The following is a 72,089-nucleotide window of genomic DNA, read 5'->3' as shown; positions in this document are numbered from 1 at the left end:
AGACTGCATGTCACCCATGTTTGTCCTTGACATATCCGCATAGGGCCTTTGATATAGTCCTTGGACTATGGGGTCATTCTGATGCACACAAGTATTGCATTGCATCATAGTTTAATAAGATACTCAGAATTTACAGCAAGTACAATAACTTTGCAATTTTCTCTTTGCTAACCTAGTTCCACTACAGCAATAAAAATTGAGGTGCTATAAATGAATATTATAAATAAAAATTAAGAAAGCATAAATAAATAAATGTCATATACTGAATAGCTCATAAGTTCATTTTAGCAGTTTTACTTTGAGCTATGTTTGGTTTGTATTTTATAAAAGACTGCTTTTTTTCTTCCTAATGTTTAATTACAATACCTATGACTTCCAGCTATTTACAACTCAGTGATACTAGTTACTGTGCAAATTCATAACAGCATCTAATTTCATTCTCATGAAAACCCCTTGAGGCAGAAAATATTATTTATTATCTCCAAATCATGATAAATTAAACAACTTGTCCAACATTCCAAGGCAGATATAACTAGGTGTGCATGACCCCAACTTTTCTTATGATCTCAAACAACATCTTCCTACCTCCAAGTCTTTTCTTTTGGTAATTAAATTTTCAGGAGAAAAATACTGTAAACTGTGCCTTCCACCAACGCAGTTTATAATACACCATATTTCATCTACCTTTTTATTTAAAAGGTCAGGAATTTGGCTTTTTCAGAAATTTCCAAATATAGACACAGCTAACAGGTTTGGTCACTGACAGCATTCCAGTCTGTCTAGGAGTTAGCCACAGAATCACCAGTTACTAACTTGCCAGCATCATTGATGCCAGAGCCTCCAAAATCAACTTAAATGTACATTCCACACTAATTCAAGGTGATTGCTGAGTCTCAACACTGTCTACTGGCTTCAAAATTCATCTTAAATATGCTGCATGCTTTAAGGATTGCAAGCTATATGATTTAATGTGCTCTTTAGCAGGGGTGGTGTCTGATCCTAAAAGCAGTACTGACAACAGAAATAAAGGTTAACAAACATTCATCAGAGAATTTGCAGAGCTGTAACTAAGGCCAACTGGTGTCATCCAAAGTGACATTTTTCCCAGGATATTTGCCATGAAGAGTTGAAGTTATTCCATCAACAGGCATGCTTATCTTTTCTCTGTCTCTGGACTGGACATGTGTCTCCTTTGACCAGTAAAAAGTGGTAGAAGTAACTAGGCATCTGCTCCAAGACCAGGCCTTCAACTACTTGACAACTTCACCAGCTGCTGAGAAAGACAGGGCAGAAGAACTACAGCTTTCAGGGAGATGACAGACCCCATTTTTGGCCTTTTCACCAATGCCTAGGACACAAGGATGAAGGCCCTCCAACTCTCTCCCAGGCAACACTCAAATTAATAGGAAGTATGAGTGGCCTCGGAGTAGATAGAGCAGCAGAGGCATTGTATCGAGACAGAAGTCATTGCTCTGAGCCGCTAAACTGTGAGAGGGTTTATTATCCACTGACATCATCAATACGATGCTCAAATACCACTAACTAAAAGTGTTTTGCAAGGCCTAACCTATGCATGCCAAAAATAACACTAATACATAGCATATTTACAGGTCACTTATGATTTTTGTTTCATGTTAGACACAGACCAGAGGTTAGAAGTTTCTCTAAAGTAACAGAAAATGTAGCATCATTACATCCATTGCATAATGTTTAGTGTGCCTAAAAATGTCATTTGTCAATCACTATGTTTCGGCTCCGATAAAACTTGTGAGGTTTAGGTTTTGTTGCTGTTGTTTGTTTACTTGCTGGTTTTTTGTTTGGTCTGAAGCATCGAGATCAGGTAACCGACATGGCTCCAAAGGATGAAAGGTAGTTTTTAATTCTTCATGCTTTTTAATTATATGCTAAGTCTAAAATCTTTGACTTAAACTCAGGGAGTTTGAAAATCCAACACTTTTAAAAGAAAGCCATGTGTCACAAGAAAGACAACAAATGCTTGAACACACGTGTGCCAAATCTAATTTGCGATCACTTCACCCAGTATTATTTTTTCCCAGTATTAAAAAAAAAATAAAGCAAAAGCATTATCCATTTAAATAATGTTTGGTTAAGACCCGTCTTACTTATTTCAAGTATTTTTAACTTAGGGAGAGAGGATCGCTTTATTTTTCTGTGTAACAGCTACTAGTAAAGGTTTAACATGCAGTTCTGTGGTAAAAGAAATATGTGTGTGCTTCAACTTGTTAAAAATTTAACAACACAAAATATTTGTAGCATACAACTTACAAAACATAAAGTAGCACAAGACTATTCTAAGGTCCATGAACCAATTTATTGGCACAGAATATTTTCATTAAGTTGTTTAGTGATTTAATATGTTGCATTCCTTTATCTATAGCTAATCTATTCTACAGTTCAATCATGATTTGGCAATTAGAATTGTATCCAAATATAGTAATTATTTTATCAATAAATATATTCCCATTTAATATGTTATGTGATCTATCATTTAACTAGTTCCCTTTTTTCTACAAATTATATTTATTAAATATGAATTACAGCTCCAGCACTAAACATGACATACGATTAAATTTCATCTTCATTATTACCATTTTCATCATTGTCTACGTCTAGACAATCAACAAAATAATAAATCAAACTCTTATCAAAGCATTTGCAGATCCCAACAGCACCGTGCCCTCACCCTGGGTAATGTCAATATGCCAAAGGGACATCAGTCATTCTGAGCTAGAAACACATATGCAAAAACCTACCACTACACATTGTCTGCAGAACTGGGAAGGTGGCTTAGACAGTAACAGCACTTGATGTAGAAACATGAGGACCTGAGTTCAGGTCCCTGAAGCCCTTGTAAATCTGGATATGGTAGCACACATCTGTAATCCCAACATTCCTGTAGCAAGAAGGGAGGCAGAAGATCTATGGTAGCTCATAGGCCACCTGGTATGACTTATGCTGCAGTGAAGAAGACACCCCATTTGAAGTGAGAAAAAGGTGAGTACTGACAACCTGTATTGTCCTCTGACTCCATTCAGGAGGCAAGGCACAAACACTCAGACACAGACACACAAACACACACACACACCACATCACGTCACACACATGCATGGATTAAAAGCAAAAGGAAAATATATTTGCACATTCGAAGGCATAAATAACCTCAAATAATAAGTCAACTAATTAGAAAGCCATGGATTTTAAGGATTAATATCCTTTGCTTTTAGGATGACTCTCTTTCTTCTAACTCCATATGATTTAACTTACACTAATGATTGTGATTAACAACTGGCATATACACGACCTAAAAGATATGCTGTGTGCCTGTAATAGCTGGAGTCTGCACATCTTGTTCACGTAGAGTTTAATAGAGACAAGTTATCCTCTTTTTAGCTTCTAAGCAAACTATTTATAAAAGGTAGTCCTGTATTGAAAGCAAAAACGAATACAAGAAAAGTAAATTTAAAGAAAGAAAATTTGTAGCATTTTATATGGTAATGAATGAAATCCTTTTTTTGCCTTTATCTTTCATATTATTGTTTTATCTTTTATATCATTTATCTTTTGTATTCTTATTCTGTTATTTGTAGATATTAAAAACATTAACAGTTTTTTAAACATACTTTGATTCCCCACCACCAAAAAAATAGTTTTACGTAAAATTCTGATCTATTACAAGCTTTGTAAAGATTGTGCTAAAATGATACAGTTCTTAAAATCTGATTTCGTTTTTTCATTATCTAATGATACAATTGAAGCATAAGGAGATATAGCCAAGCAGCTTGAATGGAGGAAGGAAAATGACAGTGAACAAGAAACCATATGAAATGTCACCTATTTAAACATCAACCATTAGAGTCACCCATTTCAAGCATTGACCACCCTCTCTTCTGTGTTATTGTAATGTGGTACCGAAGGCACTCAGCCCTCCAACAGGCAGCCTCTAGACTCCACTCCTCTGACTCTAGAAAATCCCTATCACTCTCTTTGCTACTAGAAGTAATCTCTCCCAATTGCTAACCCAAGCTCCAGGGCAACAGTGATAGAGATGAATGCCTCTAAACTCTAGTACCGTGTGATGCTTGGGAGAACTTCTATAGGAGTCATTAACACATCAGGTAATGTCCCACTTGGCTGCTGGAGCATGCTGAAAACGCTTTCTTATGCTTATTGCATTGACCCTTCCCTCTAAGAAAGCCCTTAGACAAGACTGAATTTTTATACTTGATTCTGGCCAAGTTTTTAGGTGATACATTGAGCAATGATTTCTCTTCCTCTTCTGGTTTTATTTGACAGCAGGCCAATGGTTTCTCTGAGACTGTCTGGAATGCAAAATGTTCTCTGCAACTAAATGTCATCTGAGGCCTTTGTTAATTTTCTGCTTTTTAGCTTGGCTCTTTTTTTGTCCTTCTTTTCTAGATAGAAACTTCTTTGAAAGCAGAGATGGTACCTAATTTTTCCCAGTGTCCTCTGAAGACCACAGCACACATCCTAGTTTGCCTTCTGTAAAGCATCTTAAAGGACTATGCATGGCAAAGGTCTCTACCTCTCACTTTTGGAATACATGAGGCAAGAATCTGGACTCATTAGCTCTTCCTACTTCTAGGTAAAAATCAAGTAAATCGATGAAGCAAATAAAGCCTGTATTTATTTAAAGGACTTTTTCCATTAATGAATAGATTTCTTTTTTAATTTGACAAGAAAGTGAAGTTCAGCATGAGGAAGCAGAAATGTTCAGCAGGCTGACTCCAAGTGTCAAAAACAAGGTTAACAGATTGCACAGTCCACACTGGGTGGTCAATTAAGGAGCACCAAGGATGGATAAATCCGAGTGAGTGAGTTGAAGAGTTGAGGAGCATTTGTCAGTTTACCCTCCGTGTTTATTCTATAAGTGCTTTTTGTGCATGCCTATCTTCTGCCAAGTGCTAAGGGTACAGCTAGGTGCTGGCTCTATCCTCAGGAAGCCACAGTCAAGCAGGAAAACAGGCCTTTAACCCAGCTCAGGGAAGAATCACCTGTATTTCTGTGTCAAGCCAGGGAGAAAGCAAGCAAATTGTACTGGACGTTTGCTGTGCACCTGACAGTGGCCAGGTATTTTCTCTCATCTGTATTTTCTCTCATCTGCTGGGCTGACTGAGGTATTAAGCACTGTAAGCTTGTATGGTGTGGGTCTTATCTTCCCAGTGAGCTTATAAACGCCTGTCTTTCTAGTCTTCATGCAGTCAAAGTAGCTGAGCAGAGTAAATAAAATCTGGGTAAAACAGTTTCCAAACAGAATTTTAAGTTTAGCATTTGAGAAGCTTTCAAACTTTTTCTTTAATGATCCTCTTCTGTAATTTCATTATCCAATGCCTTTTTTTTATTACAATTTATTCAATTTGTATCCCGGCGATGGCCCCCTCCTCCGGCTTCTCCCAATCCCACCCTCCCTCCTTCTTCTCCCCCTGTTCCCCTCCCCTAGTCCACTAATAGGAGCCAAAGCCTCTTTAAAGGTCCTGCATTCCCTACTTGTCTGTTCTAATCTCTAAATACCCTCATATTCATATGTATCCCCAGCATGCCCACCATCCATCGCTCTTCTCATAGCTTATACACATTACCCAATTTTATTCCGATTCAACCTCTCTGTACAATTTATACTTACAATTTAAACGATCACAAGTGATGAAATACATAAGTGGAGAGCTCATGCTTTTTCATACTTACAATATTATAAGTGCAACCTAATAAATCAATTAGCTTTTGTTACCAAGACAATCTTTTTCTCCCCGACTGGTATGTGTGTTGCCTGAGCAATCTCTGCTTCATCCTGAAGTCTAGATTTTTTATTTTCACCTCTACCTCATATACATATCTATACATTTATATGTATATATAACATATATGCTATATCGTGTATATAATATAAAAAATAATATATCATATCTCATATATAATAATTTTATAGTATATAATATAATACACTTATATAATATAATAATATATTATTACATAATATAATAGCAAATAATATATATACTATATAGTGTATATATAGTATATAATTATATATATATAGATATGCCATATATATTACAATAATACAATATGTATATATAACAGCTACATAGAATGATCTGGAATGATATACTAATGTATTATTGTACATAATATATTAATATAGTAATTATAGGCAGACATATATTAATATATTTTTCTAGATTACTTATATTAGTAAGACACTGAGTTCCTGGCACAGTGGATTTTTTTCATGACATGTCACAGAAGTATAAAAGTCAGCTCAAAGTACTCTCCAGGTGAAATGTGTGTGGTGGACATACCTATGATCTCAGCACTTGGGAGATGTGTATATGAGATAGAAAAGTAAGAACTCCAGGGTTATTCTTAGCTCCATAAGAAATTCATTGCAGCCTACAGTACATGAGACTTGGGAGAAGTTTTAGAAGAAAGAAGGAAGGAAGAATAGAAGGAACAAACAAAAGAATGAACGAAGGCAGAAACAACAAACAAACTGACCAGAGAACTACCAACAATGCCTTCCACCTTTCATCCCTTCACCAAAATGATTACTTCAGTGAAGCCTAAACTCATGGATGACAGTGAATCCCATTTACCAATGAGGACCTTCACAAGACTAAATGGCAAAAGTGAAAAGAATAGAAAATAACCCTGTGTGTCACATGAAAAGTTTTTGTCATGCATTAACTGTGGCTAAGGAATTAAACAAAAATCCCAAATTCACACAGATAATGGTAGCAAAACAAAGCATTTGAAATGGTGTCATTTCTAATAGCAGTGAAGAGTGCTTCCATGACTGCAATAACCTTTTTCACAGCACCAGGATTCGTAGAGCAAGAAGGCAGCTTAAGACAATACAGCTGGTTGAGCTCTTGGGTAAAAGTATTCACAATGTTTAGCACCAATAATTCTTTTGTTCTTGGCTCTTTAAAAAGCCACTGATTGGCCACAATGACTCTTCCTTCTGTTGCTCCATACATAGTCTACTGTGCCTGCCATCACTCCATACAGCATACCCTGCTTGGTGAGCCATGTGCTATGGCCCAAAATAAAATGCTTCGTGAGACCTGTCAAGTCAATTTAACTTCCTAACTAAAGAAGGAGACAAGCACAACAGCTATTTGAATTTTAGTTCTTCACAGATGAAGATGAATACCAACAAGATGTGCATTTAAATACAGGTTTGTCTTTTCACTAATCTACAACTTTGGACCAGAATCTTTTAGGACTAATGGCTTATTTTGGATGACCACTAAGAGAGAGGAGGCTATCCAGGGCTAAACCCACTGATCCAAACTAGCTGGTCTGAACACAGGAGGCATATTCCCAAGCTTTGGTGCTCTAAAAAATCTTATCATTGTTTTCTTAGCATGCCAGATCTTCAAAATTGCGTTGGAGTGCTTTCTAATGTTGCAGGCTGTCAAGGTTAGTTCTCTAAAGATCAGATTAACATCTATACACTAGCACTCATGAGATTAGCTATGAAAGCCTCATGATTAAACAAGCAAAAGGTAGGTGCATTGAAAACCAAGCAGATATGATCTGTGTAGTGTGGCTATAGGTATCAACATATAGAATTCATGGAAGGGTGAGTTCTTTAAAAATTTGACTCACATCCTTCATAATCTTCTTGTATTTTCTAACTTCTATGTTTGCACAAACAGGATAGACATCAGAAGTGGGAGAAGACAAGGAACAGGACAGGAGCCTTCCACAGGGGGATTCTGAAAGATTCGACCCATCAGGGGATTGAAGGAGATACTGAGACTCGTAGCCAAACTTTGGGCAGACTGCAGGGAATCTTTTAAAAAGGGAGGGGGGAGATAGAAAGACCTGGAGGGGCCAGGAGCTCCACAAGGAGACCATCAGAGCCAAAAACCCTGGGCACAGGTTGGGTGGGGGGCTGCAGAGACATATACTCTGACTAAGGACTCTGAATGGAGAGGGCCTAGAAGTCCTGCTCAGAGGAAGACCATAAGATACTCAGTTTCCAAATGGTTTCCCTAGTGAGGGGAGCAGGGGCTGTATTTCACATGAAATTAATGGGCTGCTATTTGATCACCTCCCTCTGGAGGGTTTAACCTTACCAGGCCACAGAGGAAGATGATACAGCCAGCCCTGATGAGACCTGATAGGCTAGGGTCAGACAGAAAGGGAGGATGTTCTCCTCTATCGGTGGACTAGGGAAGAGGCATTGGGGAGAAGAGGGAGCGTGAGTGGGACTGGGGGAGCAAGGGAGGGGACTACAGCTGGGATACATAGTGAATAAATTATAATAAACAAATAAATTATAAAAAAAGAAAAACAAATCCATTTTCACTTATAAGTGAGTATATACCATGTATGTCTTTCTCCTTCTGGGATACCTCACTCAGGGTGATCGTTTCTACTTGTAAGTGGATATTAGACATACAATATAGGATAATCATACTAAAACCTGTACACCTAAAGAAATTAAGCAAGAAGGAGGACCCTGGGTAAGATTATCAATCCTCATTCAGAAAGGCAAATGGGATGGACATCAGAAGAGGGAGAAAACAGGGAACAGGACAGGAACCTACCACAGAGGGCCTCTGAAAAACTCTACCCAGCAGGGTATCAAAGCAGATAGATGCTGAGGCTCATAGCCAAACTTGGGGCAGCGTGCAGGGAATCTTATGAAAGAAGGGGAAGATAGAAAGACCTGGAGGGGACAAGAGTTCCACAAGGAGAGCAAAGAACCAAAAATTCTAGGCACAGGGGTCTTTTCTGAGACTGATACTCCAACCAAGGACCATGCATGGAGAAACCCTGCACAGAAATAACGCATGGCAGCTCAGTCTTTAAGTGGGTGTCCTACTAAGAGGAACAGGGGCTGTCTCTGACATGAACTCAGTGGCTGGCTCTTTGATCACCTCCCCCTGCGGGGGAGCCTTACCAGGCCACAGAGGAAGACAATGCAGCCAGTCCTGATGGGACCTGATAGGCTAGGGCCAGATGGAAGGGGAAGAGGACCTCCCCTATCAGAGAGATCCTATTGGTGGAGGGGCACGGGAGGAGAAGAGGGAGGGAGGACAGGATTGAGAGGGGATGAGGGAGGGGGCTATAGCTGGGATACAAAGTGAATAAATTATAATTAATTAAAAATTTTTTTGTAAAAAAAAGCCATTTTGAATTATAATTAAACTCTCATATTTTGTTTTGTTTTTTATTTTTTTAGTTCAGAAGCATATTATTTTTTTAAACTAGGACCCCCCTTTTTTAACGTTACATCTTGGTCCACATTCTCTTACATCGAGTTTCTGACACTTCTGCAAACCCCGTGAATATAACTAACCACAACTGGGGATATCTGCCTTCTTGCTGTATCCCCCATCCTTTGGGAAATAGTAAATGTCTTTCTCTCTCAATAAATTGGGACCAGGAGCTTTTGATAGCAGTTATTAACTCTAAACTAATGGGAAACAGGATAGCCCAAAGGGATGACAAATAGTTTTTTATCTCTAAAAGGAGTATCAGAAAATACAATAATTATGTCAGGATTATATTGTGATTACATCTAAGGCAGGGCTCAGGTTGGATTTATTCTTAAGCCAAATCCTCTGGCTGTATGTAGCCCCTCCGTGTAGCCCAATGAACAGCAGCTTGGAACAAGATTGCATGGCTTCTGTTAGCTGCAATTGTGTAGAGTGCTTGAATTTGGCTTGTTTTGAGAATTGCTTATCAAAATGATCCTTTTCGTTATGTACCCAACTACAACTTGATCACAGCTTCACGTGTGTCATCATGAGCATATTGAGGTGAACAACAAATTACACCAAATGATAGGAAGTTAAGATTGATTTCCTGTCAATTGGTTGCCACTGTGGCCAAATCCTTCCGCTTTTTCTGCCTCAATTTTTAGCCCACAAGCTAAAAGAGCTGATTTGAGGCACGTTCCCTAAGAAGCAGCTGTCTTCCAAAGCCTAGAGCATAATCATTTGTGATTGTTCTACGGGCATTTTTAAAAGCGACTGAAAAAGTCAGTTTTATCATTCCGTTTTTAGCAGAAGCAACACACATTGGCAGTTTTGTCCAGGATGGAATCTTGATAGCATGTCTTGTCTTTGTATCCTTTCTTTTACTATACAAATTATCTTTATCCTTTCCCAATATCGCACAAACTTACATGAAACAAGGTCTCTTTTATAGCCTTTTGTCAGCATGGAAGAGACTGTTAAATTTGTAAGCACCCCCAAATGGCAGAACCCCTGGTCTGTGTGTCACAGTGGTCCTATACGCTGAGTGACAACATACCGCATGCATCACAGTGCAGGAACTCTCATCTTACCTCACTGTTTCTAATTTGTGGAAATCAGCCATGTTTTAGTTTCATTGATTTTTTTTTTTTTTTTTTTTTAGTCTATTTAATGCTGTCTCATTACTTGGAGAAAATGCATATAGTCAAATAGAATAGAATGAGGGTTAAATTAAGCAAGTGAAGACATTAGAGAAAATGGAAAAGAAAAGAAAACTGGGAACTAAATTATTGCGTAGAAGACCTCTTTGATTTTATAGATTTGTTTAAAATTGGATATTGCATTGCTTCTGAGAGCTTTAGTACCTGTTCATTGGTCTGGCTTTTGTTTCCTGAAGCTACACATAATAAGTCAAATCCCTCCTCCACAAAGAGGTCCCTCAGGTAGGAAAAAAAAAGTACTGAGCTAAATCACAATAATAGTCTTACCAGATTCCCCAGAAAAGATGAATTTACTATCTTTATAAGGAAAATTTTAGTCTGTTTTGTTGTCTCTATGCTTGAGACCCCAGGGAATTTGTTTTTCCAAGCTAGGTTCATTTAACTTTTCTTTAAATAGACTAGGTTTTGACATTAAATGGAGACATTTGTGAGACAAAGACGAGACTGGCCATAGCAAGACCTCAAGGACAGCAAAGTTCTTTGAAACTTTATCTTCAGACTTAAGTGAAGTTGGGTGCTATTGTTAAAATATGTAATTGCAAAAGCTCACCGTAGATCATCCATAGATCCATGGATCCATAGATGCATATATCCAGAGCCATTTGGAGACCTGGAGATCTTAGCATTTGCTATCCTTCCTTGCACGTTTGATGAGTTGCATTGAGTTTATTCAGAGAAGAAAGTATATTCTTTTTAATTTTTTTTCCTTGTAAAAAGGGCTGCATGCAAGAACTCATTGGGCAATACACTGAACAGGCTCTGATAACTATGACTTATTTCTACAGTGTCAGCATTGTTGTTCAGCTCATTGGGCTGTTAGGTGGACTATTACATTCCCCACCACCACCACCACCACCATTCTGTAGTTGCTCTTGCCAAAGCTTTGTACTCAGTGACGTTCAAAGAAGACTTTGTCTAGCAAGGACCATGCTTCAGAAAGAGAAAGAAATGTCAGCACCCCTGTGCTCAAACTCCTGGTGAAAATCACAGGCCATGTTGAGGTAGAGAAACTGTAAATGTTTTTAAGTAAAGATCATCAGGTTTATATCTTGCTGAAGCCTCTGCGTTTTGCAATATTTTAGAATTGCCTTCAAGCCCATGCCCACTCCCATCACTTAGGAGCAAAGAGCCAATGTTTTCATCCCCATTGATCCCACAGCATAGCAGTCTGAACCAAGTACCATCTGGCAGCTTGAAATATATTTGAATATCCCTCAAATCAAGTGGCAATTATGCATCAGCCAGCTGTGATTTTTTTCCCATTCATCACCACCTTCTCAGAGATCATTCAATTAGGCATTCTGGAAAGATTCAGGGTGAAACAAACATCTCAGATCAGAGGTAAATTTGCTTCCCAAGGTTGAGTCCAAAGTAATCAGAGTTCACAAGTCTCAGGAGTCAAAAATATTGACAAAACACATTGTAAGGGAAAAATACCTTCTAAGCACCTGTACCCTGACATCAGAAATTTCACAAGTGTCTCAGAGAATTTCTTTTCATCCCCAGCTTCTCAAGGTTGAGTGGCTCTGTGTTATAAAAACTTTGATAGGCAGAGTGGCAATGGTGTCCACAGCAGTAAAGGCAATGTTTGTTGTCTTGACAACAAGATGTGAAAGGAAGCTGAGGATGCAGGCACTGCTCTTACTTATTCCCTGTGTAAAGCCCTGGCCTCTGGCCTTCTTCAGAACCCAGAGCAGGAAGACTTTGGTGTTTCTTGCTCCTGTATAAATGTGATACCTTGAAAGATAACCACAGGACCTCTAGCCAAGGGCAGATTAGCCTTCTGATGTACACCTGAGACACCTTGGTGTGTCCTCTGAGTACAAAGCCCCCCCCCAAAAAATCAAGTGACGCAATCAGAACTACTAGAAGGAAAAGAAATGCAACAATATAGGAAGTATGACATCCAAATAAACAGCGGGCTATAGCTCAGAAGTTCGGGTGAGAGGAAAATTATATAAAATGATAGGCTTGCTGCTAGAGTAAGTTGGTATGTGTTATGCAACACAGAGGGCTTGTTTATACTGTAGAAAGAGGATTGCAGTAGTAACAAACTCTATCTAGCACAGAGTGTGCCTTCTGATGATGAAAATACATTTACTTTGTATCATCTTTTAAGCTAAAACACAATTACATCACTTCCTTCCTTTCCTCCCTGTAATCTCATCAATGTCTCCCCTACCACTTTCTTTCAAACTGATGCCCTCTTTTTCTTTGATTGTTGTTACATATATATTTTATATGTATGTGTATATATATAAATATATAATTTTTAAAATCAGTCTATAAACAAAGATCATTAACATTAACTTTGTAGAGATTATTCTAAGTTCTCAGAGAAATATAAAAGAACGCATAAGTGGAAATGGCCTTCATTTTTGGACTAGAAATACCAAAGTGTATAAATGATGAAATAAGAAATGAACATGTAAATTATTTAGGTAGAAGTATATATGCAAGCAAGTGATAATAACTGAGAAAACTGAACTTATCATATAACACCAAATTAATGGTGATTTCTAATGTTTGTATGCCTAATAGTCATTATAGTAGCATGACTTATAAACTATGAAAGAAACCTTTAGATAAAATAAAGAGAAACACCAAAAGTAGCTGATTCTGGGAAACAAAGCTGAGATAAGAGGAGAGAACGAAGGACCATACTTTTCTGTTAAAACCTTTTTAGCATTATTTGATTTTACAAAGTGCCCACAGGACTAGATGTTTCCAGTGCTGTCCTTACCTATTTGCTCTGTATCTTCAAGAGCAATTCAGACAGATAGCTACAACTAAAGCAGAAACCAAGAGAGTTCTCCAAAGCCACTTCCTGAGAGCCAAAGTCAGGAAGATTTTTTTATTTAGTTCAAGGTTGGATTGTACCTTTAAGATTTGTAGATTTCTTGTTTTTATTAATGGCGGCTGATATTAGACTGGAGTTAGAGGCTCAACTAGTTAGTACATGACTCTCAAAATCTATAGATCAATTCACATGTCTAGCCATCTCCACTCAGCCTTTACAATGAGACTGTGATTCTACAAAGGCAGAGAACCAACAAAGAAATGTGTTTAAGAGTGTAAGAACAGTGACCTCATCACTTTCTTGTTCAACAATCACACACAAGCTTACATGTCTTGTTTGTATGTAAGAAGGTGGCTTTGTTGATGTTGCTGAGCTATTTGTTACTGTTTTGTGGTTTTTGTTTAGTTTTTTTTGTTTGTTTGTTTTTTGTTTTTTGTTTAGATTAGGTCTTGTTATGTAACCCAAGCTAGTTTGGAATTTACTATGCAAGCCAGACTGGCTTTGAACTCAAGGCTATCAGTTTGTCTCAGCCTTAATTGGATTAAGATGATAGGAATGAGCCAACGAATGCAGATTAAATTTGCATTGTTTCTGCTCTCTCCCTGCACCTCCCCCAGAAAAGGGGAAGCCTTGGAATGAAGCTCTTGTTTAGCATGTATGAAGTCCTGAAAAGACAAAAACAAAATAAACCAAATTGCCGATAATGGAGGTTAGGAAAATTGCATTTTTGTTTGAAACAGAAATTATGTTTTATGCAATACGGTGCTGAAGGGCCATTTGCTTACCTCAGTGGAGTCATAGCTTATGGAGAGCTGCAGATTGCTGCACCTGCTCAGCAATGTGAGAGAACTGAGAAGCACACATCACTGGACTAGGGGAGGATGAAAATTCACAATGGAAAACATAGTTTCCACTGAATGTGTATTATTTCTCACCATAGTAGAGGCTATCCATTGTACGCCAAACCAATGTAAGAGACCCATTATCAGTATTCAAATTGCTAGCCTTGGACTCACAAAAAACAATAGCTAATCTTCACTGGCCACCCATTATATGTTTGACAAGAACTAGCTCACTTATTCCTCAGACTCTGCTATTACCTAACCCGTTTTACTAGCAATAAAAATGAGGATCAGCAAAATTAATTTCTCCAAATAAACATGATTAGTATGTCTATGTTTCCAACCCAGAGTTTGTTTGTTAGATCAGAACAGGAACCTGTGGAATCACTTAGCCCAATTCATAATTTTATAATAGACAACAATTCTGCATCATAGGAGAAAACTAACTTTCAAATGCGCACAGCTGGTTAATGCCAGAGCCAAGACTAGAACCCACAGATTCTGGCTTCTGGTCCAATTCTTCTTCAACCACAGAAGGTCACAAAATGTTAAACTCATTAAGATGGTACAGCCCATCTGGGTTTTTTTTTGTTTTGTTTTGTTTTTTGTTTCTTTGTGTTTTGTTTTTTTTTTTTTAAGTGCCAGAATAGTAAGTCCCAACACTAAGTTAACTCAGAATCTGGAGAATTCTAATAGCATTACCCTTTCACACTTGGCAGAACTGAGAGATTTCAGGGAACATCAGTGCACCAAATGGTACCACACTTTCTCTACTTAGTTTCACTAAAGGGGTGGGGCCAGCTTTTTCCCCAGCTTGGTAGGGTCACCTCCAAGCCGATTTTTGTTGTTGTTCAGATGTCTTTAAGGCTGAAGAAGTATTTCTTATAATTTATTAATGCTTAAAACCAAAACAAAATTACTACACAGGGAAATTTGTGTATAATAAAATTAAAGCACAAAGTTGAAATTCCACCAAAGCCATTCTCCTGTGACAATCAGTACATAATCTTAAATTGATGGTTCATTCAAACAGAGCTCACACCTGTGGCTTTATTCAGTAAACTACAATGTCACAGTAATTTTAAAACAATGGGGTCAAAATTTACATATTAATACATAAATGCTTGGAAATGCAAAGACTACAAACACCAAGGAATTGCTGTCACAATTAACTTTTTTTAAATGATATTAAATATTAAGGGTGCTTCTTATTTATATTAACCACTGTAATTTCAATGAAAACTTTCATTATAAGAAAAGCTTTATTAGAAAACATCTATAATTATCTTAGCAATAGCATTCAAGCAGCATCTTGGGAAAAGAAAAACCAACGATCCTTGATTTAAGAAAAGGAAAAAAAAAAGGAAAAAAGTAATGATGTAATCAAAGAATTTAAAAAAGGGTTGAGGAGATGTAATGAATTTGAAGAGCATCGGGTGGGGCCATATGTGAAGGTTTGGAGGGAGGAAAGGGAAGGAGAAATGTTATAATTAAATTATAAACTAAAAAAAAAGAAAAGAGAAAGAAAGAAAGAAAGAAAGAAAGAAAGAAAGAAAGAAAGAAAGAAAGAAAGAAAGAAGGAAGGAAGGAAGGAAGGAAGGAAGGAAGGAAGGAAGGAAGGAAGGAAAGAAGAAAGGAAGGAAGGAAGGAAGGAAGGAAGGAAAGAAGAAAGGAAGGAAGGAAGGAAAGAAGAAAGGAAGGAAGGAAGGAAGGAAAGAAAGAAAGAAAGAAAGAAAGAAAGAAAGAAAGAAGGAAAATGTATTTCAAATCTTATCCCTGTTCTGTGGACTCAAAATAAATTTTAGGTTGGAAAAATAATTTGGGACATGAATAAAAAATACATGAGCAGGACAGGCACAGTGTCACAGGCCTGTAATCCCAGCACTTGGGGAGGCAGAGGGAGGCAGATCTCCGTGAGTTTGAGGCCACCCTGGTTTACAAAGCCAGTTCAGGACAGCCAAGGCTACACAGAGAAATCTTATCTTGAAAAAAACAAACAAACAACAACAAAAACAACACATGAACAAAGTCATTACATTAGAACTGTTTTTTCCATTGGGAGTATAGGCTAGGTTATTAATTATGCTACTAACATTAATTACTCAGATATTCATGAGTCTCCTGAATACTGCTTGAAAGGAGTGGACTTTGACTTTAAAAAGTTGATGGCATTTCCAAATAGCTCTCTTTGTCTGCCTCATATTTGTGGATCAGATTTCAGTTGCTGTTCCAGTACCATGGGCCCTGCCAGCCTGCTTGCCTGTTGCCATGCTCTTCATCATGATGCTCATGGACTCTAACCCTCTCGAACTATGAGCCCCAAATGAAATGGTTTCTTTTATAAAGTCACAGCAATTTGAAAGAAATTAAAACAGGTATTTTGTATTCATATTAGTCATTCTGATAGGTATGTGATAATATACCCTTGTGATTTTAATTTGTATTTTTCTGATCTCTACTCATGTCAAGCATCTTTTGGTGTGCTTATTGCCCATCTTATATCCTCTCAGCAACACGTCTTTTCCTATTTTTGCCATTTTCAAGATAATATTTTTTGCCTATGTTCTATCTAATACTGAACTTCTTTAATTCCAATGCACACTATCATTTAAAAATTGTAGCGTCAGTGACAAGATGAGAAAGCATAGGCCTAAGAGAACAGGCAATGCCATCTCTTATTTTACAAAAAAAAAAAAAAAATTAATAAATAAGAACAAAAACAAAACAACAACAACAAAAAACAGCATGAAGGGATAAGGATGCAGAGGTAAAGATGAATGGAAATGTTTTCAGGATGAAAGCAGAAAAGTCACAAAGATAAATGTAATTTTCTTTGGAAGTTGTCCATTGCCCTGTGATGCTGTTAGAAGTCACAGGGAGGAGTGGCAGCTCCTGCCGGGTGCTTGTGGGAGATAAGGCAAAGTCAGGCTGGGACTTTCCTGAAGCTATGAACTTGGTCCAGCTAAACTTACAAAGCCGTTTACATTTCTTCAATTATGAAGGCTGTGGAAAAGTGGGGTTAGGTGTGTACTGAAGTCAAAGGTGGTACCAAGAACTGATAGTTGGCAGAATTGGCATATTAACCTGAAATTCAGATCACCTGTTATTGAATGTCACTTTGCTCTTCAGTAAGTGAGCCTTATACCTTCAGCTCAAAAGTAGACAGCTGAGAAAGGAGCAAACCCCAGAGGTTTCATTCAAGAGTCACAAAAAAAAAAAAAAAAGAAAGAAAGAAAGAAAAGGGAAAAAGAAAAAAGAACTTTCGGCTGTAGGATGCTGAGTGATTAAATGGCTACTCTAGTCTCAAATAATTATTCATCAAGAGAGCCAGTGGGGCTGGTAGGCAGCCTCATTCCAAAGGAGCAGTGATGAACTGGACAAATTCCTAGGCCACTCCAGCTAGGTTCCAGGACTCAATCTAGAGATTCTCCCAGTGGTGCTTAATAGGTGATGAGGACTCTAACTCAGGCCACAAACCTTTGAAGGTTAGGGATGCTGCGTCATGCATCTCCGTTGCTGATCAACTAGGCTAAGATTTTGTGGTTCCAGCTGCCAAGACTATTTGGCCAGGCTTCAGAGGTTTGCATCAGTTCAAAACCCATTAAATGATTTGTTCTGTTTTGTTTCTCACACAATTTATTCAAGCATGGAAGAAAAAAGACCCTATAGGAGACCAGCTCACAAAAAAAAAAAAAAAAAAAAAAAAAAATCGAAAGCAAACAAACAAAAAACAACCAACCAATCAACCAACAAACAAAAACAAGTGAATCTCCCATGTCCCTTTACTCAGCAACCCTCAGCTGCAGCAAGCACACTTTAGGAGCATTTCAGCAAAGATTTAGAATAGAAAAATCCTTAAGCTCAAAAGAATAACATCAAAGTTTAATGAGAAGTTAAGGCATTGTTTTTTTATTATTATTAAATGTCTGGCTTCAAATATTTTAATGAATCACTGTTTTTTTTTTAAATTTTTTATTTTTGTTGCTTTTGTGGCTCCTGGCTTCAACCAGCAGCCACACTAACCAAGTAAAATGAGAGAAGAAATGCCCCTACGCATCAACAGCATTAATTAGTTCTTACTACACATCCTCAAGTAAAAGTTGCCATCATTTTGTAGGGAAGCACATTCTATGGTTTCTCTCTAGGGGAAATATCGGGCAGCAGTTAATGGAAATAACAAAAATAAAGACATTGCGAAAGGCTTAATTTCACAAAGAATTTAAATATATCCCACTGGCATGGGTCTTAGCAAGTAATACAAGAAGAAAAGAAGGAGAAAGGCTGGAGAAAGGAGGACAGAGAAAAGGAAAGGCAGACCAGACAACTAAACAATCTAATGCAAGAGATTCGTGCTGTATAGATCATTAGCATCCAGGAGCCTTTCCAAGTCCCATGCGGTTAATAGATTTATGTTTCATATGCAAAACAAAGTGCTTCCTTGTGGTGACAGGTATCTGATAGAATATTATTTGTATCCTCCATAATTATGAAGAGAAAATTAAAGCACTATGGACATGCTAAGTAGAGAGATAGACTAGGTGAGGGAGAGGCAGTGGTATTTGATTGAGTGCACATGCTAACCTTTAAGTAGAATTGAGTGAGCACCTTTCTCTGTGTCAGCTAGCTTCTGTTGCTGTGACGAAAACACTACGACCATAGACCATAAGCAACCTGGTGAGGAATGGCTTATGTCATCTTACACTATTAATTTACAGCCTACCAACGAGGAGAGTATGAGCAGGAACTCAAGCAATGGCTTTTGCATCAATTTCAATTCCAGTCCATTGAGAACAGCTACTTAATGGAATTCTCTCCAGGGCTTGCTCAGCCTTTCTTATAGCACCTAGAAGGCCCAGCCTCAGAGGTTGTACCACCCACAGTGACCTGGGCCTTTCCCCATCAACATCAATCAACAAAATATCCTACAGGCCAATCTGGTGGGGGCATTTTTTTCAATTAAGGTTCCTGTTTCCCAGGTGATTCTACCTTGTGTCAAGTTGACATAAAACTACCAATATGGAGGAGCAGTCCTGTTAGGCCACAGAGGAGGACTTTGCAGCCAGCTCTGAAGATACCTGATAAAACAGGATCAAATGAAAGGGGAGGAGGTCCTCCCCTATCAGTGGACTTGGAAAGGGGCAGGGGGGAGACCAGGGAGGGAGTGTGGGGTTGGGGAGGGAATGATGGAGCGGGATACAGCTGGGACACAGAGTTAACAAAATGTAACTAAAAAGAAAAATAAAATTAAAAAAAAACCTACCAATATACCCTCCAAGGCAAAAGGAAATGTGTGTGTGTGTGTGTGTGTGTGTGTGTGTGTGTGTGTGTGATGGATAAGACACAAGGAAAGTAAAAGATGGTCATTTTTAAAGTTTTTAATCTTGCGACACTGAACATAAGTGTTGCTGCACAAAAATACGCACTCAGTAGTGTGGCTTCCAGAAGATAGAAGATCAAAAGATCTAGTTCAAGAAGCCTGGAATTATACTATAAATGTCAAGCCTGGCAGGAGCAGTAGCCATCTGCCTGCATTATTGAATTTTTGGACACGTAGCCTAGCCTAGGCTTACCTGTGCACACTCAAGGAAAAAGACTAAATCTGTGTTGTCTTAGACATAACTCAGAAAAGGTCCAATGTGTCCTCTGAAATCCTAGGAATAAAGAGATGAGAGTACATAAGGAAAAGAGCTGTACACTTGAGCTCCATACAACACAGCAAAAGAAATGAATTGCTGACTATAATGTGATTGTTTGAATGGATTTTACAGATTTAAGAAGGATCCTTAGGTTGTGTGTGTGTGTGTGCGTGTGTGTGTGTGTGTCTGCATCTTTGTGTATGAGTCTTTGTGTGTATGTCTGTACATATGTGTGTCTGTGTATATCTGTGTGCCTATGCTTCTTTCTGTGAATTTGAGTGTGTGTGTGTATGTGTGTGTGCACTCACATGTGGGTACATGAATGTGGAAATTAGAGATCAACAGAAAGTGTCATTCTTCAGTCACTTCTCTACCTTGTCATTCACTGCATTTTGACACTCAACATTCACTTAGACTGGCATGCCAGGCAGCCCCAGTGATCCTCCTGCCTCGCATCACCACCACTAGAATTATAACCACAGGCTGTTGTATGCAGTTTTTTTCATGGGTTCTCAGGATTAAGCCAGTGTCTTCATGCTTGCCCAACAAGCATTTCACTGACTAAATCATCTCTACAGTTCCAGATATTATGAATATCCCCAAATAGTTGGTATATGTGCATGTATATGTGTGTATGTGTGCTCTTTTAAACTTCTTAATATTATTTTTATTTCTCTGTTTCAACTGTTACCCAGAGATTTAGAAAGTTGAGTCTGTTTCCTTAAAATAAATTACAAAACAAATTGCTTTGGAAAATCGATACAAAAATTACATGAATTATAAGCCTGGAAGAGAAGATTTAAAAGGTTAAAGAAGGATGTGTCAAACACCAATAAATGTGAAATAAACAAACATCTACCCAGGCCATGGCCAACATACACGTATATATCCATTCCAGCGTACCATGCTTCCTTCCCTCTGGCATAGAAGAAATCCATCACAGTGCTCTGTAAGTCTGCAGAGCCACCCAGCTTCCTAGTGGGTGTTCCACTGGGAATATCCATAATTGATTAGGATTGCGATTAAAATGAAACCTTCTCATAACTCCATACTTTGGTCATAGAATGTAAGAAGCAGCTAAAAAAGCAATGCAGTTGTTGGCCTTAAGGTTCCCACTAGCCCAATCAAAAACTGGATTAAGTTATTATGCAACTTTCATCTGTATAAAAATAATAATCAAAACTGTGCCCAAAGGAAGAAATGCATTTTCAATTATTTTTATAAAAGAAATTGCCAATAAAGACTTTTATTTTGTTCCTGTTTTTTTGTTTATTTTTTATTTGTTTGTTTTAAGTAAGGAGACGTGGTCTCAAAAAAATTCATTAGAGTAAATACATCAGATTTCGTGTTTGTTTATTTCAGCTGTTGAAACTCAAGAAAGAAAATGGAAGCACCATTGGGGAAGGAGGGCAGGCCAAGATGTTATAGACTGAGAAGATGGGCACACTGACCTGTGATTGAAGGAGATAGCTGTGGGGATGGGATGGGGTGGGGGTGGGGTGGATGGCCTTGTCTGTCAGCACTGTCTCCACACTGTTCACAACTATCTGAAGCTGCAACATATGGAAACCACTGATCCCAGTGATTCTAATTCTCCTTAGAGATCAAGTTGCTGACTTCCACAGAAAATAAACATCACAATCGTGATTTCTTAGGGAATTCTTCTCTAGAAGAAGTGAACAATCATATTGATTTTAGGGGGGCCTATGCACTGCTGAACTGTAGAACCAATGCCAAAATCGCAGAGCAAGCAAATAGATTTGTTCTGCATTTCAGAAGTTAATGAGGGGGTGGCGATGAGAAAACAGAGGCCATGAAACACAGACAACACTTCCAAGACACCTGCATAGCACAGGAGCAATTCAGATGAAGACAAATGCAAACAGACTCATTTAAATCCTATCCTGGAAATACACAAAATCTCAAAGTTCCAACCTGCCCATCTATAAGGCTATTACCTATGATTTTCAGTACCCATGATGATGTCCAACACCTGTGAAATCCAATACCTGTGATATCCAATACCTGTGATGTCCAATACCTGTGATGTCAAAGCTCTCAGCATAGTGCTGCCACTTAGAACCACATTTTAAAACTGTCAAGTTTTAAAAGAATAAAAACATTATTTAAATAATCTTTTGAAAGAAGCTAGCCATGTCTATGTTTACATAGTAATGCCCTAAAATTTAGTGAGAGACGGGCACTACAGAGGAGCAGAAGAAATCTGCAAAGCATAGCATCCTAAGAAGACTATATCTGAAGCATCCATTAAAACATGGCCCTAAACATGTACTTATAATCTCGGCACTTGGGAAATAGAGGCAGGACAGAAATCAAGGCAAGCTTTGGCTGCATGATGAATTTGAAGCCAGCCTGGGATACAGAAAAACATGTCTCAAACAAACAAAAATACTATACCTGGGAAAGGCATGGTGATTATGTGATACAATCTCTTCAAGATCTTCATTCTACTCAGTTGTTCTCTGCTTGCTGGCATAACCATAGATTTATCAAATACCAAAGTTTGAAGGAATCATGAGGCTTAAAGTCTTAAGGGAACAGACAGAGGAACAAGAAGAACCTAGTTCTTAACATTGGAACTAAAAAGCAACATGAGAAGAATTCTATGAAATCCTCCAGGACTCCACAAAATAGGCAGGCACTGAAAAGATACCAAAATCATCTCTGTTGGTTTTCTGTTGTTGCTAAATCAGATGGCTTCAAACAACATAAACTTTATTCTTTTACAGTCCCAGAGGCCGGAAGTGTGAAAGGTAACCTCAGTCAAAGTGTCTAGCAGGCAGTGCACCTCTGGCTGGAGGGATGAAGTGTCCCTTTTTTTCTTTTCTGTCTTCTAAAGTTATATTCCTTGATTGACAGCCCCCTCCTCCATTTTCAAAGCCAGCAACCCAGTACTTTGGAATGTCTCTCTCTTGCCATTGCATCCCTTTCTCTGCATTAATCCTCCCCTCAGCGTCTCTTTTATTACAGCTGTGGTTACACTGGGGGCCCAGCAAGGAAATAGAAGACATCCCATCTCAAGAGCCTTAATATAAGCCTATCTGCGATGTCCTTTTCTGGTGAATAGGGCAAAACAGGCTCAAGAATAGAGAGAGTTATCTTAGGGGACAAAGAGGAAGCTTAGCCAGGGGGAAACGTTTCCAAATTGCCACTGACGCTGTTCCAGTGGTGTTTAGGCAGACACACTTATGCTGTTACTGAGGGGATAAAGTGGTAATATCAAGAATTAAAGATGGCTCCGTTTGCTATGTGGGAAGATTTGTGAATTCTTTTCTAGCATTTAATTAAGTCACCTTGAATATGAATACACAGAGATCATAAGGAGAATCTTCTCTGGCAGCTAACAATGAGGTCCGTTGTGTAGTAGTTTTACTACATAGCTTAAGTTCACATGACTACAATAGAGTGTAAGGGAAGAATTTTAGTGCTGCGCAAGTAACAACACTCCCCAGAGAGCTGTAAGTATTAGCAAAACTTTTTGTTTCCTGTAATTTGATCCGATCAACAAAGTGATTTATCTAAGAACAATTAAGAAAGAAGAAAAATTGCAGTCAGAATTACACATCATAACAAGATAAGCAGCATTTCTCATTATGTTTCTTGAAACAGTCGTGCAAACATACACACTTGGAATCCAAAGAGATGTGCAGGCTCACAATTAACTCTGCTTCACATCTCACAATAAAGACTGTCTCTTATCTTCAATAGCATAATGTTAATACTTAAATTAATACGATGCAGTATAGATGTACCAAAAATCAAGTTAGTAAGTTCTCTACTGCTGGAAATGGCGCTTTCTGTTCATATACATCACACCCATCTATAAATAAAGCCAGTTACCTTCTTAGGATATTTGTGCTAATTATGCTAAAAATAAAACAATGAGGTCAGTGGATACACATAATTAAGTCACTCAATGAATATTTCTACCTATTCTCAAACTATACTTCACGTTATGACGGCTGTCATTTTCCCTGGTTCACACTCTCTGTAACTCAGAAGTGGAAACAGGATCATTTTGCATTCCAGTTCTACCCTGTGCCCTATAGCTACCTGCATGAACCTCAAATGCGCCATTACTTGTTAATATGTCTATCTCCTCTCCCATGGTGAGCTCCTCAAGGAAGCAAGCAACGTTCTTCATCACTAGCATGACAGTTGACATTGAAATTGGTTTTAATAACTATTTTAGAAAGAGAAAATTAAATGAATTAACAAATAACATAGTAAAGTAAGAATCAATAAAAACAGTGCTTGGATTTTTCAGTCAATCAATTTAGGTGTTCTTTTATCTCCAGATGGAAAGTTACTTATTCATCATTTTGTGAAGAGAAAAGCTGACTTTCCTCTTTTTCACATTGTCCCAACACTTCCTATCCTAGCCTGCAGGTGACGAAGACTTTTCATATCATACCTTCTTTCACAGGGTAAGAATTGTCTCAGCCAAAAAAAAAAAAAAAAAAAAAATGAGGAGGCAGGTACATCTTGGCGGACACAGAAGGTCCCTCCTGTAGTCCTATAGATTTGTATATTTCAATTGTGGCCACATTTGAGAGAAAACGAGGAGCTTGCCTTGCATAAATTGGTTTTTATTTACCAACTTATGTTAATTGTTGATGTTAAAGGTATCCCTCTAAAACATTTCTCAGAAATTGATTATTCACTAAGTAAAATGCATCCCAATTCAACAAACATACATCAGTAAGTGTCTACTGCCTATGCCTTACATACATTATCATCAATGATAATTTAATCAAAACCTAAAAAATAAAGGATCACTCTTCCTATTGGAAGGCAGGAATTAAAAGGACTTCGGTGATTCCAGGACTAACTCTATCCCTCAGCCCCAGCAGGTAACTTATCTCTCTACCTTCTGCAAGCTGTAGAAATAAACCAGAGCATTATTCTTTGTTCTCTGAGATCAAAAGACAAACATGGGCCTTCTGTGATCTGGCCTGTCAGACAGAGGCACCCTTGACTCACCTTGAGATAAGGAAAGAGCAATGTGGTTGGCCTCTTAATCTCTCCTGTTTTTTTTTCTGCACCACAAGCAGATTTCCTCTCCGGTTCCTGTCTCCTTCTATGTGTGGGGGGCATGCATTAGCATTAGAATCCTATAAGGAAACATGCTACGGTCAGCAGGAGCCAATACCATCCCTATACCAGCTACGTGGCTGTCATGGATTTCTAGTTTTGCAGCCATCAAATCTCTTGCTAGTTTGCAAATTTGGCTTAGTTTCCTGAGGCTAGGGGTGAAAGAAGGGCAAAAGCCTGGCATGGAATTGATGAAAAGGAAAGTAATTTGGGGAAGTGGTAGCCCGTGCACTTATTAGTGTCTCCGTATGTATCCCAAACATATGAGAAAGCAAGAGATTGTTTAAAAAGATGTTTAGAACAGATATACCTTAAAACATGTCTATCCTTTCCAAAGTCCATCATTCTTCCACGTAAAGCTCATACTAGTAATGATTGCATTTGTATCGTCTTCATGTTTGGTGAAATGTGTTATGGGCTATTGTAACATTCTGTAACACAGGCATTACTAGCGTGCTTTTGATAGGATAAGAAAAGGGAGACTGAGGCATAGGGTTAAATTAGGTTTGAAATTTTTAAGTCAGTGAAAGAAACACTTGGCAAAGTGTATTACTCCACAGTGAAATTGTTGGTGTTCAGTCATCTTTAGGTGTTTACTAAGGCTTATGTGCAGTCCGGTTATATTTATTTCTTACTAGAATTATCTATAAAGAGTACTCGTTTTTAAATCCACTTCAGGTAAAAATTAGACTCCTCCAGTTCATAGGTAACATATTCATGTGATGCCAAAGTTAGCTCAGTGTCAACAGGCTCCATTTCTTTTCTCAAAGTTCCTCTTGCTCATCCTTCCAATCCTAAAATAATGCTATATAATCTGTGGTAATAAAATAACAATTAAAAAGTGCAACTGGCTTGCTCTGAACCCCTACTTCGAATTATTTAAAATTGTCCTAAAAAAATAAGGCAAAAAAAATGCACACTTTCTTGAATGCAGATACTGGAATACTGGAGGAGTCACTGATTCCTTTTCATAAAGTAAGGTCAGATGTTTAAGATGTTCAAGTTCCATCTTCCAAACATAACAGGTTATGTGTGAGGTTCTTCAGTTTCCATAATCCAGGCTGGTTAAAGGTTTTTCCAGACCTTTTCTACCAAGCATGCAATCCACAAAACAGCAGCACTTGGGCAGTGGGGGGGGGGGGATTTCTCAATGCAGAAGCTCAGTCTCCTCACCCAGGGTGTATTGAATCTGACTCTGCAGTTTAAGGAGGGCTCAGTGTGACTCATACAAATTTGAAAACATGTTCTAGAAAAAAAAAAAAGAGGCAAGTCAATTCCACTGTCTTTTGGTCTGACTTCAGTGAGACAAAAGCGAATGTGTTAGCTTAGAAAGCGAGTGAGACCTAACTACTTAGAAAGGCAGAGAGAGCAGCCTAAGTGGTGAGGTACTCTGTACAAGAAATTAGTCAACAGTCAATAGGGCGAGACAACTTTAAATCAGGAGATTTCACACTTGCTTGCCATCCACACATCTGCTCTGCCATTCCAGTGGAAAACAGCCTAAATGTGCTATTCAAATCCTATTACACCCTCTTTACAGAGATCTACCAAAAGGTTCTTAACATCCCTAATTTTATAATACAAGTTTTTCTATGTTGTTCCCTTTAATCTTAGTCAATTAATAGTTCTCTTTCATATTTTCCTTTCCTTTCTCAGGACAATTGAAATATATATATAGTATATTGTATATATATTGTATATTGTATGTATATATATGTATGTATGTATGTGGCTCTGGAACCCAGGGTTATAGAAAATAGAAATGCCAATGAAATATGGACGACAGCCACCAATTACATGTACACAAATCATTAGTGTATTTACTGCATTTGACTCAACACATTAAAAAGTAGTAGTGAGTAAGCAGCTTAATCCAAATGAATACGACTCACCAGGATTATTTATGTAAATTGAATAAACAAAATGAATAGGAAGAAAGGAAAAATAAAAATTGAAGGACACCAACTACTACTCTGATAGACAGACAACAAGCACACACAATGTGAAACAACAAGCCAGTATGGTATTTCTAGAAGCTCACAACTCCTGAATGCCAGAAACCAGAGATGATGACATAACTGAAAGCTCCCCATCCCCACCCCCACAAAAAAAACAGAAGAAAGGAAGCAAAAGAGGGAAAAAGAATCGGCTTCCAAATCCTGCTTTTTAAAAAAGGATCAATAACTACATAAAGGATTGAAATAAACAGATGGATGAAGTAAGGAAATCAGTCAAGAACTTAACCAATAAAGTTAGTAAAGTGCATGAAATGCAAAAGGATTTGCAGGATTTTTTTTAATAGAAAGGGGAAAAACTCCAACAAGGAAATTGAAATTCTGAAATTTCAAGGCTGGAAGACAAGCTGGAGACAATATCTCTTTCAAATATTGACTATTTCAATATAGTATAATATTGTATATGCAATATTACATATACTGTATTACATATAACATATATATATATATATATATATATATATATATATATATATATATATATAAATCATCTAGCAGTTACTGCTAGTGGTCTTGATTAGGTTTATTCTCTCTGCCAGTTAAAAAATTAAAAGGCAGAAAAAATCTTTAAAACAATGGGTAACATGAGAGAAATCAGCAGATCCCAGCAGACAAAATCAGTAGCTGAAAGGCTCTTTTCAGGGATAAGGAAACACATGCTCAAAACAAATGCTCAGAGAAAACAAAGAGAAGGCTCTGGAAACTGAAGCTCTTCTCCTTGGGGACTGGGTGTTGGTTTCTGTTTTTGTTTAAATCTTTGAATTTCCTCCCCTAATTTATGGCTGACTAGTTTGAAGTAAGGTAGGATGGCTGACTGGCCTGCAATTGTCATATAAACATAGTCCAATTTGCCCTTGAATGTGTTGAGCAAATTCATGAGCAGGGGGTCCTACTGGAAGCAGAAAAAGTACACAAGCCCCTCCCCTCCGCCTCCTTTTAAGTTGTCTGGCTTTTCTCTCAGGTCAGGAGGGGAAGGAAGAAACCAGCCACTTTGTAAGTTCATCATTTTGATTATCTAGTCATGGCCCTTTTCCCTGTCTGTCTGCCTATGGGGACTCTGTTTAACTTCCAGTCCCTCAAAACTTCCAATAACTCAGGAATATGTTCAAATGACTAGAGCTAAGAATATGAGGGAATGAGGGAGGGGGCTATAGCTAGAATACAAAGTTAAAAAAAGACAAAAACAAAAAAACCTGTGATTAATATTAAAATAATAAAAATTAATTTAAAAATAATAAAAAAAATTTTTAAAAAAGAATATATTGGACATAAGAAGGGACCAGCATTGACTAAAAGCAAAGATGATTTCCTCAATGAAATTACGACAAAAAAAAAAAAAAATCCAAACCTAGAGAAAGAAATAAACATTCAAAGAAAAGAGGCATGTCCAATCCTGATGAGACCTGATAGGCTAGGGTCAGATGGAAGGGGAAGAGAACCTTCCCTATCAGTGAACTTGGGAAGGGGCATGGAGGGATGAGGGAGAGAGTGGGATTGGGAGAGAATGACAGAGGGGGCTATCACTGGGATACAAAGTGAATAAACTGTAAGAAAAACCTGCTGAAAGGATCAAAACCTATGAGGTAATCCTCTCCAATGTGAGAGCCAATCAATCCCAATTAGAGTCATATAGCCTCCATGGGCACCAGCCATTCCCAACTGAAGTCACATAGCCAACAGTAGAAATTCCCCTAACGCCTTTTAAAGAGACTGTAGGCTCACTTCGGGGTCGCCATTTTGTATGAATGATTGGCCCCTGCATGCTGGTTGTTTCTGCAGAATAAACACTCTTGGCTTTTACAAAATATTTGAGTGTGAGGTCTTCCTTCAGCGATTCTATGACACTTACATTATGGGGGCTTGTCTGGGATCACTAGGGGCTCCCAATTGAATAGCAGAATATTTTAGGGGACATGTTTGGTTCCCACCAATGGTGATTGGCATCTTTGTCTTATTTCTGTGTCTTTCTCTGGTGTCAGGCCACAATCTGGAGGCCTTCAGAGATGGGGCAAAGAAGCCAGATTTCTCCTGGCCCTGGGGTCCTGAAGACTCTCCAGACCCCTGTCTGGCTGAGCAGGGAGGCTTTACTCTGGTTCTACTGATTCCTGTGGCTGAGGACAATTTGTGCCCATCAGGTAGAGCCGGAACTCCACCATCAGCATCCTTTTGGTTTCTTTTCCAGTACCCCGGAAAGAAGTCTGATTTTGTTTCCATGTGTCTGTGTTATTTTTTTTTTTCAGATTGTCTTTGAACTTTCTTTTTGAGAATCATCATGGGTCAGATGGCATGCTCCAAGCTTCACGAGATCCTGCTGCTCTGTGCTCCTACAGCCCGTCCCCCACCAGAGATGCACATGCCAAGTCTCCTGCAAGATCAGGGCAGGTTGTCCTAGGGCATCTGAGGCGCTGCCTGTTCCCTTGTACTCTGCTCTGGGAGGCAAAGCCTCTAACCCATGACCTTAACACCCAGTGGTGGGAGCAGCCAACACCGAGATTTCCTGGTAGGGCAGTTGGGCTGTTGTCTGCAACCTGCCTGGCCCTTCCTTTCACACATGCCTCTTAGAAAACATGGTATGTTTTCATACCTGAAAGTAAACAGAGGCCAACCAAGATTGCTATGCATCCCTTGAGGGAGTCCAGCTGTACCAGTCCACAGAGGAAGACAATGCAGCCAGTCCAGATGAAACCTGATAGGCTAGGGTCAGATGGAACAGGAGGAGGATCTGGGGGAGGATCCTCCTCCCCCAGATCAGTGGACTGGGGGAGGAGCATGGGAAGAGAAGAGGGAGGTCGTAAGGTGTGATTGGGAGGGGATGAGGAAGGAGACTATAGCTGGGATACAAAGTGAAAAAATTGTAATAATAAAAAAATTAATTAATTAATTAATTAAGAAAAAATTGATAGAGTAACAATAATATTTCAAAATGAGTATTGGCCAAGGAAATTCAGAACAAACAAGCCAACAATACAGAAAATACTTAGAGAAATCCTACATTCAAAAGAATAAGAAATCTCATCCATAAGTGCATAGGAAACAATATATATCACAAGAGTAATACAAGCAGCAACAACCCAGTGAAGAACACAACATGCCCAACACAAAAATCAGCAAAACCCTGAAACTGGTAGGGGAGATAGAAAAGAAACATCAGTAATCTGCCCAACCAAAACAACAACCAACGAAAACATGGATACAAGCACATTCCTTTCAGTAATAACATTAAGTGCAAATGGCCTCAACTTTAAATAATGTCCTCATTATTTAAAGGATCAGACTGGACAAATTATAAGCAGTGTCGAACTATCTTTTGTAGCTAAGAAACACACCTCATTAGCAAAGAATACCATAAGCTTTAAGAAAAAGGGTAAAAATCAACCTGTCAACCAAACAGAAGCTAAAAATAAACTAGAATCATTATTCTGTTATCTGACATGGTAGATGTCAGATTAAAAACATCCAGAAAAAATACAGATCATAATCTGTTTTAAAAGGAAATAATTAATCAAGAAGATACAAAAATTATAAATAGTTTTAAGACTCTCAATATCATAAAATAAACATTAAAAGGAAACCCCATATAACTGTAACACAACAGATAAATAGATTTAAAAGTACAGAAATCATTTAATCATCTCAGTAGACATGAGGCATTTGAAAAAGTTCAACAATCCTTCATGATAAAAGTCCTGATGAAACTATGAATAGAAAAAATATACATCAACTCATAAATGGTACAGAAAACAAACCCATAGCTAACATTATAATAAGTGGGGAAATGAACAAATTTTATCTAAAATAAAGATGAGACAAGGATGTCCACTCTAGTCTATTTTTTTAACTTTTAAAATTTTAAATTTATTTTAAAATAAAGTTTAAAGTTGACATTATAGTTTAATATAGTCAGATACAGAAGTTGAGAATCCTGTAATCTATACTGTTCAAAGAAAATCAGTAATAGATTTTTCTCTGCATTTACAAATATAAACACACACTTTTAAAAATACCATCTGTTTTTGTTGTTGTTGTTGTTGTTTTGTTTTGTTGTTTGTTTTCCCTGCATTTGTCCTTGGGAGAGAGTGAGCTTCCCTGGAACTGAAGCTACAGGTACCTAAGTAAAGATAAATTCCCCACACCTGAGTAAAACTTCTGGGATTGATTATCACTTGACAAGCTTGAATCACATATCTGTTCCTGAACCAAACACTAGCGTCAAGATAAGCTTTGCAGATACACAAGGTTGGAGTAACATGCCCAGCCCAAGATTCAACAAGATCATCTAAACCACAAAGATGGAAAATGGAAAGAGATGTTTCCAAGAAACATCAGGAAGTTGTTATGGTGAGATGGAATGGATTCTAGGCAATAAAAACAACTAACATCCAGAATAAGACCAGACACAGAGAGCTTAACCTTTGCCCATAAAGTTTACTAATAACGGCTGGTATTTCTCCCTTGGTAATCACATTCTAAAAATAAGCAGGAGGAATGTGTGTTCTGTCCTCAAAAAAAAAAAATCAACATTTTACATGAATGAATATCAATTTTAATCATCACCATACTTTAAGAATCACCATATTGTTTCCGTCCAAGTTAGGTTTGTCCTAAAGCCCCAATATTGGTGCTATGAAGCAGGACAATCACCCTACTACATGGAGAGAAGGTCTGTGAAGGTATTGGATTCAGTAATAAGTTAAGTACAGGAGTAAACCTCTGTTATTGCTTTATGTCATTTTTTCAAGCTGAACTACTTTCTGGGTTCTGGTCACTCAGACTTATTTCTTGGTGACCACAGAAAGAAGAATGTTCTCTGCTTTCAACACGCTATATCCCCGTTAAATCAGACAGATATTTCAAGTGTTGAAAATAAGCAGGCTCATTCTCTACTTTAAACATGCTGATGGCCAAGAAGTATGCATAATGGGTCCTTCACATTGTGAATATTAAGTTCTGGTGAGGTAGGTTTCAAGTTGCTTCCATTCAAAATTCCTTGTTATGAATTCAATTCCTGGTGGAATGGAGCACAAGATAAGATGAAACTGATTACAGTCATCTGAAGTCCAATTAGTCTGACTGTACTAGCATGTTAAAAAAGGCAAGTTAAGAGCTAAGACATGTAAACAGATATATAGGGTAACTTCAGCAGGGCCAGATAAGCTGGAAGAACAGGCAGCTAACAGTGAAATTCTGCAAATTAGTTTTTGTCCTGGGCACTACAGTGTTAATCTATAGGGTTTACTCTGGACACAATTTATCAGATACTAGAAGCCAGTCAAGTATAGAAGCTTTTATTTTCTTGCTCATCTGTAGAAATGTCAGCTGAAAAAGCTATGTTCTTAATGCAAGACTAGAGGCTCTAGTTAGTAGTCTGCTACATATGTGAGCAGCAGTGTCATAGAACCACATTTGTCATAGCTTGATCTATTTTCTTTGGTAATGACGTCTTTACCTTCTGTAATTCAGCTCATCTCTGAGAATCATCTTAAAGGCAAGGCTGATTCAAGGTTAAGTAACACAGTTGACAAATTTAATGAGATTTAAGGCATGGAGACCATAGGTCAGGCCCTAGATGAGTGATCCTCAACATTTCTAATGTTGCTACCCTTTAATACTCTTGTGCCTCCTGTTGTGGTCATCACAATCATAAAATTATTTCTTTGTTATTTCATAACTGTACTTTTGCTACTTTTTGAATCATAACATATATCCTAATATGAATCACAGTATCTGATATGTGACCTCCCAAATGGGTTGTGGCCCACATGTTGAAAACTGCTGCCCTAAATTACACTTTTGCCTTGAGTTTTAGGGTTTTGCTTATCCAATCACTGATTAGATAGTTGACTCCTCATTTTAACCGAGAAGGTAAGATTATGCTTATGTGAATGATGGGAAGCAGTATTCCTTCTCCTTCTCCTTTTCTTCTTCCTCCTCCTCCTTCTCTTCCTCTTTCAAGATTTCTTTATTATTTATATAGCATCTCACTATAGATGGTTATTAGCTATCATGTGGTTGCTGGGAATTAAACTCAGGAAGAAGAGCCAGTGTTCTTAAACTCTGAGTCATCTCTCCTTCCCCCAAGCATTGCCATTCTCAACAGTGTTCAGGATCTTATCTGTAGCAATAAGACAAGAGAAAGAATATAATGGATACAAACAAAATAGAAAAAATGGAAGTTTTGCCACATGAAAATGACATAATTTTCTACTTGAACAATAAGATAATCCACCAGAAAACTTTAGGGTGTGATAATTATTTTTAACAGAACAGTAGGATAGAAAACCAACTTTTATACCTATCAAAAATAAACTTTCTGAAAAAGAAATTAATAGGAGACATTCACAATACCTTTAAAAATACCATAAGAATAGCAATTAACAAATGAGGTACAGGACCCCTCAATGAAAGTGTTATGCTATTGAAGATAGACAATTAAGATGGCTTTAGGTGAAAATAACATCTATAGGCATGTATCAGCATAATTTATATTATAAAAATGACCAAATTACTGAAAGCAGTGTACAAATTCAACACAATCTTACAAAATTTCAAATGACATTCTTCATAGAACTTGAAAATATATATACACATGGAGACAAAAAAGAGTTGGAGTTGCCAAAGAAATTCCAAGAAGAAAAATATATATGCTGATGGTATCATAAAAACTGACCTCAGATCATACCAAAAAGCCATAGTGACAAAGATAAAATAATACAAAGATAAAATAATCACAAAAACAGATAAATAGACTAAGGGCATAGAAGAGAAGGCCCAGAATAGAGGATAAAACTACAAAGACATAATTTTTTGACACAGGTTCCAAAAATATACATTGTAGAAAAACAGAGCATCCTCAATAAATGGTTCTTGAAGAATTAGATATGCCAAAATAAAATTATATCTATTTTGTTCACTGTGTGCAAAAATCAATTCAAAATAAAAGACTTCAACATAATTCCTGTAACAGTAAAACTTCTATCTATCTAACCTTGAGAAGAACTATGAGTCTTAGGGAGAAAGGTAGTAGAATATATTTGGCATGAAAGGAAAAGGTGGGTTATTGGAGGACAGGAAGAAGTACAGTAGGAGGTGAGAGATTGATGGAGGGTGAAAAGGACCAATACACACAAAGTATATATGAAAGTTTGAATGCTAATTTGAAAAAGGAACAAAAACATTTAAGAATTATGTAAACATAGAATCCAAAAAAAAAAAATGACAAATGTTTTTGGTAGGAAGTGTTCCCTGATGAAATGCCACGGGAACCTTTGCTCCCACATCATGATTAGTTGACCTAGTATATTGGAGTTTTGAACTACATACCATCTGTTCCAGACAATTCCAGCAATAATGACCCAAGTCATCCCTGTTTGCTTAGTGTTGGCTTCTGCTGATTTATTTTCAGTGCTGAGCACTGAACTCACTGCCTCATGAATACTGGAGCAGCACTCTAACATTGAGTTACTTCTCCAAAGCAACTATTAAGGGCTCAAATACATGTAAGCACATGCACAGTTAAAATACACAGTTGGTTTTATTCATATAATTATAATTCTCCTCATTTGTGGATGCTCTGTAAAGTTAATACTCAGAAGCCATGGTAAGTGGTAATGACAGCTGGGCTAGCTGACTTATCACTTCTATAAATATTGCTGTTGGAAATGCTTCTCTGGGCAATGATACTATCTATTTTTTTTTTTTTAAGAACTGAAAGTTGAGGTTTTGTTTAAAAAAAAAAAGTCTGCATTTTCCATGTATTTATGGCTTTGAGTATGCATGGTTAATAAGCACAAGCCTTTTTTTATTCTAACAGCTGTCACTTTAAAGAGCAAACATTAAAAATCTTTTCTTCTGCTTTTAAGTGGATTTGGTCTGTGTTTGCTATGCATGGAAAGCTGAGAAGCATTTTCCTTACTATTAATGTCCAATGAACCATGTAAGTAAACACAGGAGAAAATTAATATGCCTGGCCTGCATAGCAACATCAATTAACATTGAGATTACTAGAAGAGAAAATGGTGCAGAATTAGTACCGGAGTGTGGTCTAGAGGTGCCCAGTAGAATCCTACAAAAGTCTCAGCAGAAGAATGCTATCCTATGTTACATGTACATGTTGACTTCCTGGCTGTTATATAAATGTGGCAGTACCCATAAATAATTTCAGCTTTAATATGTATCCGATCCCAGTGATTACATATAGCCCTCCTAGGAGGTGTTAGTATCCATATTTGTTCATCTGAAATCTAAAGCACAGAGACAGTATTTCCCAGCATCTGATCCAGGTAAGAAAAGACAGAAAGGGATTTATAATCCAGGTTGGCTTCTGAGACCTGGCCCTTAGCTATCCAAAAGGAAGAAATGTGTTTTCCAAACTCATGTTTAGGACTGCCATTCAATGAATAAGACTGCCATTCAATGGATACCTATTCCTGTAGGTATAATAGGGGAAAGTAGGAGATGTGCAATTATCTCTGATTCTGGAATGCTCTAGACTCCCAGCTTCTTATAAGGAAGACCCAGAGCCTAGGATACTCATGCTTTCTTGTGAAGATTCATGTAATTTGTTTTAATGTCAAATAAGGGAAATAGAGAGTATTATTGTCCCTGAACAAGGGAACTACTGTGATGAGAATGAGCTGCTCTGTGATGCTAGAAAACTAAAGGAAGAGAAGAAAATCTGAAATAAAAGTAGCCTCAATAACACTAGCAAAAATTAAACTGTCCAAAAACTAGTAAGAACTAATAATAAGAGCTACTCAGTCAGAAGAGTAGAATTCTACATTAGAGAAATATTTGAACATTTTCCTGACTAAGGTGTGGTGAGCAATCCACTTCTACATGCTAAAGATGTTTCTGATTACTACTGATGTAATTCCTGCTACCCCAGCTAATTATTAGCTCCCTAAACTAAGGGGAACAGTTATACACACTTCGCAACTTTTAAGATGCTGGCCCATTAAGGAAAGAGCTCAGAAAACAATCTCTTCGTACAGTAAGCATCTTCTCACAGAAACGATTCATGGACTAGTGAGATGGTTCAATGTGTAAAGAACTTGCGATGCAAGTATGAGGACCTTGGTTTGAGTTCCTAGAATCCAGATGAAGTCAGAAGTAATAGCAAACCACAATCCCAGTGTTTCTATGGTAAGATGAGAGGTGGAAACAGGAGAATACCTGGATGGCATAAGGAAGCAAATAACAAAAAAGAGAACTGTGTCAAACAAGGTGGAAAGCAAGGGCCAGCACCTGACATTATCCAATGACTTACACTCATGCTATGGGACCCATACATGAACACACACACACACACACACACACACACACACACACACACACACCAGACAGAGGATGACAGAGAGAAAGAGAGAGAGAGCCTGTACACACTCACATAAGTACGATTCATTAAAACAGTTTATCAAATGATGGCAACTTTCAATTCCAGCTTTACTAACTATACAGAGTAAGTTCAGGAGACATCTAAGTCAGTTGAGAGTAACCCATATTATGACACAGCTTTCAACTTCTATGGGTCACGCTATGAAATGCCCAAAGGGTTCTTACAAAGCCTCTCCAGCAATGGCTCAGGCCCCTCCCTGTGGGTCTCCTTTGCAGCAAGCACCAGGGCTGTTCAGCAGTGGCTCTCACTGGCTCATCCCTTGGGAGAGCTTACTCTTTAAGGCTGTGCCAGATTTGAGGAATAAACCCAGCTCTTCTTCAACACCAGCAAGAGGGAAAACCTCCCAACCAGATTTTCACTGCGCACAATTAACGTCTTGCCATGAGCACCTGGAAAACACATCCCCATTCATAATACACGCTATGCCTAAAACTGAGAAGTCACCGTCACGGCTGCCTCGATATAAAGACTAATCAACAGGAGGTGATTTTCAGAGTCCCGTGTATTCCATCTTTTCCATGGCCCCTGAATTACATTTCTCAACATTAAATTAAATTATTATTAAATTCGGTGTGAACTTACACACTTTCCAGTCATCAAGCATAGGTCTTAGCAGCTGCTGTTTGTCTTCAGTTAGCACAAAACATGTTGGCTGATAGCTTGCTTTCCTCGGTAGCTCCCCCCACACACACACACACGAATACCAAAGTGAAGGAGAACCCAGCTTCAGACGGCAAAGCCATTAATCTCAATTCCACACGACCCTGAATGAGGTATTTAACTACTCTCAGTCTGGCCCATCTGGGAACACTGTGTGTGAAAGTGGCTGCCGCAGCGTGTAAACAGGAACGCGCGGTGGTTGGTTCTCAGGTGCCTAACGCACCCTCTGGTATACAAGCGTACTTAGTAACACTCAGCATTATTGTGAAGCCACCGTGCGGGTTTTAATGGCCAGATCCCTGTTCAACAGCAGCACAACCCTCCCTGAATCCCATCTTCAATGCCGTAGCCGCCTGCCTTCAGTTCAAGATATGGAGGTTAGCCTTGGAGACACTGCCCTGCAATTTCCCGCTAAGTATATTTAATGTACAGCTTCTCTGTAAGCAGAACTTCATTCACCTCTATTCTGAAGCTGGCCCTCTCTCAATCCCTGCCTTTTTTTTTTTCTGTGTTCACTGCAGCTTGAAGGCAATTCCATCAACAGGTTTTCGTCTTGCTCTATCAGGTATGATTTATTGTGTATCCGTGGGGTCTGAGTTAAAATGGTCAGAATGGAACTAGCCATGAACAGAAGCAAAATGTGATAGAGAATGATACAGCCACTCTCTTGTCCTTCAGGGTATTAAGGGTGATCACATTTTCCTTTTTTTTCATGGGAGAAAGTCATTATGCTGAGATCATTGGTGTGCTGTGATTGAGTGCTACTGTCTATCATTTACCATTAGGTATAACTTACATCACAGCTGTATCTTCCTCCTGCTGACATCAAAACATTTGTAAGCATTGTGGTGGTACGATTGGGAGCAAACTGTTTTCTTTTGTGTGTCTTTGCCTGTAGTCAGGCTAAAGACGGTAACAAGAATCACAAATATGTTTCACTTGTGAGGCAAATGATTAGCAATAAAGATGAATAATAACTTTTTATTAAAAATTAGAGTAAATAACAGATGGCTGAACCCTTGGATACCCCAGTAGAAAGAATCCCCTTTGGAATTCTAGCCTCGGCACTTTAGGAAATGTGCATGCTCTTTACTTTTTGATGAGTAACAGCATGTAGCATTGTTAAGCTTGATTAAGCAAATTTAATTAGTGTTAGTAAATGTGTTTTTGTAAGTGGATAAAAAATATTCATGTTTAGGCATGACTGTTAATCTTTAATTTATGAAATAAAAGTTAAAATGTAACCATAAAATATTAAAATTGCAATAAGCCACATTTAAAGGACCAGGGTTCTTTTTTAGTGAAATTTTCTAATTTGGTTTTTGAGCCCGAAATTCGAAGGAAATTGACTTTCAATTCCCCGCTCTCTTTTATTTCACTACCATTTATCAGGTGGTAGCAGTTAAACAGTGACACTTTGTACTTTCCCTGCTGAGGCTACTTAACTTCTAAATTGGCCTGCGGTCCACATTAATCCACAAGCAGATTTTATAATGTTCTTCAAACCTCAGTTTTCTGTTCATGGATTTATTTAGGGTCTATGAGATTAAATGCATAAGGAGAACAACGATCTCACCTAAGAAAATAAAATTACATTTGAAAAAATACATAAAATAATAAAGTCAATTTAAAAATGTAGAGGCCATGCAAGACACTCCGAGGAAAAAGAAATTTGAATCCCAAGATGAACTTGTGACTTTCCAAATCTATACTAATACGTGTCTGAGAGTTAGGGAGACACTCTGAGAGTTTAAGATCTTCTGTTATGTCGTTAGCATTCCCGCAGCTTGGCCACAGTTTTCTGGAATGTTTATTTGTAGTCAACACAGTCAATTAAACTGGAGAAGATTTGTGAAAGCATTATTCTAAACTTTGTTTAAAATTACTCCTCCGGAGGCAGGTGCCTTTAATCCCAGCACTCACACAGGCAGAGGCAGGCAGAACTCTATGAGTTCCAGGCCAGCCTGGTCTACAAAATGAGTCCAGGACAGCCAAGGCTACACAGAAAAACCCTGTCTCAGAAACAAACAAACCCTAAGTTATTCCTCTCTCATACTCTTCTTTACATAAATGTCCTCTCTTTTTCTTACTTTGTCTTTCCAAATCAGCTGCTTTGAAGTACAGAAGATAAAAACTGAAAAATAAAGCATTAATAATAACAAAGAGGGAAGAGCTTCCGACACACATATGAGGGTAGGGAAGTGTAGATGAGGACAGCAGGTATTTGAGCTTTGCCACTTTGTATGGTGGAAAAGGGTGTGAGAACAGGAAAATGTGCGTATTCTGAGAGTACCAACTATAAAAAAAATGGGAAAAATATCTTTATTCAAAGCACCAATTTCACTTATTCATTTGATATAAATCTATGATGTGCCTAGTGCTTTGCTGTCAGGATTATAATCCCATGGAGATTTACAATTATTAATCTCAGGAAATTGTCAGATGGTTGATTTATAAACTTATCAGAGGAAAGAAATAAGAACATCCCTCTAAATTCCTCATGATACAGCGTTTGTCCACATCTCACATTACCTTATATTACTTCCAATTTACCATCACTGCACCTTCCTTCAAAAATACCTAACACTTTATCAAAAATACCTGAAGCTTTGACAACGCTTCCCTGACTTTGTAACCTTGACTGGGAACCACTTTACTTCCTGTTTTCTTGGGATTTGTCAGCAGTCATAAGAACTGCCATCTTCCATAAGTAAACACAACAGATAAATAAATGTTTTTTCTTCCTTGGTGTCTTTTAAACATCATATGATGTTTAAAACCAAAATATTAACATTATATTACAATGATAGCATCATATAAATCTAGTGAGATCAAAATGTCTTAACATAATAAACACCACAACACGTATATTAACTGAGATAACACTGTTAATATACAATATCTCACTGGTAATAATCCAAGGGTAACTAAATATCCCATATCTAATTTGTTTAGTGTGAATTGACAGCATTCTTGGTATCATTTTAAGTTATTATTCTAGCAAGTATAGACTACACAGCTAGCTCTTTACCATTTATATTAAATTGACTTTTGCCCTTTCAACTATAATAGAAAAATACATCAACAAATTTAGTGTCATCTAGTTACTATTATTCTTTCTTCTTTATGTCATGGTTATCATATATTAATCACACACCTATTTTTTCATCACGTACATTGCAAATTCCTTCAGTGTTATCTGTTTTGTTTCTGCTAGCTGCCAAATAGATTTCAGAGAATTCAAGAAAAGACATATCTTGCATCTGTGAATTGGCTCCTTTTCTTTATTTCTGGTACTTTAGACAAATTTCAGTTTTTATGCCTTTCAGGGTAAATTTTCCTTTCAGTCTGCTTTGTATCTTGTTTCTTCTTAAGAATACTTTCTCTCTTAACTTTTGTTTCAAGATGCTTTCAATTCCCTTTTCAAGCATTTTATAATAGCTATTTTATGTTCTTTGCAGGTAATATCTACCTTATTATCAGAATCTCTTGATCATCCCTACCTCATGATCTTTTGCATGAGAACTCTCTTAACTATATCTGCATGTTTTTAACATTCCCGTGTGCAACCTTATGTTTTACTTAAACAGCGTCAAAAATATTTTATTTCTTTTGTTGTTTTCCTGACAACCACTCTTGATATGTTTCTTCTCACAAGTTCTAGCTCTTTCTCAGTGGCCTGTGGTTCCACAGTCAGGTCAATTACCAATGTTTTTTCAGAAAGGGATGCAGATAAAATACAGAATGGCAGATACTGGATCAGACATACATACACTAAAAATTCACTGCTTATCTTGAATTCAAACTTCTTGAATAAATAGCTAATAAACTTCTTGTTAGCTAAATATTATTGGTACATTTTGCTAATTATTTACTAATCTTTACCTTTCTTTATTCATAAACATTTATAATTGCTTTCAAAGGGGAAAGGAAAATTACCTTGTGTTTACTGTTATTATCCAGAAACAAATTCTCCAGTGCAATGGCCTAAGAGACTATCAAAACTCTCTAATCCTAATACCTGAAAACACCAATAAAACAATACAAACCCATATAGCAGTGATGCCAAAATAATTAAAATAGTATACTAAAACTATTCGGCTCTCAGTAAAAAAAAGTGTAATGAAATCAAGATTTTTAGAATTACCAAGATGGTAGACCTATGTATATTCACAACAATAATTAAATTAAATAAAATTGTCCTCAGTATAATTTGTTTTGGAAGACAGAAATATTGACAAACTAAACTCTATCAGTACTCCTTAAATTTAACTTAAGATGAGACTGAATGAATGGCATTCAAGACCAGCTTTAATATTCTGCTCAGTTGTCTATGGGTAAAAGCGGTCTTCCTAAAAGTCTGGAACAAGTTCACCTACGCCAAATGTGAATTCATGCTTGGAAAAAGAACAATGCACTCGCTCCTGCTAGTAGCTCTAAGTTTTAGTTTACGATTCTCAAGCAGTATTGATGGAATAGGAAATTTTTGAAGTCATACTCTTCCAAAATGTTAAAAAAAAAAAAAATCAATGACACTGACCAAAGCTTTTGGTGCCTTGACCCTCATTTGAATAAAGTACTTAATAGGTGTCAGGTTCCATAGACAGATGGACAGATGACAGATAGATATGGAGGTAGATGATGAATAGATGATGTAAATACACATTTCATTTAGATGAAAATTCTGAATAGCAAATGTTGAATATCTATTTAAAGTTGGAGAAGCAGCTTCTTTAAAGTGGTAAATAATTTGCCAAAGGTAAAACAAACTCAAATGTTTAATTATCTTAAAATCATCTCCTGTCACCCATGATAGAGGAAGTAACAATTTGTTCTTGGGATCATTGCTCTTGACCTAGTGTAAGACTGATAAATTTAAACTTCAACAACCTAGCAATGGGTGAAAAACTAGGAGTTAAACTAAAGAGTTTTGTTTTTGGGTTGCTACTGAATGCTCATTTCGCACTGCCAACTCCCAGAGAAAGGGAGAAACGTCCAGCTGATGATTGAAGAGGTAAACAAGAGAGGCAAATATCAACACTTCTTGGATAATCAATCATTCACTGAGTACATGTCAATAAGAACAGGTCCATTTCATCTGGCAATTATGCAACTAAAATAGTTCACTTTCAAAAACAAAGAAGACATTATCTCTGCCAAGAGCATAATATTTGACATTTCTAATGAGTGTTAGTAGTTAAAAGGCAAAAACCAAGTTAAACAATACTATATTCAAATCCAAGTCATATTAGAATTCTAGAAAGGTAGAGTGCCTGGGAACATGCTTTGGTAAAACTTTAAATTACTCAAATGCTTTTAACCTTTCAATAAGAGTTCTGCATCCCAGTATTTTAAGACACAGCAAAATGGTTTTAATTCAATCAAACCAAGGGTCATTTTCTGCTCTGTGATGACCAAGTAATGAAAACATTCTTTATCCAATTTATTTTTCAAAAAGATAATTGCAAATATATGGACACTTAAATGAGAAAGTGTGACCTGTGTTCCCTGTCATTAATAAGCACCAAGAGATACACACCATTCATGTTGCTATACTTTGCAAAAAATGACTGAGGATAGGATTAAACCTAACTGTGTTTAGAGTAATAAAACTCTTTTTTTGTTAATCACTCACTCCTTCTGTTGCAATTGTTCTGTACTGCTCCATGTGTTTGAGAATTTGATACTTCTGAACAGTTATTCAGCAACAATGGACAGTGTGTTTTCATTGAGGAATTGTTAGCATGCAAGTCAACATGGCCTCTAATCAAAGAATCTGTGTGTCACATTCTTGGAGTCAGAGGAACTTGGTTCCAGCAAAAGAGAGAGTTCACTACAAGTTATTATTGGTCTGCCTTGCAGGACAGACTGCACCTGAGGCCATGATATATTAATGATGGGTGGGATCACCTTCGAAACAGTACCGCTCAATTATGACCACTTCTTTGCTCTCTATTTAAATTAAAGCATCATGTTGGTAACCCAAAGATGGACTTGAGATCTCATGACTTCATTTGTACCTCTTCCCCATGGGGTTAAATTGAATAAATCTTCCTATGCTTTTTACTGTTGTTTTTCTCTTCTACTGGCATACGGGGGGTGCCTGAACAAACCTACTATGCTGAAACAGCCTAGGCTTTGACCCTAAACTCTCTAATAGTTTTTTTTTTTAAAGAAAACCACAATCCCTTAACTGTATTAGGCTGTCCTTGCATCTGCCTAGGAGACTCATACACCTTCTTACAAACACTTTCATTCCACTTACAAGAACAAAATGTTAGTTGTGCGGAATTAGCATTATGTTCTGTGTCCTATATGTCACTGTCCAAACTGGTAAATTTATGTATATTAATTATTTTATAGAAGCATTGTGGGTTATATTGCAATCTACCTCAATATGAATATAGACAATTCTTCATGGAATAGCCTTACTGTAGTGATTACAGTACTCTGGTGTTGCCTGCTGCCTACCTGCAGTAAAAGCTATCTTACAGTCAGCCATAGTGATGCCCACACACACCAGCATTTGGGAAGTAGAAACAGGAAGATGAAGCGTTTTAAGTCCTCCTCAGTTGCACAGCACATGTGACACCAGCCAGCCTACATGAAACTGTGTCTTGAGGAAAAAAAAAAAAAGTCTGTCCTACAGACATGTGTAATGTAAAATATCCATGTGGATTCAAACTTCATTTGTAGTATAAAATATTTGAAGTGAGGTAAATATCCAACAAAAAATGAATAAAACCAAATATAGTTTAACCATATCATAGAATATCATATAGTCATTAAAATAAGTCAATACTTTTGCTGATACATAAAATGTTGATGGTGGAAAGTATGATCATATATTTATAAATATATGTATATATCTTTATACATACATAAACGAATACAAAATCCTTTATTTGGAAATTGCAGTGATTTTCCCCCTTCAGGGAGCAGAGAAAGTGTGCTGCTGTTGAAACATTTCCTACCATGAGGAACTCTACCGTGAGAGCAGAGGCTAAGTGACTTCAAATCATGCTGTCCTGATGCTGAGTGAGCAAGAAAATGGAGACTTCATCTTAGAAACTGCAAATAATTACATTTTTCCAAAAGTCTGGTTCCATTTTGAAGGTAACCATAAGAACAAGATACGAATGTAGAGTGATTGACCTCTGACTTCTGCCATATGCAGCCCGGAGTACGGGTCCCAGCTATGCCAGCTATGCACAGGCTTCTTACTTACTGTGTATAAGTATCTGCTGATCCTTGTTGTTACTAGGCTGCAATGGTTTCCTACCCAGACTGAGAAACTAAAATGACCCTTCAGCATAAAATTATACAGAGGTGCTTATCTAATCTTAGTGGTTCAGAATACTATACTACACAAGCACTGAGATTTTTCTGATTTAGAAATAATTATTTTCTTTACTATGTTGAGTTATTTTGTTACTAAAACACATTCCTGATTTAACATTAATCATCATAGGCTTGAAATCATTCTCATTTTTAAAACTATTTCTGAGCACCTGCAATCAAGTGACGTGCAGGACCAAATTTGTAAATTGTGATAAAACAAAATAAAAAGGGTCTCATGTTTCAAAAGCATTCATTTTGGGGGATTCGTGCAGATAGCCAAGTTGATAAAGTGGCTGTCATGCAAAAATAAGGAACTGAGTTCAGATCTTATCTGGTACATAGAAGCTTGCCCCAGCAGTATACATCTATAAACCCAGCACTGAAGAAGGGGCAGATACAGAAGGACTGTAGCCAAATAGTGGGCTCCAGGTCCAGTGTGGGACCATGTCTCAAAACTGAGGTGGAGAGCAATCCAAAAAGATGCTTAACTTTGACCACTGACCTATAAATGCACCTGTACTCAGGAGTTCACATACACATATGAATGCAAACATGCTAAAAATAAACAATGTAAAAATATAAATCTTAATGTAATTAGAAGCTTTAAACACTATCTTACTGTATAGAAATACGTTGTAAACTTCAATCTGAAAATACTCTCTATCATTGGCTCTTTTTGGTCTTTTGTAATCTTACTATACTGATGATCTACTAATTGTTTCCTTGCCTCTTTATGTTTCTGCTTAAAGCATTTCCTTAGCCTCCCTGTAGGAAGAAATTCTACCAACTCTTCTGAGACATTTTCATTCCTTCTTTATCTACTACCAGGAAACTGGTCTCTTCTTTGTCATATTTCAGAAGATGCCTATTGACTTCCTTGGGTAGAATATATCCTCCCCTTTCAGAGATGTACAAGCATTACTGTTGCCAGACTGAGCCATACAGCGTGACAGACAAGAATATTCCTCATCTACAGTATGTGGTAGAGAGCTCTAATATAATCAAAATAGTGATTGCTGACTTTTAAAAGCATCCATCTCATCAATACACAATACAAGGTACCAACCACAATATACATAATATTAATTTAGTGAAGGTGAAGGCAAAACGAAGGTCTGATGATAAACAGAAGAAAAAAAATCTAGGGTTTTACAAATAAGAATGACTTTGCTCAGGGATTTAACCTTTCATGACAATGCTTAAAATCAGAATCACATTGAAAGGGCTTCATAGGAGGGGAAAGGACATATTTAAGAACTAGAAGTGGAACACAATGTACATTATATTCATTGTGGCTCTAGAATTTCTTCTGTAGCATTTGCACTATTCATATCTTTTTATTGCGGCTTATGACAATATTTGCCTCTCTTATGAATTCATTTTCAGACAGCCTTGGCCTGTGGTTTCATTTGAAAGATATTCTAATTTAAAATTATCAGAATTAGACAGAGGACCATTCTGACTGAATAGCAGGAAGTTTTATACATATGAAATTCAAACTGCTTCAATTATGACTGAACTCTCCATCAGCCCAAGGGAAATGTAAAACAGTCTCAGGAACTAACACTATCTCTAGCTCACATGCAATTATTTTGCATTTTCAGGAACTAATATTGATGTGCATGTATGAAATACCAATAACATAAAAGGGTGATCGGGGCCTTCTATCCATTCAGCTGACTATTTTTGAAGTACAGTGCATACAAAGGTTAGTGTAACTAGCCTGAAAAGATACAAATACATTAAAGAAGAAAACAGAAAGAAGACTAAATTATTTTTTCCCATTTTGTGCCAGCCTTTGCTTAGGGCAGTTGTATTTTTAATGGAAACTAGAAAGTTCCTGATTATATAATATGTCTAGATATAATTCTGAATGTTTATATATATAAAAAATGAATAAATTTAACAACATTATATGCCCACTTTGTTTCAGATCAGGAAACCTCATCAAAGATCAACAACGTGCCAAATATCTCAGAGCTAAGAGTTTCAAGAGTAAAGCTTTAGCTAGACTCCTTCAGTCTGTACTCTAATTCTACCATCATTTTACATAACAAAAACTTCTGATTCAATTGCAAGTACAAGACTCAGGGCTGGAAAGATGACTCCGTGGTTAAGAGCACAGAAGGGCTACTCTTCCAGAAGATCCAAGTTCAATTCCTAGCACCTCATCAAGCAGCTCACAACCCCTTGTTACTCCAGTGGGGAGATCTAGCATCTCTGGCCTTTCAGGGTATCTGTATTTACATGCACATTCACACTCCACACACATATGCATAATTAAAATTAATAAAGAAGAATTAAGAAGGTTCTTTTGGTCCAAAGGAGATGGCTCAGCTACTAAGAACAATTGCTGAGGACCTGAGATCAAATCTCAAAACCTCAAGAAAATCTGCGTGTGATTACATGCTCTTGTAAGCCCAGGTGGCATAGGAGATAGAAAAAGGAGTTATCAGTTGGAATTTCTGGCTCCCAGCCAGGTTCAGAGACCTATCTAAAAGAAATAAGGTAGACAGTGCTAGAACATGGGATCCACTGTAATCATCTGGCATGGGCACACCCTTTCAAGGGCAATTGCACCTACACACACACACACACTCACATATACTAAAGTTTTCCAAGTAACTATCTAATGAACAACAGGATGAACATCCAAAGTAAGACCTTTGTTCCAAGTCTTTTACTCATTTCTATGCACCACCTGAAAATCTAAGTTAAAAAAAAAAAAAAACACTAATAAGTTATATTCAGGTTGCATTCTATCACGGACATTATTTAAATACAAACTGGACTTCTTCATAGCTATGTGACATTAGACAAGCCGTTTAACCCCTTAGTTCTTTCATCTGTAAAATGGAGAGAGTAACACTTTATGCCAAAATCAACTTATGTGGAAGAGTGTCGTAATATACAAAGCTGTGAGTCATGTCTGGCAGGAATTTATTAGGGGGGAAAGATAGATGTTTCATCCAGAAAGATGCTCTTGCAGAGGATCCCAAGTTTAATTTCTAGGGCCGATGCCATATAGCTCAAAACTACCTGTAATTCCAGATTCAAGGGATATAATACCCTCTTGTAGCCTCTGTAGGCACTCTCATCCAAGTGTATACACACAAACACACACATGCAATTAAGTCTTTAAAAAGATAAATAATGTATTTTTATTATCATAATCATTATCATTATTACCATTATTTGTCAATTTTTTTCTCAGTGAGATAAGAAATATATTAACACTAATATATACACTGAGTCTTGAATTAAGCACTTTTTTTTACATTATCTCTTCTCAACAGAACGTACAAGCAAAATTTTACAGACACAGCAAACTCATCGTCTTTCAGGTGAAGAAAGGAAACTTGAAAAGTCAAGGAAGATGTCTAAGATGTTGCAGCCAATGTGTGGTAGGACCTATGAGCTTCTGTGACTTCAAAGCACAGAGAAGTCGTAGGCAGGCAATGCCAAGGCAAGGCTGAATCCAAAATTCAGGTCATGCAGAACACCTCAGATGGTGAAAATTTCCTAGTGAGCTTTCCGGCTTACTGGGAAAGCATAATTGAAAAGGCAAAAGATGTGGACATTTTGGAAAGGAGACAAGCTTATCTAGAACAGTTGAGCAACATCAGGAATAAGGACATAATGAAGACACCAGAGAGGAAAAAAGTAGGGCCCAGAAATCAAAGTGAAAATGTGAGATCGTTGAATACGGGGCCTGCTTCTATAACTCTGCTGTTTAGTGTGCTGCCCCTAAAATGTGCCCCAAAGACCATGGAACTTGATTTTAAGTTTTATTTCACCTTGCTAATCAAAACTTAAATATAAAGATTCAAGCTCTATTCAGTTGCTGAAACTCTTGAAGTATGTTTACAACTTGCATGGGTAGATCTATTTCCAACTTTGTATCTTATAATATGTATATACAAATTAAGGATTTTCAGGGAAAATTCCACCATAAGAATTGAGGTATTCTTTAAATATAAAATAAATGTTATATTCTTAATATTTATTTCCAAAAATAAAAGAGATCTCATCAATAATTTTAAATATTGATTACATTTTTATATTTTGTTGTTTTGTATGATGGAATAAACAAAGTACAGTATTTAAAATAAGTTTACTGTTTAATTTTGATGTTATTAATAAAAGTTTTCAATTATACATGTATCTTCCATGATGTTTCAATTACAGACACATTCCTGGCAAACTATAGGTACTCAAAAATGCATGTTCACCAACTGCAACAGGAATCCATTGTAACCTCAAAACAAGTCTGAGGATCTTGTTTTAAATAGACAAGCCGCTGAAACTTCTCAGTAGGGGAAATGATATGCTTCAAGTCTGATTTAGAAGGTTCCACCTGGAAGAGTAATTCAGAGGAGAAACTGAAGGTATGTGGGAAGTGTACTGTACTGCAATATTAAAAGAGAGGCTGAGCGCACACCCCTCACACACAAATTATTCCAAAGCAGCCAGCCCTGTGGCATAACACTATGCAAATGTCCCACGTTTCTCACGAGAATAACAAACACTCCTGCAAGGGAAAGGCAATTCCTTTTTGATTGGAAGGTTACCCCGCTATGCACCTTAATTTCATCACTGCTGCCTTTAGAGAGAAAGTCAGAACCAGTGTGCTTAATCTCTTCATCGAGTCACTAGGGGTAGATTCATTTATTACCGAATTGAACTGCTAAAGAAAGCTGCATGGGGTAAGTCTGGAATATGCAAAGACAGAGCTACAGGTATGCATAAGCCAGAATCTCTTACCTTTCACCTAGCAACCAGACTTTTCTTTTTCATCCCAAGACTGAAAGGATGAAAGTAAAACTCAATTAGCAGCCCTTCCCCAACAAATCCTATTCAGCCTCAGCTTTCTGCAGTGACTCTTACAAACATTGACTCATTTGGGCCTAAGTCCACTGGAAATGGCAGGAATCTAATCCAAACTAGGGCAAGAAAGTGTTGATCCCACAATAGATGAATGTCAATAAAAGATACCCAGACGATGGAATGAGTGGCTGACCTCACAGCGTTGCTCTCTGGATGCCAGCCTCACCCAGTCTTGCTGAAGGCAGACTTTCTTCCTAGGGTAAAATAAATGCCAACTGTTAGGTTGTACCTCATTTTACCTCAACTCTGAATTCTAAGCAAAATCAGATGAACTCTAAACTAGAAGTAAGTCCCTTGATGTCTGTGAGGAATTGGTTCCAGAATTTTTTGCATGTATCAAACCTACAGGTGCATAAGCCCCATATAAAATGAAACAATATTTACAGACAATAATCCTCCAATGTGCATCAAGTCATCTCTAGGCTACCCTTAATACCTACTGCAACTCAAATGTTATAGAGAGAGTCATTATATTTTAAGAGGATAATGACAAGAAGAATAGCATGCACATGTTAAGTAAAGTTTTTTTTTTTTTTCCTGAAAATATTTTATCCATGATTGCAGAGTCCACTGACATCCAGTGACTGAATATTACTACATGGAGGTCATATGCCATGTTCCAGGTATGGTTCTGCACACTTGCCACAGTTTAGATCTGAAATATCTCCTAACGGCCTGTGTATTTTAGTATTTGTCCCCGTGCTGGTTGGTTTTCACTATTCAGCAAACTTGGAATCACCTACAAAGAGATTATGAGAAATTATCTGTATCAGGCTGTCCCAAGAGCAAATCTGTGGATGATTGTATTGAATGTTCATGAAACTGGCCTACTATGGGCAGAACCACTTAGGCAGAAGCTCTAGACCGTATTATAGTATAAAAACAGTATAGAAATTTGAAAACAATGATGTCTATATTCTCCCTTTTCTTTGACGGTGGCTGTCGTATGACTAGCTCTTTGGTTTCCTGTCTAGATTTCCAGAAAATAGCAGACTGTAACCTGTCACTGCAAGGCAAATAAACCCTTTCGTTGCTGATGCTGTTTTTGTTTTGTTTTGGTCAGGGCACTTCTCCCGGCAACGTAAATGAAACTACAACAGTCTTCTACTTGGAACTATTGATAAGTTGTTGCATATTTAAAAGATGGGGCTTGTGAGGTGATTAGAGCACTGTTATCGTGCCAGAGGGGCAGCGGGACCCGGATGAAAGGTTTCCTTTCCTCTTCACTTTTCCTCATGACGTGTTGTTTCACCTAAAGCAACAAGATCAAATAGCCGCAGATGAGAACCATGCAAACTATGAGCCAAAACAGGTATTTCCTTTTTAATAAACCTTAAAAATTTCAAATAAATAAATCACATACCAAAATTAACTTTACTCAAAAATATGCAATTCACTAAATGTTCATGTTGTTAAAACATGCGTTTGAAACAAAAGCTGTGGAGTTTCACATTAAATTTACTCTTTAGGTAGCAAATTTTTTATGCACTTATGCATCACCAGATCAAAGTAACAACAACAAAAAAATACATGACTAGAACTAGAAAATCCATGAATTAGAACTAATAAAAAATTAGTTTTATATCATCTTTAAGAACTCGTGTTCATTGTCTGCCTTCAGTCCTCCTTCATGGCTTTCTTGTCCTCTTCTTCATGTTTAATGTATTCACATGTGCACAGATTTATTTACATGTGTACAGATATTATTAGCTAGACTCTTCATAAAAGAGAACATTATTTTTCTGAGATTGTGTGACCTTGCTTCATATTACACATTTGAAACTATTCAGCTCTAAAGAACAAAGTTAAAAATTTTGCAGAAAGGTGAATGGACTTTGTATGTATAGCAAAACAAACCTTTTGTCTCTATAAGTTAGTTTTCTTGGAAGTTTTATAGTAATTACCAGAAATGTGAGGGTGTCCCAGCAGACTTGCTATATGATACAAAATAAACTGAATTTCCTTATTGGTATTCTTATTAATAAAAAAATGTAAGGACCAACTCAAACATAAGCTTGAGGACAGTTATATTAGAGTTCAAATAAAACCCCTTGGTCAGTCAACCTGAAAACCTCAGCAGCTGCCTAGAGGGCAGAGATAGAAAGAGACAAAGCCATGTTATTGGAGTTGAACTGACAACAAGGTCAGGCATGCCTTGGACAAGCATACACATGGCAGAGAGGGAGCTTTAGATAAAGCATGAAAAGTCTCAAAGCATCAGACAACTCGTACTTACATTGGGCTAACATGAAAAAAAAGAAGAAAAGTTATACTTTTCTAGACTCAGAAAAGCAAGCAGACAAAAACAAGAAAGGAAGCAAACAAACAAACAAGCTCATAGTAGCTTTAGGAACTGTACCAGGGGCAAGAATTCTGGGAAAAAAATACATCATCCCATTAAAGGAATAACTCTTCCTCCTATCTCTTTAGCATAGTTTAAGGGGAACCCTTCTTACAGATTACTACCTTGACCAGGCCATTGACATGGCCAACTCTAATGTTAGGTCTCCATGCAAGCTGATATTTCACTTTTTTGACTAGAAAAAGGGCTTGCAGTGCTACTCTAACAACACAACGTTTGCTGTTACAACACTTTATTGGTACTAAATAATTTGATGCTCACAGAAGTCCACTATCATTGTCATTTTGGAGATAAAGAACTGAAGAACACAACTTCCCTAAGATGAAAAATTCAGACCAGGCAGAGTTACCATTTCTAACCAAATAGGCAAGCTGTGGTGTCTAAGCAATCCAACAGAATCACTGAGGCCAAGAGAAAGATTGTTACATAGAATGTTCAAGACCTTGCTTCAAATACCTTGGAGACCTTGGTCTAAACACCCTGCAGACTGGACTAATTGACAGTCCCAATAGAAATATGAGGCATGGGGCTGGAGAGATAGCTCAGAGGTTAAGAGTACTGGCTGCTCTTCCAAAGGACCTCAGTTCAATTCCCAGCAACCACATGGTGGCTTAAAAAAACAAACAAACAAACAAACAAACAAAAAAAAAAACCATCTATAATAAGGTTTCGTGCCCTCTTCTGGAATGCAAGTGTTATATGTATGCAGAATGCTGTACACATAATAAATAAATTAAAAAACAACAAAAAAAAAGAAATATGAGGCATGATTGGGTGTAAGGGAGAGAAGTGCTAGACAGAGCAAAACAGTGGTGTCTAAGTGTTTGTATTCCAGAATAGACTTTTTAGGTCAACCATTTTCAAATCACCATGCACTCTTTTGTGCCTAGAACCTACCAGTCTTTCAACCTCATTAAAATTATCTTTCTGGAGAACTGATATTTACTTATTGTTCATGGGGCTAAGCTCAGCAGTAGATTGTCTTAAGAAACAGCCCCACAGGCCGAATAATGTACTTTCTCTTAGGTGCTCGTTCTTTGTCCTATGCAGATATGCATCAGTAGAACAGACGACTCACTCCTCTCTCTGAAACCCCCAACCCCCAGTTCCTGGTCCTTACAAAGTATGGCTTTGTAAGGATTTTCATGACCCTAGGGATGGAGCACAGAAGATAGGCAGAACTCGTGACAGAGTAAGAGGTGTATGTGGACAGTGGACAGAGGGACCTTTGTTCCAGTCTATATTTTATGCCCACTTTATACTATTTTTCAATTATGTAGAATAAGATATTTCCTGAGGAGCTTTTTAATTCTTACAAGAGGCAACAATGCCCCTGGCTAGATAGTAATCTTACAAATTTTAGATAGTTATCTATGAGTGATCTTCCAGGCAACTCAGGACACTATATCTTTCTCTAGAGATATGACTCAAGGACCATTATTTAGACCAATAATTAGACTCCTGCAGTTCTATTCCTTGGTTTCTAAGTAGTCGGTTATGACAGAGGGTTTAGTCACAATATTTCTGAACCCTGTTCTCATTTAACCTAAGATATGTGTGAAAACCTTGTCGTCTCTAGTCCCCTTGGAGAAAATCTGTAAGAGCAACTTGAGCAGGAAAGAGGGAGACTACTTTCCTACTTTCCACCAACTTCCTCATCATCCTCAAACTGTTAGGATTGTGTCAGGATTTGCAGACTGACCCTGCATTTCTACTCTTATCATGGGTTTCCTGTTACCAAGCACTGCCAATGGTTCCCTGTCTGCTCCGCTATTGCTTTCCAATCTATTCTCTACACTTTACCATCAGCTTTTGTTCTAGATTCCCACCATCAGAATAAGTAACTGTCTTATATCATAGTCTTGGTATACCCTCCCCAACTGCGGTGCTCATTTAACAGATTTATAGTCAGTTGTTTAAATATTTATCTCTCTCCAAGCTCTGAGTTACTTACAGATGGGAATTGTGACCTGAATCTTTATTATCCCAAATGTTGAGTGGAATTTAGGACCACTGTAGAGCATTGGTGGACGTGTTCTCCTGAAAAAAAAAAAAAACAAAAAAAAAAAACAAGAATGCGAAAAGGAAGCAAGGAAGAAGAGGAAGAGGAGGAAGAGCAAGAGGAGGAGGAGGAGAAGACAGAGAAGGAGGGGAAGGAAGAAGAGAGGAGAGAGAGAAAGAGAGGGGAAGAGAGAGAAAGAACAGGGATAGAATACCATAGTACTTACATTTTCATATAGACAACTAAGAAACAACATAATCAATTCAAACATGTCAAGTATACACTTTGTAAATTTAATGAAATTAACAGTACAGTGATTCCTATTGTTAAACAGCAGGAAAAAAACTGCTCAGAAATAACATTTTAACTTACAACCATGAACATATTTGCCTTCTTCTCACATGATGAGTCAAGGATTCTGGGGTGACACAAGAAAACTGAGTTGATTAAAGAAAATCTGCCTCCTATCAAGCACAAAATAATTTAGAAGACTGTTCATCAGATCATTTTGTCCCAACCTCACCCTAGCTTCTCATGAGAAGAAGGTTTATAAGACACAGGGTTTGGAAGTGTCAGGTGTCTTGAGTCAGTTACTAAGTCATATGGATTAAAAATAGTTGATGGCTGAATCTCATCAAGAGTAATTGCAGACTAGTAAGTGTATTTTCCACAACAGGATATTTCAAGAAAGCTTGTTTGGTGGCTCAGAAAACAGGCCACAAAGGAAGACAATGCAGCCAGTCCTGATGGGATCTGATAGGCTAGGGTCAGATGGAAGGGGAGAAGGACCTCCACTATCAGTGGACAGGGTAAGGGATATGGGAGGAGAAAAGGGAGAGAGGGTAGAGTTGGGAAGGGTGAGGGAGGGGGCTACATCTGGGATACAAAGTTAATGACATGGAATTAATAAAAAAAAGCAGAGCAACAGAACAAGATAATTTGAACACAGGGAACTTCCCAGAGACTCATACTCCAACCAAGGACTATTTGTGGAGATGACCTGGAACCCCTGCACAGGTGTAGCCCATGGCAGTTCAGTGTCCAAGTGGGTTCCATAGTAATGGGAAGAGGGACTGCCTCTGACATAATCTGATTGGCCTGCTCGTTGATCACTTCCCCCTGAGGGGGGAGCAGCCTTACCAGGCCACAGTAGAGGACAATGCAGCCACTTTTGATGAGAACTGATAGACTAAGATCAGAAAGAAGGAGAGGAGGACCTCCCCTATCAGTGGACTTGGGGAGTGGCATGCATGCAGAAAGGGGAGGGAGGGTGGGATCGGCAGGGGAGGAGGGAGGGGCTCATGGGGGGATACAAAATGAATAAAGTGTAATTAATAAAAAAAAATAAAAGATTTAAAAAAAAATGCTCAAAAGTGCACCCTTTTGGTTCTCTGAGTTCTTTGTGTGTGTGTGTTTGTGTATGTGAATTTTTTAAAATGTATTTTTGTTAGTTTATTCATTTTGCATCCCAACTGTAGCCCCCTCCATCATCCCCTCCCTCACTCTTCTCCTCTCATGCCCCTTCACCAGTCCACTGATAGGCAAGGTCCTCCAACCCTTCCATCTGACCCTAGCCTATCAAGTTCCATCAGGACTGGCTGCACTGTCTTCCTCTGTGGCCTGGTAAGGCTGTCCCCCACCAGGGGGAGGTGATCAAAGAGCCAGCCACTGAGTTCATGTCAGAGACAGCCCCTGTTCTCCTTACTAGGAAACTCACTTGGACACTGAGCTGCCATAGGCAACATCTGGGTAGGGGTTCTAGGTTATCTCCATGCATGATTCTTGGTTGGAGAATCAGTCTCAGAAGAGACCCCTGGGCCCAGATTTCTTGCTTCTGTTGCTCTCTTTGTGTAGCTCCTGTCCCTTTCTATCACCCCTTCTTTCATAAGATTCCCTGCACAAAGATTGGCTATGAGTCTCAGCATCTGCTTTGATACCCTGCTGGGTAGAGTCTTCCAGAGGCCCCCTTTGGTAGGCTCCTGTCCTGTTCCCTGTTTTCTCCCTCTTCTAATGTCTGTTCCATTTGCCTTTCTGAATGAGGATTGAGTTTCTTACCCACCTCCTTCTTGCTTAGCTTCTTTAGATGTACAGATTTTAATGTCTAAAATCCACTTATAAGTGAATATATACCATGTGTATCTTTCTGCTTCTGGGATACGTCACTCAGAATGATCTTTTCTAGTCCCCATCATTTGCCTGAAATTTTTTATGATTTCCTTGTTTTTAATTGCTGAGTGGTATAGAGCTAAACAGAAAATTCTCAATAGAGGAATATTGAATGGCAGAGAAAAACTTAAAGAAATGTTCAACATTCTTACTCATCAGGGAAATGCAAATCAAAACGACCCTGAGATTTCACCTTACGCCAATCAGAATGGCTAAGATCAAAAACTCAAGTGACAGCACATGCTAGAGAGGATGTAGAAAAAGAGGAATCCTCCTCCATTGCTGGTGGGAATGTAAACTTGTACAAACACTTTGGAAATCTATATCTGGTACATTTTTAGAAAATTAGGAATAGTGTTACCTTAAGATCCAGCTATACCACTCCTAGGGATATATCCAAAATATGCCCAGGTATACATCAAGGACATTTGCTCAACTATGTTTGTAGCTGCTTTATTTGTAATAGCCAGAACCTGGAAACAACCCAGATGTCACTCAACAGAGGAATGGATACAGAAATTGTGGTACATTTACACAATGGAATACTACTCAGCAATAAAAAACAAGGTTTGCTGTGATCTTAAACCAAAGGAAACTGGAACTTAGAAGTAAAATTTCTCTGTGACTGTCTATCTTTCAAAACTTTTCTTCCTCCACATCAGTTGCTTATAGGACTGAAAACTCTTTCCCCCAAAGCCAGCTACAGGTACTACAAAAATTACTCTCCACTTCTGTTTTCTTTTATGAAAGATCCGGTCAAGAGGAAATTCTCTGACCTAGTTTATCATGTGTTAGATCAGTATCCCTTCCTCCAGAGCTGGTCTTCTCCTGTAATGTGAAGAAATGAAAGCTACACAATGAAGCTAAGAGACACCGGTCTTCTGCTATTATTAGAGCAGATCATTTTGTCCTACACATTTCTACAGGACTACCAAATATCAAAACAGCCAGTGTTGTTACAAGAAGATAATATACCCAGGAAGAGACAAATCGGGAAGAGCAGTATGAAGTAATGGGCAGCCAACCTACTGCAAATCGTGAAACTCCAATGACTGGTGTCACCACCCGAAACCAGGAAGATGCAAGCGGTGATTCTTGCCTAGAGGCTTTGGAAGGTGAACAGCTCTCCTGATAGGTTGACTTCAGACTTCGACCTTCAGAACTGGAATTTATTACATTTCTGTCCCTTTAAGTCATGTGCTTTGTGCTATCTAGTCATAGTACTCCTGGGAAACTTGGCCTCTTCCTAGGTAGCAGTGTATTTTCCAACCTTGAGAATATTATCCCTGTGCTATGACTTCAAAAACCAAGGCCCAATGTCTAACATCTACAACCAAACCAGACCTCCATCTTTATATTTTCAATATGATCATGTGATGGCAAATCTTGATTGCCCAAGTGACGGGATTTAGCGTCACCATGGAAACAACCCCCACGGGCATTTTATGGGAGATATTTTTTTTTAATTAGGTTAATTGAGGCCAAAGACATAGCCTCACTGTGGGCAGTACCATTCTGTGGACTTGTCCCACACTAAGTCAAAAAGAGAGAAGAGGTGACCATGAGCACTCTTCACTCTGTTTCTGCCTGTGGGTGTAACAAGATGAGTTGCCTCAAACTGCCTCTGCCAGAACTTCTGCACCATGATAAAATGGGTCTTTCAACTGTGTGCTAGAAGCGACTCTTCCTTCTTTAGTTGGTTTTATTTAGTCATATTTTTTTTCCTCAAAGTAACTAATAAAGAATACCATCTTTCATCTAAACTTCACATTTATTTTTGGCAGTTTTAGTTTTTAAATTATAAATATGCAAATTAGAGTCATATACGCTTATAGGGCACAAAGTGATGTGATGACTTATGAATTCAATGTAGAATCACTAAATCGAGCTATTTAGCATATCCATTATTTAAAAACTTAAAGTTTTATAAGGAGAAACTGTAATATTATTGTCTTATCAAGTTTGAAATGTATATAATTTACTATGTTCATGTCCTTCTACTAGATATTTAACAATATAAAATATTGTCTGATTAAAACTCTGCATTTGTCATCTCCTCGGATCTGGTAACCAGCATTCTATCATCTGCTTGTTTCAGATTTCTATGTTGTAGATGCTACATCCAAATAAGAAGATAAGGGATTTGTCCATCTGTTTCTGGACTATTGTTTTAGTGCAATGATCTTCAGTTTTATCCAGGTTGGTACAAATAACAACATTATTTTGTGGGACACATGGATTGTGTGACCAGGAAAATCAGCATGGAGCTAGAGTGAGGTTGAGATGTATCCAAGCCCCAAAGTCTCAATCTTTAGACTGGCACAAGTAAGGATCATTCCTCCCTGTTCCTGACAGGCATGTAGTTTTGAGACCCATTACTTCCATAATTCTTGAGGTTGTCCAGTAGCCTAGCACATGAAGTTCCTCTCCATGCAAATGAAGCATTTGCAGCATCTCATCCCCAACCGATAATAGACATTCACCCAAAAACCCCTCCCCATGTCCCTGTGGCTCCAGAATGACATTACTTCAGGTGTGAACAGTGTCTACACAGAACATTGTTTTAGCTGTTCATGTACTGGTAAATACACAGATTTATACAATATCTTGTCCATTTCAAATGTTACTATAAGTAATGTGATTGCTGATTGATCTTATACATATTGACTTTAAATACTCAGAAAACTTATTTCTTAGTGTCTTAATTGCCTTTCTATTGCTGTGTTAACCATGATAAAGTCAATTTTTAGAAGAAAGAGTTGATTGGATTTAGATTTATGGTTAGAAAGGATAAGTATAAGACCATCACAGTGGGGAACATTGCAGCCGCCAGGAAAATATGGTGATAGAGCAACAGCTGACACCTTAAACGTTGAGACAGTAACCTCAAGGCATAAAGATAGAGGGAGAGAGAAAGAGAGAGAGAGAGACCCAACTAAAATTGTGTGGAATTTTGTCCTCAAAGGACAGCTCTAAGGACATATCTTCTTCTATAAAGGCCATATTTTCTAATTCTTCCCAAATGTTCTACAAATGCTGGGGACCAAGCATTCAAACATAATAGCCTATGGTAGCTATTCTCATTCAAACCGTAATTCTATGTTTGGGTTTCTAAGGAAATTCCTTTCTATTGTCTATAATAACCATGCTATGTGCTATTTACTTTCAAACCAGCAGTTCTACAAAGTTTCTCTTTCATCTTCAACTTCACCTTTTTAAATCAGAAATTTTGATTGACCTAAGTTGTCCTTACCTAATCCTCTTTTTCATAAAAAAAAAAAGTCTCCTGCATCCTTGTGATCCATCCTAAAACTCTAGTCTGCCTCCAGATGCTGTCCATAAGCAATTCTTTTCAAGTACTTTCCTAAAATACATCCCTGGCCACCGTTACTGCTCTTCTGTATGACATTATTCCTATGTCATACAGGGTCTCATTTCCTCACAGCCTAATTCAGTCACCAGAATGATTTTTATTTAATTTTTCAAAAATTAAAACAGCATTCAAATACTGAAACTTAGAAAAACTAAATGCCTTTTTAGTTTTTTTTTTAATATAATGTAGCATTAACCAGAAAGAAAAATTAATAACAAAAACCAATGAACCCATTAAATGTAATATTAGAATTTATAATATAGGCTTACATTTCCTAAATTATAGGGAATAGTCTTAAAATTTAATGAAGGAGGATTTAGAAAGCATAATCTAGACTATCTCTTTCCTGGAACTTGACAACACACATTAGTAGAATGTGTTCGAGGAATCTGGAGTTTCAGCGGGTGAAGAACCATAGTCAATATTTTCAGTCCAGAGTTTTATTTGCTCATGGAACGCTGTTTATTTGTAACAGTTATCGATACACTACAAAGTTAGAAAGTATGTTTTTGGTAATGCTTCTATGAACCAAAGGTCTTCAACCATGGACTACATTCGGTCTACCAGTGCTACAGTCTAAGCTGGCAGGTCCCTATGCTTGACCCTACATTGCAGCAGAGTGAAGGGCATGCAGCAATGTCAGCAAGACCTTTTACTAACTCTTCGGTTTCCTGCTCTGACAGCTGATGGGAATAGAAGGCAGATTTTCATGAAAAGTGGGAAAGTGCACATGCGGCAGATATTTGACTCGCACTTTATCAGAAGTTAAAAATTAGCCTCAGTTATTGAGAAACAGAATGAATGGGTAGGGTTTGTTGCTTGGTAATTAAATTCCAAACCACAACATGTGACATGTTAAGATTCATTCTTCCCTTTTTGGGACTACGTGTTACACTCACTGAACATCGCCACAAATTGAGCAAGGGTGGAATAAGCATTTCAAAAGGGCTTGTAATTCAATGTTTGTGGCTTTTCTTTAGAAGGAATTAAAATGTAAGTCATCACAGACTAATAGTTACATGTGGAATTTGTTTCATCAAATGCTGACTAATAGAAAACACTAATTCAGAAAAAAGCAGTTGCAAACTGGCAAAAATTAAAGAATTACACAGTAGAATAAATAATAGAAAGTGGAAGGGGACTCTGAATAAGGAACACTTTCTTTTTATGGAAATAAAAATGTATAAGTAAACTTTTCTTGTGTCATAAGACATGAGAATGAATATTAAAATAGGCATAAACAAAGAAGGAAAAATGAAAGGAACTTGTATTCCTAAGGAAAGTGAAGAACTATAAAATTTAAAATAAATAATGTTTGTTTTAGATATTTTAGGAAAAAAATGATAAAAGAGAGTAATGATAATTCCCTTAATCAGAACTATTAAATCCATGATGAGTAAAACACTATGACAGTGATATTGTTTAAATTCCCTTTTGATTAGTAATAATAATATAATAATTATTAGTAATTATAATGATATAATGATGATGATGATGATGATGATGATGATGATGATGATAGAATAGAAGTCATCCAGACCAGTAAAGAGCCAGAAGATTGACAGTGTCCCTTTGAGAAGACAAGGGGTGAGTGTTTAGCTAAGGAAGAAAGTTGATGTTCAGGAAGCAGGTAGAGAATGGTGCTTTGTGTAGTCCCCATCTCTGTGGTACTCTTAATGCTCTTTCTATCGTTGAAACTGAGTCATGTCATTGTGCATTTCCCACAAACTAAAAGAGGGAGAGTTTACTAACAAAATTAGTAGTGTAAACATAATTAGAGAGAGTTGTTTAAATAAATCTGGCATGTGCCTTGCTTGGCAATACTTGGCTAGCCATTAGCCAGTGTTACTAATTAACCTGCCCCCATCTGCTCTTCTCTGTTCCCTCTCTCCCTTAGAGAGTGCATCTATTATGATTCCCACCATCACCTCTTTGCTAACAGCTCCAGATTCGTGCAACCAAGTCTCAGTTCTTTGCACGTGCCAGCCTCACAAATACGATCATTAAATAAAATCCCGTATGCATAAAATCAGGTTCATTGTTCTTTCCAGGAACTGCCATCCGTCCTAACTTTTGAACCTTAGTAAAATCGCACCATTCTTCAGATAAGTCAACTTTATATATTGGAGCAATTTTAAGTTACTTTGTTTTTCATAATTCATGTATATTAAATGCCCAAATTTGTCATAATAGCTGCATCCTAGGTTATTAACCCATTCATTCACACAGTGATGTCTCCTGGAGTTTTACTCATCTCAAAAACATGCTTTATAGTTCAGTCCTCTAACTAAAAACTTTAATTTCCTCCCTGCACCACACCTTATCAAAGTTTAGCAGTTTTAAGAGCATGATCCCCAGAGTAAGACTGATCCGTTCAAATGACCTTCTGGGCCTCAGTGTCTTCTTATACAAAATGGGACTAACCATTGCAATACTATCTATATGATACTATTGATATGTGATTTCAATGAATTAGTACCTGAAAAGCATTTAGAGAAACACCTGACTCATAATGTGCAATAAATATTAGCTATTATTATTATAATTTGAAAGTTTATACTTTTCAAGGTCTCCTAAATTAAATATCAAGACAACCTAATTTTATGTGACTTTATTTTTCTTTAAAAAAAAATTTTTTTTGAGATAAGAGTCTTATTATATATCCATGACTGGCTTGCAACTTACATAAATCAGGATGGCCTGGCACACACAAAGATGCACCTGTGTCTGCCTCCTGAGTATTGGGATTAGCAGTGTGGGTCACTACACCTGGCCTCTAATGTGATTTTATAACATAAACTTCCATTGATTAAGCTGAGCTGCATAACCATTAGATTAGATCAGGTGACTTCTGCCTGCATTCCTTCACTGACAGAAACACCCAGGTTACCCATCAATCACTTTATATCCTGACAGCATCCCCCTTCTTCATCTCTTCCCGATCCCTCCCTTCTTCTCCTCCCCATCTTCCTCTCCTAGTCCACAGAAAAGGGGAGTCCTCTTCCTTTATCATCTCAACTATGCTCATAGCAGCTTTATTCATAATAGCCAGGAGCTAGAAACAACCCAGATGCCCCTCAACCGGAGAACGGATAAAGAAATTGTGGTACATTTTCACAATAGAATACTACTCAGCTCTTAAAAACAAGGAAATCATGAAATTTGCGGGCAAATGGATAGAACTAGAAAAGATCATCCGGAGTGAGGTAACACGGACCCATAAAGACACACATGGTATATACTCGCTTATAAAGCAGTCTTTAGTCATATAGTGCAGGATAGACATACTACAATGCACAGATCCCAAGAAGATAAGGCCATGGGCATTTTAGGCTTCATATGGACTCAGCAGTTAGGGGACTATGTTGCCTGCTTTCTGATCACTTCCCCCTGATAGGACTCCCCTGCCAGGCCACAGGAGAGGAAAAACAACTCAGTCCTCATGTGACTAGGTGAGCTGGATGTCTGGGTAGGGAGGGCTCCCTCTTCTGATGAATAGGGGAGAGAGGATGTGTAAGGGAGGGTGAGAATGGGAGGAGAGGAGGAACTGGTCTATGAGTGAGATATACATTGAATTAATTAATAAAAATGCACAAAAAATGTAAAGATTTGTTCATAATTTTTTTTAATTCTTACACATTGGAAAGTGATAGGCAAGCTTAGTAAGTGAAAAATTCATGTTGGTTTTTTTTGTCCAGGGTTAAGTTTCTTAAACATCTTTATCTAAGTTGCTAACCACAACAATGGCTTTCAGTGAAAATAAATTGATCTTTAGGTTTCAAACCTGTGACAACTGATGGGACAACTTACCAATTTAATGACCTTTGATGAAGAAAACCCCAAAACATAATTTTAAAAGAAGTTATCTATTTTGATATTTAAGTCATATGAAGCTTGAAGCGCAGATGAACTAGAAAATCAGTGCCAGAAAAAGATGTCAAAAATACTATAAGAACATTTCAAAAAAAAAGCTATAGTTATTAAAAGAAAAGCAATTTTGGTGGTTACCTCCAGATAGAATAAAGAAGCAAGAAGAAGAGGGCCATGGCATCCAGAAGCCTTAGTCAACAGACTACTAGCTAAGCCACTTCCTGAGTACATGACCTTACGAACATAATTTACTTTACTTCACCAAACCTTTGATCACTCATTCATAATATTTGCTATGTAATTTCCATGTGTTCATATGCATAATATTCACCTATTTACTGCCACATAAAGTAAAAATACATTTAAGTATAAAAGTATTGGTAAAATTCCATGTCTGCATGTTTGAGCTATACAAGATAAGGGTATATGAAGTAGCAGACACTGATTGGAACTATAAACCAAAATATTAGAACTTTCATAATAACATATCATAAAAGCTTTGTAAAATAATCCAAACAAAAAACACTGTATTTTCCCAAAGTAATCATTGTAAAGTAATAAAATGTGATGAATTATAGTACTATACAACTTATTAAAGCCAAGCTACCAAATATTTGCAGAGAAAAATGACTGAATTCTACATAGCTTAAAACCACTTATGACATCTAAAGTTTAAACATCTAGAAGTTTAAAAAGACCTAAACAACTGAGAAAGAATTCCTAAATTAAATGGAACCAATGTGTTGAGCTCAAAGTTCAGAGTAACCAAAACTTTGGTAGGTAAAATTGTAGCCTTCACTTTCAATGTTGTAGGAATCCTCCTGTTTTAGCCTCCAGGCAAAAAGATCACTGATGTGATACTCATTGACTTACTTGCAAAAATTAGAAGTATTACTCATTATTTATCTTTGTTTCTTTTCTCAGTATGAACTACACTATTTAATACCACAATTCTCCTACACCATTGTTTGGAATGTGTCTTCCTTAAAGGTTAGGAAATTAATGTCCAGATCCCTCATTTGTAGCCACGTTTGGAATAATGGTGGGTTTGGAGATTTCCCCTTCACTTACCGACAAGCAAAGACTCAAGAGAATTATGCAATGCTGCTGAAAGTTCCTAGTCATTCAGAATTTATTTCTGTTTGCCCTGGAGATCTTACCAACGCAACTGTAAAGGCTGTATAAAAAGGTGTTCTTCATGAAGGCTGTGGTCTGCTGAGAAAAGTTACACAATTTATGTGGATGTGTCTATTCTATTTTCAAGTTGGTGTCTAAAATTTTACTCGAAAGAGAAAGAGCTCTAGCAGCACCCCATGCTGTAAGGTTGGAAGTAAATGAAGAGGTCACAGCACCGAATGGGCCATCTGTGAGATGGAGAAGAAAGGAAAGCATGAGATGGAGGAAAAAGCATTTGAGGGAATAATCTCTTCTCCCATATCACATTTTTGCAGCCAGTGATGTCTTCTGTTTATCTCCAGAAGGAACAGACACATTTTGCTCATTAAATTGCCCACCAGAGCTTGGATGCTACATCAAATAGAAAAAAAATAAAATAAAAAGAAGAACAGTTGTATTGAAAGAAGATGGAATCATGAAAACCAAGAAGGAAGCTTACCTGAGATGCTTTCCAAAAATGCAGGTGGAAAAATAAGTATTCTGGCAGAGGTAGAATATGTGAAACAGTCAATAATTCATGACTTAAAAACCAGAAAACAAATTTTCAGTTTTCACCTGAATATGAATATACCTGGGAAGATAAATTGTTATATCTTTGTGGGAATGTGGTAACTCCTTTAGCAACTTTTGTTCTGCTCCTAGTTTGCCTCCCTGGGTCACTCATACTTTCCCATTTAGCTGCAACTGTGACTAGAGATTATCCGGAATAACATCCTCATTGTTTGATCAGAAGAAACACCCAATGATACTTGTTAAAAACACAGTTTCTCAACTCTCTTCCCAAGGATACTCTAGCTAGCAAACACTTCTCCAGAGAACTTCTAATCCCCAGGCAAACTGAATGATCAGGAAACTTAGGCTAACTTCTTCCAAACATTTCTGTCACTTTTTCTGACCTTGACTCTCTATCTTGTTATCCTTTCTTCTAACATATACAGGAAACACTGTTCTAGCAATCATCTCATCAAATGTTACTTTTTGCCACTTTATGCACCGCCCTCCCAAAAATCTTAACATTTACCAAGGTTGGTTATTTTTTTCATGTTGCATAGTCATAGTCGTTGTAATATCATTATCAATCAAATCATACATTTTGACTCATGTCTTTTTAAGGCAGGGAGTGAAAAGCCCACTGTGGAAACAGCCCATCTTGGTATTATGGCTTTTCTCTCTACCTAAGGTCAGCCAAAGGTTATTAGAAATCTATTCTGTGTCATCAGGTGAAACCATGTGCAGCTGATCAGGCATAGAATATTGAACAATGACACCAACAGTGATTTTAAAAATAGAATGTGGATTATTAGCACACAAATACCTTTAGCACAGGTGCAAAATAGTTTGAGAAGTCAGCCTAAAACTCACACAAGTGTCTAAGCCAAGGCTTCCACTCTTTAACTCCCAAGGACGGGAATTGTTCAGAATTGCTATTCTGTGACCTCCATGTCATAACTTTTTATGTGTATTAAATAAATAATTTTCCACAAGTTTCAAATTTACTGGCTTTGCTATTTGGACAGATTGCCTGTATAAAACTGATAACAAGGAATTTCAAAAGAAGGAGCCACAGCTAGATACCAAGACCAACTGCCCATCTGACTGCTTCTCCCTGTAACAGTTTTTCAAGTCATACTTATCTTTGGCTCAAATATTTCCAACACAACAGGACGTTCATCTGTTGCCACTTTTATTAGAAAGCTCTTTCCTGTCTGAAGTTGAACAAGTCCCCCTCCTTGTAAGTTCTGCTCATTACCTCAAGCTATATTCACAGAGTCTGTCTGTTATTACTTCATCTGACCTCTCCTACAGCATACAGGATATCAGAGTCGCACTGTAGGATAATTTGGAGCCACTGAATATAACTGTCACAGCATCAGCTGGTGCTCTGTATTTGACTGTCAATTATTTTGCCCCATAAGGTCTGCTTGCAATCTTTTACAAAGCAAATATTCACATACCCCCAAATGACTTTTGTAACCTTTGCCTTCAAAATATCTCTGATTGGCTGAACAAATGCTTACACACCAGGGCAGGACAGAACTTAAGGAGGTGTGGCCAAGGTTTGGGTACTTGGAGGAGTAGAGGATCACAGTAAGAAGGAAAACGAGACAGGTTTGGGAAGAGAAAGAAGGAAGAAGAGTCACCGTGGGGTAGGGTGGAGAGAAGCATATGGCTAAATAAGCATGGATGGAGGCTAGCAGCTCAGATAAGAAGTATGTGCAAGTATTTATAAATTATGGATAGAAAGTAGCCCAGATAGGAATGATCACAGCAATTTGCATAGGATTTGGGACTAGGAGATAAAGGGTATTTTAGAAGGTTGACATCTGCCCTGTCTCAGATGAAATAAAGTTTATTTAAAATATAACAGGTGTCTGTGTCTTTTATTGATTATGACAGTGGGTTAGATAATACCACCACAATGATTATGGACATTTAATAATAAGTATTATTAGCAATTTATATTTTCTACAACACACAACTCTTCATAGAGTCCTTCAATAGTTCAAAAGGATCTAAGACTATGGGTGGGTTCTCTCCTACTTTGTGTTAGATTGTATGTTCAGTCTCCAGGACAACCCTAATAAAATAAATTCACACTGTCATTAAAGAGGTCACCTACCATCCACTCTGTATTTCTTTATCATGTCTACTAGAACATGAAGAACAGAATCAGAGAGTCAAACAAACGAACAAAAAAGTTCTTGGTTAGAAACTTCTAAGTTACTTAATATCTTTTCAGGGAGAAATTTCAGATGGACCATAAGTGTTTACTTCTTTGTACTACTGTGGATCTTTTGAAGAATAAATCTTAATTCAATGCCATTTGTTTATCAAAGGAGTAGACAGCTTCCTCTATAGTAGGTGACCCAACACAAAAATAATGCAAAAGAACAGCAGCAGGATATGGCTGAGGAATATTAGTAGATCAAAGATTTCTGAAACAATGTGATGTGTTTCTAAACTCACACTAAGGCTCTGTGCATTAGCAGAAAACTAAAGACAAGATGGTGAGATCCAAATATGATTTAGAACCAGGCACTCCACCATTTTCACACGTGACAACCTCATTTGTTCTTCTAACTGAAGGAACAAATCCAGCTGGCAGCTAGTGCAGTGCCAAGCAGGTGGACAGGCTAACCATTCCCTCAGATGGGTCCCTCCTGACTCAAGAGTTCACAAATTCCAGCCGGCTTTGAAGATTTCTCAAGTTCCTTAGAATCTGGGACTCTAGTTCAGAAAGCTGTTCATCCATTATTCATCATCACTTCACACCACATTTCTAAATTAGTGTCTGACCTGGAAAAAGGAAAGACTGGCCCCTTTAAATGCAAGGAGTGGTGCTGTGACGTTATAGAAGGTAACACAATGAGACAGATCAAAGGGAGACTCCAATTGAGGTTTTGAAATTTAAACTCAGTTTGGGAGTGTTTTGGTTTTTTTTTTTTTCCCACAGATTAAAAAAAAAATAGTTGCCAACCATTTCTAAATACCCTCATCCTCAGATGTCAAATATTAATTGTCAAGGGAGAAATGCATTACAAATTGTTGTGAATTCCCACTTCATGCTTACCAGTACAAAGTATAACAGTCTTTCTACTATTTCCTGTGCACAAGAGTTAACTTCCTATAATTTCAATTTAAGAAGGAGCTTTTGCTGACAGAAATAAAAAATAAGATTAGACCAAGATAATCCCATGGTGCAAATATCTCATTTCTTTCCCTTGCTCTTCCAAAGTGTGTTCTATGGAAATCTAATAGTCCTATAACCATTGCCGTTAAGTAGTTTTCAGTTGCACCTTCTTTTTGTGACAGGGTCATGCTCTGCCTATAGCAGCACAAATAATGAGTGAAATGCAAATGCTCCAAGTATTTGCTGTTGCAAGTCAAAGAGAATCTATTTAGAAATAAGCGAGCTGGGCTACAGAACAAGAGGGGATGTAGAGGTATACCAGGAGACAGCGAAACCTGAGATTGTTGTTGTCAGTTTAAGTAATAGGATCACGCGGCGCTGCGTTAATTGCCAGGAGGCAGGTCTGAGGGTTTTCTTAATTAGGATGAATAGATTTTTACTGAATTTTCAGTTGACTGTGAGAGTCTCCATTGTCTTCTTTAAAGCTGATCCCCATAGAAGCCAGGCTTGAATGCTGTGTGTGGTGAATGTAAATGGTCACAAACTGAGAGGCCTCTGCAGACAGACGCAGGTTGTCCTATTACCAATGCTAATAACACTCTGCTTGTCAGGAGCTGGGCTGCATGTGTCCCGGGTTTTGACATCTCTGCATTTCTGCGTGTTGTATACAGATGTGCTAAGGATCTTGACTCGCAGAGAGAATAGCCACATTCCAATAGCAGGCTGGAAAGGGATGTCCACTGTGCAACAAATAGCAGCATGTGCTTTGAAGAGCAGGGGAAATAATCACTGCACCCCATCTGCCAAGCCAGGGTCTAGGGAAACAGATTAATCACAAGAATTCAGATGGACCATCAGCTATGGAGTCTAAATAGTTTTTAAAATTTAACCATAATGACAAAAATAAAACAAGCACAATGAAATTGCTGCGGTAAAAGACTGCCATATTCTTCAAATGAATGAATAAATACAGGCAGTATGGGTCTGTTTTCTTTATGAGACAAGTTAAGCTACAAATAGTAGAATGAAATTTTGGCTTGAACCATCAGTTTCTCCAGATTATCTATCTGTTTAACCATAGCCATCATGAAGGACTGTACTCAGTAGAACACTGGGTAAGATGGGTACTGTCCCAGAAATGTGAAATAGAATATTTGCCTTTGAAGGGCTTAGAAGCTTCATTTAGACCTCAGAGAGTGACTAAGCAACCATGGGAAAAGTGACTGCTGAGTTCTGAAACATATTAAATAGGAAAGTAGGAAAATAGAGAAATCTTTACCTTAATGCCCTCCTTGACAGAGCATGGATAGGAACTCTGTGGGGAATGAGGCTGAAGTCAGGGAAGGGAGGTGACCTCTGGGTCCAGGTCTTGGACTTTTCTCACCGAAAATGAGACTCAGGTCAGGGCTTTTACTGCATATTCCCTGAGTGTCATTCAAATAGTTTTAAGGATGAGGTAAAAACAAACAAAAAAACAAAAAGAACAACAACAACAAAAAACATATAGGAGAGGTTGTTACACTGCTGGGAACACAAGAAACAGTGGTATGTAGAACTCCATGATACAAAGGGATGCTCACTGTCAAGAGAAGATATGATACAAGAAATAATTATTTTTCAGTCAGCGACATGTATTTTGATAGTTTGTTAGTTAACTCTTCATCTACATTTCATTATATCTTACTCAAAAGGGCTAATGTAGGAGTTTTGAATAAGCTTAGAAACATCATTCTGTTTCATTCTAAGGTTGAAAATAAACTGAGAAAAACATAGAAGTCAGGTTCCAAACAAATCGAAATACCCCATCTTTAACTGTAAGAAATGTAGCAATAAGAGCCACCCAACTCTAGATCGCAGAACTAAAGCAGAATTTCTCTAGACCATGCTGGGGATTTATAACAAAGAGAGCACCAACTGTGCTACCTAAAGACAGTTTGCTTCTCCAAGAAGAGAGGAAGATGCTAGACTGAATGACATAGCTCTGGACTCACAGACAGCAATCACTCCTCACCTGGAAGGGCAAATGACAGAAGGAACCCAAGAATTTTGCACCAGGGATCTAGACATATGGTCCCCAAGTCAGTCATTCCCATTGTCAAAATAACAGTAAAAGGGTGTTTTTGTTTTTTGGACATATTCTCTAACAGTAGAGTGGAATTTTCCAGAGGATAGATGGTGTGCATCTGACAGCACAATAGTTTACAGGAGACAAGGAGTCTCCAGCTGTGCCCATTAAACCTGACCTTAAGAGATTTGAGGAATTTAAGAAAGCCTGACTTTCTTACAAACACTTTCTGATTTTTTGAACATATGGTTCCTTTTGAGAGAGGGCATGAAATAAAAAGACTTACATTGCTATTTTCAATAAATAAGCTTGCAAAAAATATTTTTTTTTGTTTTGTTTGTTCTTTTGAGACAAGATCCCACTATATAATAAAGGCTGATCTGGAACCCTTGATCCTCCTGCATTATTCACCCAATTGCTAAGGTGATAGGCTTGCACCACTAGAACCTGCCTCAAATTATTTTTAATGTGCTAAATATGCAAACATAAAATACAAATCGACAAAAGTTCTATGAATCCAAAGACATTATGTTAAATAAAATAAGCCAAAGAGAGGCAAATATTGTATTAAGCCATTCATCTGTGGAATATATTAAAAATGAATTCAGAGAGGCAGAGAGAAAAATGGGGTTCTTTGAAATTTGGGAGGAGGATTGAAAATGTATCTGTTGAAGAACACATTCTCACTGGGTAGGAATAATCTTCAGACATTTTGTGTATGTTATGGTGACTATCAAAAATACTATATGATACACTTAAAAATGTATCTAAAAATGTATTAAAGGTATAAACATGTTTCTGTTTGAGGTCTTCTATAATTTTTTTTTTGGCCTTGCTATTGAGACTGATACAAGTGCTATTATGTGTCAATATGGAGGCTTGAAAAGAATGCAGATCATCTCTGTTCTTTCACAAAATATAAAATTTTCTCTTCTTTGTTTATTTCTTCTAGGTCTTTTGCATTTCTGAGACCAAGAGTTGTATTACCTGACCCATTGTACTCTTTAAAAAAAAGCTTGCGGGAACTCTCCTCATGCTTTCAGTCAAGAATTAATATGAGCAATTTACCTTACAATTAGCAACAGATAGATAAAATCCAAGAGGAAAATTATTTTCAAGATGGCGAACATCAACCAACAAAGGGCAATGATCTCAAAGAAATCATTGTAAACAAATGACACAATCACTAAATTATCAGGATTGTTACCTTCAAATAATGTTCAGGCCACAATTCAAGAAGGAAACCCAAGCAGACCAGGGCTCACCTGCCTTTGCTCAGGAAAGGGAGTGGGGAACCAAAGACAGGTGGTGCAGTGGGCATAGCAGAGCTCTGGAAAGTTTTGAGACCTATGGAGGATTCCCACAATTCTCCATGGGTCACTTGCCTGTGGAAATATCTTTTTAAAAAACATAAAATGAAACAATCCTCAGATTTCATATCTGAGTGATAGTAATCAATCTTCATTCCAGCTATGCTGAAAAACACTCACCTGAAGACATTACATAGAGTATTCAGGAAGGTCTTGCTTCAGTATTGAAACGTAATTAGCCCTAGACAGAATGCTCTTCAGGTCAACTGAATACATTTTGAAAGCAAGAGTAAAGGAGTGAGCTTTCAAGTGGCCCAAGGGATGTCTACCTCAGCCTCTCATTGCAGTGCACACGGCTTCTCTGGCAGCCTTGCGTGACACTCTTCAGCTCTTCTTGTAATTATGACCACATATTTCTGCTTGAGTTTCAAACCATTGGTCTTCAGGTGAAAAGCCATGTGGAAGTGGACACAACCAGTGTGTTTTTTCTCTTTCAAAGGTAATCTTTTCTGCATTTTTTTATGCCATCAGTTGTTTGCATGGATGTTTTGTTTTGGTGTGTGTGTGTGTGTGTGTGTGTGTGTGTGTGTGTGTGTATGTGTGTGTGGTGCTTGTGCATGTGAATTCATGCATATGAGGTAGAGGAAGTCCTGGGTAAATGTGTGTTATTGACACAGGCATGACCATATTAAGGACACTAGCCCCAGACTCATGGGGAAATGGCATGCCTCCCCACCTCTCAGCCTCCTGGGATAAGGTTCAGAGGAATGACATTATCTCTTTCTCATCCATATGAAAATACTGACACTATGTGCAGGAAATGTCCACCATAGTTTTCTTCTCCTGGGTGTTTACAGCATGAGGCCTATTCCCCTACAGACTGTTCCCGTGAAGATTAGCTACTATCTCCTTGATCCTCTGTACCCCCTAAACCCTGATTCATTATTTATCTATGTGCAAAATCCCCAAT

This window comes from Psammomys obesus, unplaced genomic scaffold (genome assembly GCF_907164565.1).
Source record: "Psammomys obesus unplaced genomic scaffold, mPsaObe1.curated_primary_1811, whole genome shotgun sequence".
Lineage (NCBI taxonomy): Eukaryota > Metazoa > Chordata > Mammalia > Rodentia > Muridae > Psammomys > Psammomys obesus.
The sequence above is the reverse complement of the archived record's forward strand: the minus strand, read 5'-3'. Positions refer to the sequence as shown.